The 72,089-nt window shown below is 39.4% G+C and overlaps 3 protein-coding genes across 4 annotated transcripts; 1 reads left to right on the top strand and 2 right to left on the bottom strand.

Annotated features, from left to right (window-relative positions):
* Positions 1 to 34,048: 34,048 nt before the first annotated feature.
* ccdc92 (coiled-coil domain containing 92) lies at positions 34,049 to 44,076 on the top strand. The gene is made up of 4 exons (XM_041786650.1): positions 34,049 to 34,212; positions 38,910 to 39,084; positions 39,651 to 39,692; positions 42,212 to 44,076. Exons 2-4 carry the CDS (start codon positions 38,949 to 38,951, stop codon positions 43,018 to 43,020), a joined length of 987 nt encoding a protein of 328 aa, XP_041642584.1. The 5' UTR covers positions 34,049 to 34,212; positions 38,910 to 38,948; the 3' UTR covers positions 43,021 to 44,076.
* A 3,217-nt stretch (positions 44,077 to 47,293) lies between these two features.
* chmp7 (charged multivesicular body protein 7) lies at positions 47,294 to 53,419 on the bottom strand. Of its 2 annotated transcripts, XM_041788412.1 has the most exons (11): positions 52,815 to 53,419; positions 52,561 to 52,732; positions 51,321 to 51,506; positions 49,586 to 49,719; positions 48,918 to 48,966; positions 48,716 to 48,835; positions 48,531 to 48,629; positions 48,390 to 48,444; positions 48,076 to 48,309; positions 47,917 to 47,990; positions 47,294 to 47,786 (listed from the first exon to the last, which is right to left on the bottom strand). In XM_041788412.1, the coding sequence occupies exons 1-10, from the start codon at positions 53,075 to 53,077 to the stop codon at positions 47,935 to 47,937; spliced, it is 1,368 nt and encodes a 455-aa protein (XP_041644346.1). In that variant the 5' UTR covers positions 53,078 to 53,419; the 3' UTR covers positions 47,294 to 47,786; positions 47,917 to 47,934. The 2 variants fall into 2 exon arrangements, with proteins under 2 accessions (XP_041644346.1, XP_041644345.1); XM_041788411.1 differs by lacking the exon at positions 47,294 to 47,786 and having other exon boundaries at positions 47,916 to 47,990.
* Positions 53,420 to 55,853: 2,434 nt separating this feature from the next.
* On the bottom strand, positions 55,854 to 70,248 carry lgi3 (leucine-rich repeat LGI family, member 3). The gene is made up of 9 exons (XM_041786674.1): positions 69,649 to 70,248; positions 68,842 to 68,913; positions 66,816 to 66,887; positions 64,198 to 64,269; positions 60,399 to 60,470; positions 60,012 to 60,181; positions 59,768 to 59,932; positions 59,598 to 59,688; positions 55,854 to 57,661 (listed from the first exon to the last, which is right to left on the bottom strand). Exons 1-9 carry the CDS (start codon positions 69,840 to 69,842, stop codon positions 56,932 to 56,934), a joined length of 1,638 nt encoding a protein of 545 aa, XP_041642608.1. The 5' UTR covers positions 69,843 to 70,248; the 3' UTR covers positions 55,854 to 56,931.
* Between the last annotated feature and the right edge of the window lie 1,841 nt (positions 70,249 to 72,089).

The following is a 72,089-nucleotide window of genomic DNA, read 5'->3' as shown; positions in this document are numbered from 1 at the left end:
AGGCTCTAGTTAGTCATCACTAAACAACAGGGAAAATTTCTATTCAAAGAACTCAAACAAACAGGTAAAGGATACTAAAGCTCTGAAGCCTATTCGGACTGTTGCATCTCAAATATCAACCATAAAAGAAAAGTAGCAAGCAGCACTTCCACAGCAACAACGAAACGCAAGCGGGAAAATAACATGGTCTTACCTGCAAGGAAGCATGCTCCAGACTGACTGGGCAGGCCGGAGCAGCCATTTTTTATATCCTGTTGCTCCGGAAGTTTATAATCATATTTTTTGCCAAAACGGATTTTCTCATAATTTAAACACAGTTTAAACTTTAAAACCCTCAATAATTTCTACAGCATAATTCAATACATTTTGCCTTTCATTCTAAATCGACAACAAAGTCCTACTTGCGGAGAAAATGCATAAAAGAAACAAAGGAGTATTTTTTTTTTTCATTTCGCGCCTTTCTGCCTATTTACGATGCGGAAATGTTTTACCTCGGGTTTCCCAGATTCACCTGCAGGCGGGACGTGGCGGGGTGAGAATGCAGCGCACCTCCAGGTAGAAACGTTTAGATAAACTTGTGTTAAAGTACGAAAATAGAGCTTCGAGTTGTGCTACTTTGTTCTTGCCCTCTAAAACGGAGACGAAGGGGTAATGGCGAATTTTACCGAATATTTAGAGAGCAGGGAAAAGTTTGGCGCGTGTCTGTGCGTAGGTGTGGACGTTTCCCTCACAGCCCGCTGGACGCCACACAGGTGTGCAACAAAGATAGTCTGAGTTTGATAAATTAAATAGTAATTGTGAAGCCGCTTTCTTCCTTCTCCTCACTACTCTAAGAATATTTCAGAGTCAGTTAAAGGTAAGTTCTTAATAATCCCACATCAGTGTGGAGCTTGATATCCTGTTATATTCTCCAAATGAGGTCACATTACTGATATGATGATATTGATAGATTCCCCCAGTCCAAATTATCAACAGTCTTCCATTGAGAGGCGTTTTTAGCACTGTGGAAGCCCCAGGCAAAGACAAACACGAGGCCTTTTCTCACTGAGCTAAACGTAGTTAAAGCAATAGCGCTTAAATATCAAGAAGTATTTTTTTCAGGTAAAAACGCCAAAGATCTACAAGACATACCCAAATCTGAAATGAACCACTGACCCAAGAATGGTCTCTACATCTCAAAATGGCATCATAATTCACTCTGTATATTACTAATATTTTAACCTCCTAAGTCCCTGCATGTACATATGAGGGCATTTTATCTTGGTTTTCCTCCAACATAGTAATAATTTCTATTAGAATTAAAAATAATAATAATTATCCAGAATGCCCAGAATTGCAGAGGATTTTCATGTAATTTTTGGGGTGTATTTTGTATATATTGGAGAGCATCATTGGAAGTTTCAGTGGATTTTAGGGGGTATTGTAAAAGGAATTTGGAAAATTTGTCTGGATGTTCATGGGGAATTTGTTAGAAATGTTCAGGCATCTTCAAGCAAATTTGGGAAATGTGATATTTTGTATTTTATTAGAATTTTTGGAAGGAATTTGCTTTGAAGTTTTTTGGCATTGTCACGAACATTTGGGAAATTTATCTGTAAGGTTTTGGGAATTTGATTTGGAGGTGTGTGTGGGGGGATCCTTTTGAATTTTCAAGAACTTTCATGGAGTTGTTTTAGATGGTTCAGGGAATTCCTGATATTGTGGATTGTATGTTTAAATTTGTGGGAATTTGCTGAAACTTTTTAGGGGGAATTTGTTTGAAATTTTTCAGGAATTTCCATGGATTTTGGCAGGAAGATTTTATTGTAATGTAAGGGCAGTCTGATAAAAATTTTGCTAAAAACCTTTCGGGTAATATTTGAAGAAATTTTGGGGTAATTTTCATGAAATACCTTAAAAATGTTTTAGAATTTTCCAAGGAATTTAAGTAAGGTTTTGGAGATGGATATTTTGGGAAATTTGAACCGAAGACCAAGGCTATTTAACTCTTTTCATCTCTTTTTTTTCATTTAACATTCGATATTCCCTTCATTAAAGGTCATCATTCTAGGAAATACTTCACTTGTCGAGTCTATAAAACAATGGACTGGGCAGTGCTGCAGGAGAGAAAATCAGGCAGAACCGTGGAAGACTGAAGGACAGGCAGGTGGGCAGTCTGGTGACGTCACTCTAGGAGGGATTCCCCCATGACGCGGGGCAAACCCAAACAAAACCGTCAGATTTCACTTGTACCTGATGGCTTATGAGGATTTGGACAACTTAAAGCAAAAAGAATGTGTTTTCTGAACCAGAATTAACTAAATCTACAATTATAAACTGGTCTACATATTTACAGATTAGTGCATGCATTCGTGGTTCTTGGTACAAATTTGCAAATCTTCGCACGCATTTACAGATCTGAACACATATGTGTAGATATGTGCACACATTTGTGGATTTGTGCACGTGTTTGTGGATCTGTGCATGTATTTTCAAATCTGCCTACGCGTTTTTGCAGATTTGTGCACAGATCTTTGTATGTATTTGTAAATACTTTTGCAACAATAATAGCTCCATACCCTGTAAAGTGAACATTGATCTGTATATAGGTTTGTTGTATGACAGGTCACTGTGTTATGAAGCACCAGGTCAAATTTCAGTCAAATAAAACTTCTCAAAGTTTATAAAATCAAGCTTCAAAATCATAAAAAATGAGGCAGTAAAATCTGCTCCACGATGGTGTGAGTGTGTCTGTTGGATGAGCTGAAGCCATGCCCACTCAGGAGAAGAACGATCCTCTTAAATAAAAAACATGCTACAATCTGAATTTAGGAAAGCACTTACGCCATTAGCCTGTCTCTTGACCTTTAGTGGACCTTAGAAGAAGAGACAAATTTAGTTTTCTGGCTGAAATCTCTGTTATGATGATTATGAGTATTTAACTGACTGTTACCTTTCGATAAAGGCAGTGACATCAGCTAACAACAGGCTGTACTGAGATGAACTGCTCTGTGATTTTATATTGTAGTGTTAGAGGGGCGGGGTCATTCCCCACTGTGGGCTCGTGACATCATGAGCCCACATATTGGCCCCACCCAAATTAAACCCAGCCAGGAAAGAGGTGAAAACCTTTCTAACTGTCTCAATCCAAAATTCAGTCACATGTAGATTTAAGTGTTTTCACATGTTTACAGCAATCATGATCCAACATATCTAGTGTGTTAAGACACAAACTTTGGATTTCACTTTACAGGGTCTTTAAGTCGAAATTGTTCAGCGGAACAGCACAAAACCTTCCCATTGAACACTGCAACTACAAATAAAACACTTTTTTAAAGGCTGATAAGAATTATGCAGATTCAAGTGTCAGAACATTAACTCAGCTGCATGAATCAACTGGAACTGATTTACATTTCCTCATCTCAAAATTACATTTGAACACATGAATGTGATTAACCTTTAAAACCCTTATCACATCATTATGTAACATGATGCTGTCTTATTTTCTTAACATGATAGTTTTTGTCCACTGGTAGCCCTAGAGGGCACTTATGCACACTGAAGGGCCCTCTTAGGGCACTTCATAACCACTGGTCAATAGGGGGTGCTGGGGCGCTAGAAATTTTTCTATTTAAAAGAAACATTCAATCAGCTCTTTAAAATAATTTTGTCATGTATTGAGTTGATAATGTGTGATAAGTTAAAAATGTAAATTGACTGTGATAAGAGTTAGCTACTTGTGGCTGCTGATGGCCCTTATTATAGCCATCTTATTTTAATATTTGTTCACCAACCAAACAAATGCAGATGTAAAAAAGGCATATTAATATAACTGAACTCTCGGTGTAGTAACATCTTTTGATGTACCTTACATACATAACATATCAAATTAGGATTTTGTTGTAGCCCCTAACCTATGTGATACTATCATCAGCTATGAGGGTTGAGTGTCTCTGTAGTCTACATTGATTGGTTAGTTGGCCGGCAGCCGTCTGACATCAGCATATTGAATAACATAGCTTGTATGTAGAAAATATGAAGAAATAGTTATTTCCATCATCATATTTTTGTTAATTTACTGCTACAGCACATATGACTAGCCCAAGTTCACTGTATGAGCTTCCTCATTAGATGGCAGCTTTATCGTCATAGACAGGAAAGAAGACAGTATGCATTCCTGTAAGCCATGGCAACGCTGAGAGTGAGTGGTGTGATTTGTGGAAGCACCACGTTTTCACAGAGCATTGGCACCTTCATATAACTAACTGCTGTAGCAGTTTCCTCATCTTCAGGTGGAGCTGTTCCCCTGTATCCTCCCTCTTTTAACCTCTCAGAAAACAGTTGAAGAGTTTCCATATTTTTATGTCTTTTTTTCCAGTTGGACCCTAATAACATCCTCTCCTCTTCTGCCCATGTGCTTCTGCAGCTCATTTTGTTTTGGTGTTGGATTTCTTTTTTCTGGTTCTCTGTAATTTCCCATCGTTAATAAGAAGGTCCAAACTTTTCAAAATAATGCTTTTGGGCTGGTCATAAACCAGATCATGGTTTGGTCCGGACCAAGACCATCTGCTTTGGTCGGACCAAGGTCCAGCTGTTTGGTTTGGACCATAGTCCAGGGGAGGTTTCCCACCTATCATATGGTCAAAAGTTACAAAATCTCCATAAGTCAAAAACAAATCATTCAAAAAAGCTTCATGTTATTTAACTGTAGTCCACAAGTTTTTTGAAATGCTGGTAGCTAGCTTAAATGATAGCAAGCTTGAGTTTAACTAGATGTGCAAACAAGTGAGTTATGAATTTCTCAGTATTTCAGATGGCCTTTAAACTGCGAGGAATGTTCTTATTTATTGTCTCTGTGAGCATTTTGACTTTACACTTCAAGGGAGGAAACTCAGATTTATGTTTCAGAGCTGTGTTAGGGTTATCTCTTATGAGTTCTGCTTTATTATTTATAAATATAATTACTCTGATATATGCTTTGTCCTGCTGGTTTGTGCAGAATGCTGTATATTTTTATTACACTCTCTATCTAAAGGTTCAACCAGGGGAATAGAGTTGCAAAATTGCATTTTCCTTATCAAATAAAATAACATTCATTTCAACAAATCACCCACATGTTTAATCAGGGACTACCCTGACCCTTTAAAGAAAATAATGGTAGATTTAACTACTCACTGTTCACTTTTAACACATCTATACAGCATCTCATAACAGTACCAATGCAACAACACCACATTTCTCCTGAGACACATCATATAAAGGCACACAGACACCCTGTATAACATGGAGTTTAGACAAAAAGCAGTCACATGGCACACTTTCAAGCATCTTCTTTAACATTTCCAAAGACGAGTCTTTACTATATGCAGCCTGTACATGAAAGTTACAGTCCACTCATGCATTACTTTGGTTTGCTAACAGCTAAATGAGTTAAATTTCAGAGACATACTCTCTATGCTTTTGATCCTCCAGTGTTTAAAGATCCTCTCTCTGCATGCTCAACAGTGGTTTTGATGGATAAACACAGGCACATGAAAACAAGATGTCAGCAGAATTCTCATCCTTATTGTGACCAGACAGCAGAGTGAAATATTTATATTGAAAACAGGATATATCTACAACCAGTCTCCTATTTCTTTGGAAAAACACATTCTTTTCTCAGTATCTGAGAGCAGTGATTATGGTCGTGCTCAGTGGAAGGCTGAGGTGGTGGAAATAGGAGCCTGAGGCATTTTATTACCGCTGTGAATCCAGGAAAAGGCATTTCTGCTTCTGCTTCTCTTCTGGTTGTCAACCAGAGTGTGATAATCAGAGGGGAGAGTGTCAACCACAAACCACACAAAGATTTAGGGAAACCTTACCACACAAGTAAGTCCTCACAGCTACCTAGAAACTAATGGCATATACAAATTATAGTAAAGTGAAAGAAGTTATGACATTATTTCTTTTTTAAAAAGACATATGAGACAGTTAAAGACCCCATAAAGTGAAAATTAATTTGTATTTAGGTTTGTTCTATGACTGGCCACTGAGTTATGAACCCTAAATAAAATTTCAGTCAAATAAAACATCTCTGTGTTTATAAAATTAAGCTTAAAAATCATGAAAAAATTAGGCAGTAAAATCTGCTCCAGGATGGTGTGGGCGTGTCTGTTGAATGATCTGATCTGATGATTCCTCCATGGGAAGGATCCTCCCGAGTCAGGACCCTTGGAGGTGAGGCCAGAGTCCTCCCTGGCAATTCTTGGACACACATTTGGAACAGGCTAGCGAGTGTGCGTGATTACGTAGGAAGGGTCACGCCCATATAGACGGTGGTGGCGCTGTCTAATAAGCTATTACATCCTCATATAATCGTAATATCAGGGTAGCTGCGGGGTAGTAAAAGGTAGTAAATGAAATTAGCTCAAATTAAGGCCATTGAAAGGTAGTAAAAGGTACGCAAACCCAATTTGACTTGGTAGTAAATTTTTCACCACCCTTCAATATATTATGACTTTTGCATTGATCCTGAATTTTGTTTTAAGTTCATTTAACTGAAAAAATAAATAAATAAATAAAATATACGTGTGAGTAGGACTGCAGGACCTGGGTCGGCGTTGATAGCCTCGGTTGGTTCCGCTGCCTGATCTGTTGTGCGCATGTGTGGTGTCGGAATAGCATCACAATGGGAAAATGTAAGTTTTCACAACTTTGGCTCAATGATCTGGCATTTAAGACTGGCTTAAGCCGGTCGTGGGGAATGACCGGGAAGCTTTTTGTAAAGCGTGCAAAAAAACCATAAATGTAGGGCCCTATGATTTCACCGTTATTGGAATCCCGGATAGAATTGCGGAATTGGTCAATTAAAACGGAATTTACAATTTAACGCAGAAATTGGATGAATTTGACTGAAATGCTTTGGGTTTTTTTAAGAAAGAGGAACATATATCTGAGGAATATGTTCCCGGCAGAGCACTAAAGCTGGACACAACTTGTCCCTCAATCACAAACACTCACCTCGCCCCCTCCTAAACAATAACAGCATGTCCAAGCAGCTTCACGAAACACCAGCAAACATCACGTAGCCCCATACGGGGCAGTACCGTGGGACATAATGTTGCACCTTCAAGAAAACTCATCTGTGCTTCGAGTTATTTTACTTCATCACACCACCTGAGCGGTGTGCCTCACCTCACGCGAGGCACACCGCGCAACCCTCAGAGGCTCAAAATCAAGTTGGATGGACTCGAGATTTTATGAAGTCTAAAGGATGTTGAATATGAGTAACAGTTAATAATAGCTTAATAATTCATCCCGTAGATACTGTAGTTCCCTTTGGTTACTTAACAAGCCAGTACATGTCTGTATTAACGTAGCGGTCTGATATGAGGCAGACGGACAGACAGCGAGGATGGAGAGAGATGAGGAGAGAACTGTTACAGTCAGGAGTATAACACAATGCATAGTTAAACTACATGCACTGTTACATATTGAGAGAGTAAGGAAAAGTTTAGGTAAGAGGTTTACTTTTAACCATTTAACTTTAATGTGACCTTATTAAGTTACTATCACTCTGTGTTTGAGAGAACAGAAGGATTTCTTCATTTACATTATAAACATCAGTTAGGATGTGATTATACATGTGAATGTGTCTTGAAATGTTGGAAATATCTGACTGTTACACTGGTTATAATTATCTTATATCAGGGTTATCCAAACAATGGCTCCTGGGCCAATTGTGGCCCTTTTTCTATAAATTTAAGATGATTTCTATTTAATTAGTGAACATTTGATTCATTTACATAAACAAGACACTCTTTTTTTAGATTTCGTAGGGCCCTATTAATGGGACCTGGAATGGTGTTACGGTGATCAAATCACACCGAGAATCCATCATTCACCCGCAGCAGATTCGCGCGCTGAGGGAGCAGCTCCCTATTTCATTTGCTCGTGCGACACAGAGCAGTGCAACTGCAAACACAAGCTCAGCTACGAGCACAAGTATTGGGTGTTGGTAGTAAAAAATATTGTAGTGGTAGTAAAAAAGGTAGTAAACTCAACTCTAGGATTCCTGTGTAAATTCTGAATTTATATAATTATATGATCATATAATCATATTGATCATTTAATATAATCATATAATATAATTATATAATACACTGCCTGGCCAAAAAAAAAGTCGCCACCTGGATTTAACTAAGCAAATAGGTACGAGCCTCCTATTGTTAAGTTATTGTTAAGCTAAGTTATTTAACCCCAGCTGATGCAATGAGTAACTTCTCATTTCTCAAACAACCATGTCGAAAGACACATCCTGTGGTCGTGGAAAAGATGTTAGTCTGTTCAAGAAGGGTCAAATCATTGGCATGCATCAAACAGAGAAAACATCTAAGGAGATTGCAGAAACTACTAAAATTGGGTTAAGAACTGTCCAACGCGCATTATTAAAAACTGGAAGGATAGTGGGGAACCATCGTCTTCCAGGAAGAAATGTGGTTGGGAAACAATCCTGAATGATCGTGATGGGCGATCACTTAAACATTTGGTCAAATCAAATCGAAGAAAAACAACAGTAGAACTCAGGGGTATGTTTAATAGTGAAAGTAAGAGCATTTCCACACGCACAATGCAAAGGGAACTCAAGGGACTGGGACTGAGCAGCTGTGTAGCCTTAAGAAAACCACTAATCAGGAAGGCTAACCAGAAAAAAAAGGCTTCAATTTGCTAGGGAGCATAAAGATTGGACTCTGGAGGAATGGGAGAAGGTCATGTGGTCTGATGAGTCCAGATTTACCCTGTTCCAGAGTGGTGGGCACATCAGGGTAAGAAGAGAGGCAGGTGAAATGATGTACCCATCATGCCTAGTGCCTACTGTACAAGCCTGTGGGGGCAGTGCTATGATCTGGGGTTGCTGCAGTTGGTCAGGTCAAGGTTCAGCAACATTATGTGCCCAAAGAATGAGATCAGCTGACTACCTGAATATACTGAATGACCAGGTTATTCCATCAATGGATTTTTTCTTCCCTAATGGCACGGGCATATTCCAAGATAATGCCAGGATTCATCGGGCTCAAATTGTGAAGAGTGGTTCAGGGAGTATGAGACATCATTTTCACACATGGATTGGCCACCACAGAGTCCAGACCTTAACCCCATTGAGAATCTTTGGGATGTGCTGGAGAAGGCTTTGCGCAGTGGTCAGACTCTCCCATCATCAATACAAGATCTTGGTGAAAAATTAATGCAACACTGGATGGAAATAAATCTTGTGACATTGCAGAAGCTTATCGAAACAATGCCACAGCGAACGCGCGCTGTAATCAAAGCTAAAGGCGGTCCAACGAAATATTAGAGTGTGTGACCTTTTTTTGGTGGCGACTTTTTTTTTTGGCCAGGCAGTGTGTAATCATGTTATATGGCACTACTTTTACCCGTCCAGCTTTACTTTGATGATATGAAATAATGATAAAATTTCTTTAGTGGAAACAGGACATTAAACAGTGTATTGAGCATGCTAGGACCTGGCTTTCTCCTGATATTACACTATTTATTTATTTTTTAAGAGAAGGAAAACAATGCGCATTGGATTGTGGGTAATTCCTGCGAGCAGAGGATACACATGTGCATCCTTAAAAATTCTCCGTTTGAAGGACTCAGTCCTTTGGAAAAGTTCTAGGATCCTGGATATTGGAACAGTCCTTCGACGGCAGTCAATGACGTAGTATCCTTCAAAAACTGTCATTTGAGGATCCTGCCTTGGCTTTGAGAAACAGCTAGAGTCTCAGATGAACGGTCTGTGAGACTGGCCATCAGAAATGCATGATCTGTAGCCAGACACCTCTTGAATCCAGGATTTAATCATGTATCAGCATGTTTGAGAAGTAGTTACATGAACAGTGGCTCGCTTTAGCTTCATTAGCTCTAACATAGCTAAGCTATGTCTTTAATGTTACAAGCCAATTCAGCTAAGTTAGCTTTAGCAACATGAGCTTTAGCAAATGTAGTTAAAGCCAGCGTAGAGATGAAGATGACATACGTAGCTTAGGTAACTACTTTGAGTTTAGCGTAACACAGAGCTCTGTTATCTACTTGCATAGCTGTTAGCCGTGTAGGCGACGTTTGCTGCATGAGAATGTTTTCATGTTAGACAAGCCTTTTTTCCTTAAAGCAGACTTTTTATTCAGCTTTATTAAACGTTTTGTCATGAGGTTTTTGGTATAACCCTGACCTTAACCCTTCTGCATTTCACACACTTCACACTTGGGATGGGTGATATGGACTTAAAAAATTTATCACGATATTTTGCTGTATTTATTGCGATAACTATATAAATCACGATAAAAAAAAACATTCAACACAAGCTTTCTGACTAGGAAAAATGTATCAAATTGGCTGCTTAACTACATATAAATATATAAATATAGATTATATAAATATATCTATATTTATATAAATAGATATCTATTAATGTAGGGATATTTTAGTAGAAAAAAATGTGTTGCTTCTACATTTAAGAGATTCAAAGAAAAATTTAGTTGGAAATAGTACAAGTAATGTTCAAACTTGGCAGATTATTAAAAATTTAAGTGTCAGCATTAAAAATTGACCCTAAACTAGAAGTATTTACAGCACTATTTTTACCTCCATATGGCCATTCCAGGATATGGTCTTTTTTGTCCAGTTTGCCTCTATCTTTAGTGTTTAAATGTAAATACAGTCTGATATCCTCTTTTAAGTCTGGAGGTTCCTTCAGTGGAGCAGAGCTGCCAGGCTCCACCATGTTTGCTTTTACAGAGATAAGTCACTTAATGCAAGTCCAAGTTAAAACTTCTGTTGTTAAATTAATAAAAATAAGAATAAGTAAATTTGATGTATTATTTTTAACTAAGTTTGATGAAGTCCATGATGTATAATAACGCTGAAGCTTATATTGTGGTAGTAGTAGTTATAATCACATTTTCAGATATAATACAGTTTGGTGCTTTAATGTTTATCTGTCCCTCCATCATACACTTCTGTCTGTCTGTCTGTGAGGTGTGTACTAAAGACACCTATGCACCTAACGGACAGAACCCACAGAGCTAATAAAAATAAACATGCATCATGTTATCTATCATATCATGAACATTCTATGTTGTTGTAAATGTTATATATTGCTAACCTTATAGGAAATCTACATGAGATGCGAGTTTATTACTCACATCTTTCTAAATATTAGACTAAGCGCTCCGTTATTTCCTCATATAAACTGTGGGACTGTGCGTAATTTCCACGGCTGTAAAACAGAGGAATAGGGGATCGTACAATAAAGCACACTGTGCAAATTACCGTAGTCTGCTCCACGTCTGATTTCCTCTAACCAAACCATTTACAGATAATAGAGGTAGCTCCTGGTTTAACAAACTCATCCTCCGTTTCATCTCCGCCTTCGGCCATGTTTGTTATGTTTCTACACGCGAGTTACGAGTGCGGCGCAGTTGATGACGTATGTGTGCGCAATGATAACAGACACATACGTCATCAACCATAGTTTATCGTTTTTATCGTTAAAAGCCGTTTTCTCATCGTGGAAAGTTTTTTCGCGGTATATCGCAAACGATAGGATATCGCCCATTCCTACTTCACACATATTTTTGTGCTGACAGATAGCATCTCATAACAACAGTCTATGAGAGGGACTGTCAGAGCTGTGCAGACCCCTCTCCTTTTTGCCAACTAAGGGGCAACTTAGAAGGAACTTTGTCACCTGTTGGCCACTTAGTGGCTAACACAGAGAATACTGCATCACATTTTGTCTCCTTAGAGGGCAACAAAAAAGGCAATGTGTTAATTTTGTCTACCAAGAGGGCAACCTAGAGGACACTTTTCCATGCATATTTACCGTCCAGGCACCCATAAGGCACCAGGGCAGGCAACAATCCCATCTGCCCCCGCCCCTAGGTCCACCACTTCTGTGCACATGTTGATTACAATGAAAATACTGAAATTGGAGCCCTTTGGCTATCATAGTACAAATTCTGCCTGACATTAGTCAAGAAGTTGTGCCTTCCTGGACCTAAAATCTCCCTAACATAAGGTGGGTGAGGAATGGGTCAGAGGAAACACGAGCCCCTCCTGACCCTGATGGATCGCCTGTTTCCCTGCATATGACGGATAACAGTAACCAGCTGTGTGTGGTTAATTATGTGAAAACTCAGTGGCATGTTGAGGCTGAAGTACTCCATCACCTTGCAAACAGCTTCTCCCTATTGTGGGACGATCTGACAGATTAACTTGTCACTCAGATTTGAGGACTAGGGTCATCTGCTACACAAATCCTGATGGAGACACATCAGCCTTTATAACTGCAGGCTTTATGGGTCTTTGTATACTTTGACATTTGGAGAAATAAAGGGATTAAAATATTAAACACTAACAAAGCCAAATAATAAAATGACTAACAAGCTTTTAAAAAACTGTTTCTGGACATGATTGTAAATTTTTTTTAGACTGTGACCTTAAAACAGTTGGATTATCATCCCATTTAAACTGTGTCTCATTTTTTTATGTAGCTCAGGGAAGGTCAATAAATCCCAACATCTCCAGCACAGCACTCTCAGCATCTTTGTTTGCAATTTTCACATTTGCTGCAGGGTGTATCCCATTTACATCGGCTGTTTTCGATTTGGCCTACTGCATACTCCTGCCAAACGCAGTATGCAGTATGTATTGCACACCGTGTTCGACAGTTGTATGCAGTATGACTGCCAGTCAGACATTATTGTGTTTTATGCTTGGCCCAGTTTAGCTGGTTTCCGGTATACAGAAGTACGTCATAGCCTGGTCAATATTAAATGAAGCTACAGTATTTTCCATTCATTTACATACAGAAAAAAATCTGGGAAGTGTTTTTATTTGATTTTTTTGGTATTTTTATAGCCATTGTTTTTAGCTTAGCATTTATAGTGCAGTGAAAGGACACACTTGACAGCACCTTTCCGGCCGTTACGACCCGTAACAGCAAACAAAAACAACAGTGAACTTATTACAACTTATTTCGCAATAGTACATGTTAAAAAGGTAAAGATAAAAGGTAATGACACTTTTTTATAACCGTCAGCTGCTCCGGTGAAAGTTCTGCCGCTCTCCGCTATTACGAACTCTGACCTGGCACTTTGCATTGTGGGTAACAGTAGGCGAAGCAGACTGGTCCGATCAAGCAGCAACCTCCAGTCCTGAAAAAATGAAGCCAATGCGGAAGTGCAAAAAAATAATGCTATACCGTGAGTGTCAACTTGAGGCTGGCTGCAGGAACACCGGAAGTCCCGTCTGCACACGTTAAACAGCCGGTTTTGACACAAAATAAACTGGTTTACAGCCTGGTTCAAAACACCAAATGTGTCTCATTAGCTAGTGTCTTATTGTGCTCCCACTGCACAGGGGGTGAATTGTTTGTACCACGATTGTTTGGATTATGGATGAAAGCTGATTGGCCCATCTCATTTGATTGACAGATAGCTTGGCAGGCAGAGGCTCTGCATAGACATGGATACATAGATGACGCGTCCACGGCTGTTAAACGTAGCCGTTGTGCGTCTGCCGGTCCGCCATCTTGGAACAGGCGGGATTAGCAAACGCTTAATATAAATGAGCCCACTTTGCCTGTAAAATCTGCCCTACCTTGCTTAATCCTGAACCAATCTACATGAAATTTGTTTTTTTATAAAGCTGAAACCTTGAACATGATACTGATTACTTACTGGAGTTAAATCAAGGTACTGATTGTGGGTCTGATCAATTTTAAATTTAAAAAACCTATTATATCTATGATGGGATCAGGTGTAATCGAATGTTTAGAATCTATAATTAGATAGTTTTTGTTTCTCCAAATAGATTTATATAGATAATTTCTCTTTAAGCTATGGGCAGGCATACACTGTGAGTTGTCACACCTTTTCTCACCTGATGATTTTTGAGTTTGCAGTGCATAGTAAGGACACAACGGCCGATCTCGGCTTAATTAATCATGCAGGGATTGAATTTCTGACTTAAACACGCGCAGAGCCAGCAGATTCCAAAACATGAAATTTTTCCTGTAAACCTTTCTGAGCGGATCATCAGATGGAGGGCAGAGAGAGGGCTACACGAGGAAAACTAAAGTCTCAGCAGGTAAAAGTCCTGACAGGATGAGTCACATGATTTCTAATTTCTCGTGATTTTTTTCTTTATGGTACAACAAAAAGTGGCAAAACAAAGAAGGAAAGACCGAAGTTAAAGCTGAATATTCCTGGCTTATTTGATCATCATTATGTTGTCTAAAAAGCCTAAATCAAACTGATACTCAGACTGACAGTACAGAGCCGCACACGGACTCTCTCTCTCTCTCTGCGGTGCATATAATAATGCTTATTGTCAAAACGAGAGAATTTTCCTGCATTTAAGTCAAATACCAGTCTTCTGATGACTGCTTCATGGGTCTTTGGGGTAGCAGAAAATTAAGGCAATCATATTTTTTGGAGTGGGCAATAAGAACTGGGTGCTTTACTAACGCCAATAAATTTATATTACTTTTTGTTGTATATTTAAAGTATTGTACTTAATAACATTATTAAAATAACACTGAGTAAAAAAATAAATAGTTAAAGCCACAACAAGGAGGTCCATGCTTTCTGCCAGCAACATTAAAATGACCAATCTGGCCTTCAACAATCAGATGACAGTCAGTACTTGCACATAGCGGGAGAAAGATTCCACATTTCCTTCCAAAACAGCGGGTGCATTGTACTTTAGGGTAACAACTTATAATAAACAACCCGGTTGTAAGTCCTGTACATATCTAAGGCCAGAGCACTAACATCAGAGCGAGGAACCCATCGTATCTGTGGGCGTCAGCACATGAAGTTGGCATTTTCAATGCTGTCTGCCCATAGAACTCTGTTGAACTCTCACTCTTCTGCCCGCGCCAAGATGGCGGCCCCGTAGACGTACCGTCAGATAGTGAACGCGTCATCTGTGTCTTGATATCTATGAGGCTCCGTTTCTATCAACCAGAATGCTAGCTAGCAGGCTGACAGGAAGTCACGTTTAGTGGGCGGGCCGTTAGGTTGATCCAAAGTTCGGTTGAGACCACAATTTCAATATGGACGTCTCCACGAATTGGCTTCAAAAACCGTTTGAGTCCACCTATTGTAAGCAGACGACTGACGTCACACAGGGTTTGTCCAAGTCTTTCTACAGTCTATGGGTCCGATGCATACTGTGGAGATACCCTTTTAGTTGTTAGCTGTCTGGCTGCAAAGCAGCTGGGCTGAAGCCTGTAGGGGTTTAGTGCCTTAATAAAGGTCACATCTCTAGCTGGGTTTCTATTACTTCTATTTGAATGTGTTTCCATTAAAGCAAATTTTGGGCATAGGCCTTGCAATTTTCGTAAAGTCTCATCTCGCCTGAATCCGCTGCCGGGAAGCTGGACGCTCAAAACCTGTTGCGTGTTGGTACGGTTTTGGTTACATCTACAGTGGTTGCCTTGATAATTTTGAACAAAAGATGAAGGAAACAGATGATAGTTCAGGGGCAAAGTCCATATGTATGGCAAAAGCCATGTGTAAGGGTGTAAGTATGATGTTAAGAAAGTCTCGTCTCCTCTTCTGTCCACACGCCCCATGTCATGTTGTCTCGGAGTGACTGGTCATGTGACACTGTACGTCATGTCCCATGACTTGTAAATGCGGAAAAGGTGTTTCCATTACACTTGTGCATTATATTTCTATACCGAAATGTCTGAAAAACCTCCTCATGAGAGTGTAAAACCTTTTTTGCGATATTTGAGAGGTTTTTTGAAATTCAGGTGTTTCCATTACCGTTTTTTTATTGCGCTATTTAGATTTTGCGCATTTCTAGGGGTAATGGAAACACAGCTACTGTCAAACACAAACAAAGGGGAGAGCATTATCTATTCACTGTTGCAAGAGTGGTTAAACTATTTTACTAGTTCCCATTTCACCTGTGAAGGGAACTTCTTTGGGGGTACATTCATATCTTGAAATATGTCAAGAGATATGAAGGTAAATGTCACTACGGTAAAAAAGAGCTAAAGTTCATTTTCAGAAACCAGACAGATGCCGTTGAAGAGAAAAAGATTAAAAACTAATAACATTTTTTGGTATGCTGCTCCCTTAGTAAATATAACCAGAGCAATAAGGTTGATATGAACATCATTTTCATGAAATGTTTTATAAAGAGGCAGCAGCAGCAGTGAATCTTGGTTTTAATTCCACGGTATTAGTAGCTAACAGGCTAACGTGAAGCTAAGTGCTGATGTTTATGTGTTAAAGGCAGCAGCATGTAGCCTATGTTGCAACGGACTGTACTAGTATGTATCTAAGAAACAGCAGGTCACAGTTTTCATCATGTTTGTTTAAACAACTAACATACAGATAGATGAAATAATTACTTTTAGTCATTTCCATCATCTGATCACTGGACGAGGAGCGCTGCGGCACTGTGACATCACACGGACCAAAACATGGCGGCCTCTTGGTGAATTTATGAGCTCAGACTTACTTAAAATGCAGATATCTGGGATATTTAGTAACTTTTTTAGTTCAATACACATTTGAGAGATACAAACCTCTAACAAGATGAACTTGTCTGATCATGCAGGGTTCCTTTTAAGGTAGGGGCTTAGCAAAGGGTCAATTAAAGCAGCATTCAGCTAAAAGATTAGCTAATGCTAACATGCTATTGTGCTTGCGCCACATGGCTAATAGGCTAATGCTTTGTTGATTTATATTTACAAGCCTTATTTTCTGTTTGTGTTCATTTCATTGGAGTTCTTTTAGGACTGTTTAGCTGGTTGGACAGTTAGCATTGGAAGCTAGTGAGGCTTTCACACCTACCAACAGGATGGTATGTTCTTCCTAGCTTTATATCGTCATTACAGAGTGAATTTATACAATCCCATCTGAGACTCTTGCCCAGCTGGAATGACTGCCAAACAATCACAGGGCTGAAGTACAGACTCTCAAACTCATATTCAGGCCTTTTCCCCATGTAGACGGGTATTTAGTAGAGATAGTCAGAGGAAATCAACATGAAAAATGCACTGTTAAATGGTGCAAAAAGCATGTTAAGTCAGACTTTCTCATTTCACCTTTATCTGCTTGCAGCGTTCTGAAACTAGCCGTCTCTGGTGCTTATGGTAACTGCTGTATAGCTGTATAGCTATAACTTTCATTAGAATGCATGGCGAGAGTCCACCGCAGTAATGGCGGCTACTCAACTTTCAGTGTTTCTCCAGATTGGTCTATAGCTAAGCTAATTAACTGAGATTTCAATTGAAGATTCCCCCTCATTGACCAAGCTACAACTAAATGGATCCCACCATAAGCTAATAATAGTGCTTTGGCTGACTACTTCATGCTAAACCTTTTGGTAATTCAATAAGTGCATTGTATTTTAAGACTCTCTCTTCTTTGCTAAGTAAACAGCTACACCCATTCAATGTAAATGCAGCAAAAACAAAAATTAGCCATTTTTGCATGTTTTTTTTAATGGAATAAATGCTAATGTAAAGTAGCATGGAGTTCCTCTGAGGAAGCGGAACATGTTCAAAGTTCTGATTTTTTTCTGCATTCCATTCGGATGGAATTTTTTTTTTTTTTTATACCTTTATTCATTCGGATGGAATGTTGGTGGGCAGCGGAATGGTGTGACGACACAATCGGTGACCTTATAATGACCTCATAAAGATCCAAGGACATTCTGTGGACTAGTACTAGAGCCAAAGCAACCACGTTCATCATTATCAGACCAACTGGCCTTCGGAGCAGACAGTTTTCAGGTTCAAGCTATCACAGTGCGGTGTTACAAGAAGAAAAAAAAATGAATGGTATGTGTAAAAATTTGCAACCTTGATAGTTAAAATATTAAACTACCGTCTTATACAGGATTTATCTTTGAGAATATTTGAGATTTATGGGGGAGAAAAAGTGGCTAAATTTGGGTGAGAAGGGACAAAAAACAATAGTTCGAGTGGTAAAAATGGCATAAATTGGGAAACATGGCAAAAATGAGTGAAAAGTGGCAAAAATGGACAAAAAGATGCAAAAGGTTGGAAAAATGGGCAAAAAGCAGAGCGGCAAAAATAGGGGGAAAGTGGCATTTAATGGCAAAAAGCAGCTCAAATGGGTGAAACGTGGCAAAAAATGCCAAAAGGGGAAAAAATTGCAAATAGCAAAAAGCGGGATTAGAGAGGAAAAAGGGGGAAAAAACGGGATAAAAGTGGGCAAAAAGCAGTAAAATGGATTAAAAGTGGCAAAAATGGAAAAGGGGGCAAAAAATTGCAAATGAGGGCAATGGAAAAATACAGACAGAAAATAAAGGTTGACAGTTAAAGCCAGCTGTATGGAAACAAGCTGATTAATGGATCATTTCTGAGGACAGTTTTTCCTTTTTAAGGGTTTTCTGGGGGAATTATATTTCAAATTAAGACATTAATGAGCCAGAAATCATCACAAAAGAGCCACATGTGGATTAAGAGCCACGCGTTGAGTATCACTGCTTTAAAGTGTTAAACAAACATAACTTCAGCTGACGTAGGTCTATGGGTCCAGCCTAAAACTCATCTAACTCATTTGTTCACACAGCCAATATTTACAGCTAATAAAGGCAGATTTTTATAGACAAAATCTCAGTTGTAAATATCGACAGAAATTTTTTAATGTCATGTATATTGTGCATCCCTAATCTTAGCTAAGTGACAATACATAATTTCCATTGATGTGATAGTAAATTCTCCCTCCTGCCTTTATTCAGCGCTGCCCAGGAGAAGTCTTCGCCTGCAGGAGGCAGGTTATTATACAGAGGAGGGAACTCCAACAGTTAATTATAAAGAGATCTTGTTCAAGTAAGTAAATCTAATGTTTCTTGCATATGTTCACTACCTGCTATGGGGTATTATTATTATTACATTAATACTTACCCTATAAACATACATACTGAGCAGTCAGTTCTAACTTCTGTTTCATCTTTTAGGGTGTTTAGAAGGAGGCACAGAAATAGACGCAATCCACATAACGCTGCAAGAAATGAGGACTTTCACGATCGTGACGCCATGGTCGCTGACGTCCTCCAGCAGGACGACAACCGTGAGAATGGTGGGGAAAGCGGCAGCTTTTTGTGGACTACGTGCATGGGCTTCTTTTTTGTGCTCATGATATTTCTAATGTTTGGTACGTAACACAAACCTTCTTGCTAGGGGTGTAGGGGTTCACTGAGGTCACAGTTTGGTTGGGGTCACGGTTCGGTATGGGTTTAATTCATTGATTAAAAGGGAACGCAATGTCTCAGATTTATAATAAGTGTGTGCCACAGCAGCTTTCTTTTTAAGTCACAGCTCCTTTCTGAAGGCATGATATTAATAATAGTAATGTTTGTAACATTTTGTTTTTGTGCCTTGCAGGCATGGCATATGAGTTAAGAAATGTCAAACAGGAACTCAGAGCACTTCAGGAGCTTGTCTACACTGGAATTCCTCAGGTTGAAACCATACAAAATTATGCATTGGAATCGCAAGGTAAGTTACCTTCATCTACCTAGTGGTTGACAATATTCTTAGGCAGATATTTTCCTCTGACATTTCACCATAGCTCACATATTTCAAGTGTCAGGTTGGAGGAGGCACTATCAGTGCAATCTTTAAAATAACCACTTTCTGATTAATCCACAGCTTAATATCAGCATTTAACACTTCTCAGCTTAAATAAATTAATATGTTTGTGTGAAATGTAAATATTTCCAGTGATAACATAGGAAAGGCTTGGACATTTAGTTCACAGTTATGCTAAATGAGGTTGGCTGATTGTTAGCATTAGCTCTTCTCTTGGCTGATTGTAGGCAGTGATATATTTTTTTACTTTAAAGACATGTTGGATAACAGCTTACGTTAACAGTCAATCATTTCTAGTGATTAAAAGTCAAATAAAAAGCAGTGAAGTGCTGACATTACCGGTTGGTAGTCTTATACAAACCTAAAGACAATCATAGCTAAGAGCTAATATACAGTATTCTTATTAACACTTGCCTGAAGGTAACTATAGGTTCACAATTATGTTGTCTTAACTTTCATTATGGGCCAATGTCCCTCTCGAGATTCCTTATCTGTTATCATTTTGGTTTTTAAGCAACTGAAATGACATAAAAATATATATTTAATTTATAGAGCAACATCAAAAAATATTTGTGACTTTATCAGAGAATCACCACATTTTCGTTTTCATCTGGACTTAGAGGAGACATGGGCTACATAATAATTACATAAATGTATCTCTTTGTAAACTCAGAAAATTGAATTTGGTTTTTGTTAAATGCATGACTTAAAAGTCTCAAATATTTTAATTGTTTCCTGAAATATTTACAGACCCTCCTATTTGTTCATCTTTACTGGTGGGCCTGATATGCCATTGTGCATGGTGTTTCTAATCATGATTTTAAAACATATATATATATTTATGAACATCTAATATTGACAGCATAAGAGTAGACAGGGCCCTGCACCTCTCTTGAGATCTTACACGCCCCCCAAAGGGGTGTGAGACCCAGGTTGGGAATCAGTGCCTCAGAGGAATATATCTGCCATGAGAAAATCACATAAAACAATCACATTTTTCACATTATTGTTGAGCTTTTTTGAAACTTGACTTCAACCCTCAAATCTTAAATGTGTTCATTTAGGTGCCAGAACATTACAGCATTTATCGTCGGATACTTACTGGCCTAAACACAATGCTGGCTACGTATGGTACCGAATATCTCACTGGTGGTATTCAGCCATGAAGCAGAGACAAGTGATTCAGGTTGGTACAAGCAGCCATGTTAACAGATTTTTCTTAAACATCAATGTAAAATAACTTTATAAGCACTTCAGTATGATGATACTCAAATATTGCATTTTGTTTTTCAGGGGAATTCACTTCTACATCCGGGGGAATGCTGGCCTTTTGAAGGAGAAAAGGGGCATTTAGTCATTGCGTTGTCCCATCCAGTGTTTATCACACATGTGACCCTAAGCCACATAACAAAGGGCCAGTCACCAGGAGGAACAATCGCCAGTGCACCTAGGGAGTTTGCCATCTATGTAAGTCAGATATTTTCCATCCTATTTATTTTATACATATATTTAACTAGTTAATATTCACACCATTCATAACAACATCAAGTTTAGCTGATCCCTGTCATTTTTTCTTCTTTAGGGAATGAGGACATTGGAGGACACGGGCACCTTCTTAGGAGGACAAACCTATGACCAGGATGGAGCGGCTCATCAGACGTTTGAGATGCCAGTAAGTAAATCTTACCCATATCTCTGTTTGTTTTTTTGCATTTGCTTTTCATAAATCAATGCCTGACTTTATTTTCTGTTTTTTCTCCTGTGAAGACTCCTGACAAAGACATCTTCAGATATGTGAAGCTGAGGATTATAAGCAACTGGGGCAACAGTGACTACACCTGCCTCTATGGGTTCAGGGTTCATGGGAAGGTCCCAGTTGCTGCCAGCGAATTCCCCTGAGATGACAATGCATAAACTAATAAAAAGAATAGATAAATAAAACAAATGATCCCCTTAGAGAAGTTCTTTTCTGTTATTAGTGCAGCATTTGACTGAAGTAATCATCACATTTAATAACAGAGACTAAAACTATCTATTTGAATAACAAAGAGTATTAGGTGGGTTTTATTATATAAATCAGACAACTCTGTTAGTTTGGTCAATGATATATTTTGTCCAAGGTAAATAAAAAGTTGCACAAGGTTTTACTCTCGGACCAGTAATATAAACGTTATAAATGCTCTCGCAAAAGGGTGACAAAACTACAGCCTGCAGGCCAAGATTGGCCTGTGATCCATTTTTAATTGGTCCACAGCAAAGTCTTAAAATGAAACAAAGGCCGCTTTAGAACATGGGACTTTTGACTGCGTTGTTCTTAGTTTGCAGTGCTGCTGTGGTTAGACAGAAGGGTTAAAGCAGTAAGGTGTCAGTCATGTCAGTGTGCTCTGCTATCTGTTTGTTCCATCTGAGTGTGAATAACCATCAGTGTCTCTCCTCTCTGCTGCACAGCACGCCACTCGCATGCTGAGATACAGATCCAGGGGTGGCTGGGACCATCCAGGACCCCCCTGAAATCTGACTGGCCACCTCAAGAACATCCACTCACTCTGAACTAACATCTGATTGTTTTTTATTAACTTTAATCAACTGAAGTTGAGGCATAAAAAATGTTAAAATCCTCCTTTTAATTATGTGGTGTAGCCGATAGGTCTTACCCTGCACAGGTTCATCCAAAAAAAAAAAAAATAATAATAATAATCATAATAATAGAATGTAAAGTTTTTTTTTCATGTGATTTACTTCAAAGTAACATTTCCATATATTCAAGATTCATCTATGAAAAGTGAAACATCTCAACACTTTTTTGTTTTAATCTTGATGAGTACAACTCAATCAAAAATCAACTCTCTCAAAATATCAAAGTATTGTGTAAAAGTCCAATTTGCAAAGGTTTCCTGTGCCTTAATTCTCTCACTCTGGTTCAGATACACACAACCACAACCATGAGGAAGAGTGCTGGTTGGACTACAAACACTTGTTTTGACAATAGATCTATGTTTAACTATAAAAAAAATAATAGAGGATTTCTTAATATTTAATAAAAAGGCCAAAATTCTCAAGTTGAAATTGTTAATTTATGAAAAAGATAATATACATTTTTGACTTTAAAAGTTATAAATATAAGAGAACTAAAACTTGAAAATTTCTTGCTTAGCACTTTTAATTTACAGTAGGATTTTTCATTCTTTAATACTATTGTCAAGATTTAAGTCATTTAAACTCAGAAATTGCATGTTTTTCTTGTAAATTTCTCTTTTTTTAGCTCTGAAATTCTGAGTTGTAAATAAACAACTAAATATATATTCTCAAAATTGTGATTTTTTTTCCCTGAAAATGTTAACTTTTATGTTTAAAAGTAACAGATTATCTTCATTTTTAAAAAAATATTTTAGGGTGGCCCTAATACATAATTTTTCTTATCATGGTTAAATATATATATATACACACACACACTATAATGCCAAAAGTATTCACTCACCCATCCAAATAATTGAATTCAGGTGTTCCAATCACTTCTATGGTCACAGGTGTGTAAAATCAAGCACCTAGGCATGCAGACTGTTTCTACAAACATTTGTGAAAGAATGGGTCGCTCTCAGGAGCTCAGTGGTACTGTGATAGGATGTCACCTGTGCAACAAGTCCAGTGGTGAAATTTCCTGGCTCCTAAATATTTCACAGTCAACGTTCAGTGGTATTATAACAAAGTGGAAGCGATTGGGAACAACAGCAACTCAGCCACGAAGTGGTAGGCCATGTAAAATGACGGAGCAGGGTCAGCGGATGCTGAGGCGCATAGTGCGCAGAAGTCGCCAACTTTCTGCAGAGTCAATCGCTACAGACCTCCAAACATCATGTGGCCTTTAGATTAGCTCAAGAACAGTGCATAGAGAGCTTCATGGAATTGGTTTCCATGGCCGAACAGCTGCATCCAAGGCGTACATCACCAAGTGCAATGCAAAGCGTCACATGCAGTGGTGAAAAGGGCGCTGCAGTGGAGAATTGTGCTTCTCCATCTGGCAATCTGATGGATGAGTCTGGGTTTAGCCAGGAGAACGGTACTTGTCTGACTGCATTGTTCCAAGTGTAAAGTTTGGTGGAGGGGGGATTATAGTGTGGGGTTATTTTTCAGGAGCTGGGCTTGGCCCCTCAGTTCCAGTGAAAGGAACTCTGAATGCTTCAGCATACCAAGAGATTTTGGACAATTCCATTCTCCCAACTTTGTGGGAACAGTTTGGGGATGTCCACTTCCTGTTCCAACATGAGTCCTGACCTCAACCTGATAGAACACCTTTGGGATGAATTAGAGCAGAGGCTGAGAGCCAGGCCTTCTCATCCAACATTAGTGTGTGACCTCACAAATGCGCTTCTGGAAGAATGGTCAAAAATTCCCATAAACACACTCCTAAACCTTGTGGAAAGCCTTCCCAGAAGAGTTTTTCCTCCACTTTATCACCTGAACCTGGCATGAGTCACATGGCACAAATCATGGGTCATGGGCTATCATTGATAACATGAACTAGCAGGGTACCTCTCTACACTCTACAAGTCAGCTCAAACCGACATAAACCAAAGAAGTCACTGATTTCAGGCTCAAATGGCTCCTCAGCTTGGAATCAAAAATGTGTCATTGCCATGTAATACAGCATTGATGACAGCAGCACTTTAGATAATTACTATCTCTCTGTACACCTCTGTATGTAAGAATAAGAAACCCAGGCTGTTTAAACATCATCTAAGCAAGGAAACAAGCTCATCATCCACTGGATCTCTGGGGAGAAAGTCTCTGAGCCTCAGGCAGGCTCAGTCCAGGTGATTAGAGAGTAATAAAACCAGAGAGCACTTGTGTGCCGTAGAACAGGATTGTCAGACGGGCTTATCTCAGACTCAAACCCCCTCCTGCACACATGAGGCAGCAGGATTTCTTACACAATATGAGCTGGGTTTGGACTATTAATCCTGCATTAGAGCAAGAGCCAGGCGTTAGGTTAAATTCTTTTTTGACCCTGCAGGCATCTAAAGTGTGCTCCATTATTTATCATCAACAGGAAAGAACAAAAGCAATGGTTTTAGAAGAGCTCAGATCTGAATATAAATATAGTCAATGCATGATCACCGACAAGCCAACAGGGTAAATGATAATGAACAGGTCATTATTATAGACCGGTAATTGTAATGGTCCTAAAATGGACCCCTGTGGAGTCTCTCAGAGTAGTTAGGGATTAAGGAAATGCTTACTGTGACTTTCAGTAAGCAGGGCAGCTTTTCAGGGCTTTACACATAACTGCCCCTTCTGTCCTGTTAAAATGATGGGGAGAGAAAGTTGCGGTGTAGTCTTACTAAATCTCTGAAAACATCATTCAACACATGATATGCATGCAAAAGTTGATCTGGTTGTCATAGGTTTGTCTTTTTAGGCTGAAGAAAGTCTTAACACTAGTTTGGAATATCTGTTGTTTCTTCTGCAGTTCCCCACATGTGGCGACACTGCTATCATTCTTATAGACACGCCTACTCACAGACATCTACGAGTGGGCCAGGCCTGCCACAGAATTGGCTGGGCCTCTGAAAACCCAGTGAATGGGCCCTCCCGGGTTGTGATTTACTGACGATATCAATGCATGTGTGTTGGATCAGTAGCATTGATGCTCTTGTATTGTTTGTCATTTTGCCCCTTTATTGCCACTTTTAACCCCTTTTTTTACCACTAAAGGCAACTATTGACACAGTTCCACCACTTAAAACCATTTTATATGTACTTTATAACTTTTACCCCAGTTTTGCCTCTTTCTTTGCCACTTTAAACCATTTTTTGCAACTTTTAACCCACTTATTTGCCCCATATTGCCACTCTTAACCCATTTTCACCACTTTTTTCTCCACTTTTATGACTTTATACCATTTTTTTGTTAGTTTTAGCCGATGTTCAACCCATATGACAACTTCTAACATATTTCCATATTACATATGGAACATATTATGCCACTTTAACCCCAGTTTTGCCATTTTAAAACTATTGTTGCCTCTTATTTCAACTATAAACCTGTTATTACCACACTTTTCCTACCTTTTACCAAGTTTTTCCACTTTTCTGCCACTTTTATCCTATTTTTGCACCATTACATGATTATCTAATTATTCAGCCACTACAGTTGTGTCACTTTATTCTACTTTATTTTCTGTTTATTACTTTATTACATTAAAAGGCCATTCCTTTTCAAAAAATGGGGTTTACATTTGAAAAAAATGCTTTGCTATATTGCAGCATTAAAAGATAAAACTCATTTTTATTGCTTTTTTTAAGTGTCATTATTACTCAGGTTAAAAATATAAAACGGTTACCACAACTTAACTTTGCAATGGACCAGGATTTTGCTGTCCTTCATGGGCACCTATCTGGCTGTGCCCCAGAAAGCTCTACCCTTCATTTGACTTTGTTTCTCATCCGTTTTTTTGTTTGTTTGTTTTTTGAGATTGTGGGATGATGTGTTTCTTTGTGAGATCTTTTAGCCTTCTTAACTTTGTCAGGCATAGTCTATGTTTGTTATTTCTTGATTCAGCAGGTCTGCAAATAATCAGGCCTGAGTGTAGCTAGGGAGGTGGGGGGCAATTACTTTTTCACATAGGGCCAGGTAGGTTTGGATGGCTTTTTCCCCTTAGTAAATGAAATCATCATTCAAAAACTACATTTTTGTTTTAACTTAGGTTATCTTCATCTAGTATCAAAATTAATTTGTTGATTAACACATGTAAGTGTGACAAATATGCAAAAAAAAAATTAGACATCACGAAGGGGGTCAATACTTTATCACAGCACCTTAGCTTGTTTTGGACTGCCATTTTTAGGGGATTACTCTTTAGCACACATTTTTCCTGCGGAGGCCAGCTCTGTGGGCACCGTGAGTTACAGCCACTTCAAAGTCTGGTGTTAGTGGTCCATTAACCACTAGTAATTAAAGTGTCACTTTAAAAGCATCTAGCTCACTGCTCTCCCTAGACTGTGAAAAAACTGAAAAAGGAAAAAGACGTTGCATAGAAAAGCATGGTTTCCTGCAGTCCAGCCTCATTACCTGGATAAAGGCAGAGGCATGTTGGCAGTGGCTGTATAGCAGGGCTTTCCATGTGGGCTCTATGTAACATGTTGGCTACAATTTCCTCTCTGTTTTCACCTATGTTTTGTCAGCTCGTAAATTTGTCATGAATTAATTGGCAGGTACAAAACTGTGTCAGTGAAGCTGATTGCTGTTGAAATAACCTTTTCTTTAAGTGCTCGTTTCACATATTCTGGGCCCTTGGTTTTCATATAGCCTCTTATAAAGTCCAGATGCTACAGGCTTATATACTGGCTATACTGTGTGATGACCAAATACGTACCATACCTTACAAAAACATAGAAAATTAAAGTAGAAAATATTCTGATCAGTTTGACAGCAATGATTCAGATAAGTGGCTTTTAGAGAAAAGGACTTAACCCCCACTATCCCCCAGTTTTCTCTGGTTTACCCCTCCCTCTGGGTTTGTTGGGCTGAGCCGCAATCAGTTATGCAACCCAAAGATGATTCTGTTATTATTGTGGAAGTTTTTAACACCAAAAAAGTAGTTCCTTCAGTTTGGAAAGTCGTCTTCTCTTTGAATTGTTCTCTTGCGACAAAACTCCTCCATTGTGCCTCTATATGGTCATGATGTGGCAAGACTATCTCTTTTCTCCCTCATGGTTGCAGGGCTAAAGATGTAAGAGGGAGATGTTTTCAATAAACCATAAATGGCACATGTTTAAGCCTCTGAGTAAAGCATAAACAAGCGGAAGGAAGTACTGTCCTGTCAGTGTGAACGCAGAACTGAGAACAACAAACCAAGAGGGGGAGTTTGACTTCTTTCATTTTTAGAAAATAACTAATAAACATTTAATTCAGTTTGGAAATATTTTTCTATCTTGATGTCTGATATATCAAATATTACCGTGGAGACTAAAAATCTAGTGTAAAATTGTCCACTATTACAGATAGAAGGACATTCACAATTTATAGCACTGTCAAAAAATCCAAATCTGTGCCAGTCATGTTTCTGATACTGAATATTCAGTATCAAATACTCTTATATAAAGTAGCAATAGGTTAATTAATGTCTTTCATGTTTTTCATTTGTAATGTTGAGGAGAAGCTGCTTTTGATTCTGACTTCTCCAATTCTGTTTGTGATTTTTATGGACAGGGAGGGGGGGTTTCTGATTTTGGGACCTCAGAATTCAGTCTCTGCTTTTCGCAGATGATGTGGTTCTGTTGGCTTCTTCTGCCAGGGACCTTCAGTAGGCATTGGAGCGTTTTGCTGCTGAGTTTGAAGTGGTCGGGATGAGGGTCAGCACCTCCAAGTCTGAGGGTATGGTTTGCTTCCTCTGGGTGGGGAGTGAGTCTCTGCCTCAAGTGAAGGACTTCAAGTATCTCTGGGTTTTGTTCATGAGTGAGGGTAAAATGGACCATGAGATAGACAGGCGGATTGTTTACAGTGTCAGCAGCACAGACCATTGTGGTGAAGAGGAAGCTGAGGGGGCTCTCAAATTACTGGTTGATCTTCGTTTCAACCCTCACCTAGGTCGTGAACTCTGGGTTATAACAGAGAGAATGAGTTTGCGAGTTCAAGCGATCAAAATGAGATTCCTCAGCAGGGTGTCTGGGCTCAGCCTTAGAGATAGGGTTAGGAGCTCGGACATCTAGATGGATCTTGATGTAGAGCTGCTGCTTTTCATATCAAAAGGAGGTTGTTCAGGCTGATTAGGACGCCTCCCTGTGGAAGTCTTCCAGGCACGTTCAACTGGTAGGAGATCCTGGGGTAGGCCAAGGACTCACTGGAGGGATTATAGATGTAATTTGGCCAGGGAATGCTTTGGTATCCCCCTGGAAGGGCTGGAAAATAGATAGATAGTAGATAGTTGTTTATTACCTCCGCCAAGGAGGTTATGTGATCGGCAGGGTTTGTTAGTTAGTTAGTTTGTTTGTTAGTTTGTTTGTTATTTTGTTAGTAACATAACTCAAAAGTTATGGATGGATGTTGATGAAATTTTCAGGAAATGTCAGAAATGGCATAAGGAAGAACTGGTTAGATTTTGGGAGTGATCCAGATCACCGTCTGGATCCAGGAATTTTTTAAAGGATTCCTTACTATTGGAAGATAGGGCTAATGGCCGAGGACTGCGCTCTCTGAGTGCTTTTCTAGTTGTCATTGCATTGTAGAAACACAACCAAATTACGTTTGGTATTCTCCTCTGTAGCAGCAAACACAGTCGTCCAAGCGGTAGTTAGAATCCGCAGCCTCATGTCATCCATCCTGCTGGCGAGGGAGCGGGCACCCGTGAGAAAGAAGCTTGGTACGACAGGTTTGTGTGGGACCACTCTTAGCCTAGCCTGTAGCCCGGCTTGTTTGCCCCGCTTCCGCCATCTCACACAATGCTGCCTCTGCCTCCTCCCCACCAGCTGTAGGTGTTGTGCTGCTCCGCGTCATCCTCCTTTCAGTCTCTGAGCGCCCCGTTCTCTGGATGATCTCCATCGGGAAAGATGTAAACTCCGTGGGCACGCTGTCAGTTCTGCTGTTAGTGTAAGGCTTTGTTTTGCTGCTAGTGATGGAGCGCGGGGCCGCTGTGTTTGTACGCGCCGCCCCATGCTACCTCAACAGGTAGCATTCAGTAGTCTCCTGTTGATCAGGCAGTGTTACATGACAGTTACTGGCAGTTGTTGTTAGCTTTTAAGCTAGCCAGGAGTTTGAGTTGAGACTGAGGTCTTCTTTTCACCTTTTTAGGGTTTTTCTTGGTGGAAATTTCCTGTTCTTTTTCTCAAAGGTGTCCTGGACCATCAGTCTTCTTTGTTTTCATAGATTTCAACATATGTTGTCAACTTAATTGTGAAAAAACACTACAAGTCCAAGATATAACTCAAGAGTGCATCTTTTTTGCTGCCAACTGCTCTTGTTGCCCAGCAACAAAGAAAAAAAAAAGTTGCTAGGGAGAGGAGTGACTGGGCTGGTTTGGATGGCTTGGATGGGCTGGATGGATGGATGGCTACAAAACAAAATGTTCCTCCATTTCTGATTTCCATGTGTTGTTGCACTTCCTCCTAAGATCATCTTGCTTCCTGATTGGCTAATGCTTTATTCCACGCAGCAATCCTTCTTATGCCTCCTTATCTGTTCATGGTATGCCTCCCACACAACACAATTTCTGATCAGGAATATTGAAGTTTAATATTTATGATCTCAAGTCAGAATGCTCCGACTGGCTTCCAGGTACATCGAAGAGGGAGAGATCACTCATAAACACACCACAGGAAAACTTGTCAGGATAGACCCATCCAGTAATCAGGCCGCTGCTGATTGTTCACAAAGGAGGAATCTGACCTGAATCGTCACGATTATCTTGCAGTGTGTACCCCACTTTATCAGTAGCGTATAGGGGCATAAATGAGATGAGGGGTCTACTTATCCTTCATAATCACTCAAGTATCTTGTGCTTCTTTCAAATGCCAACGCACTGTCAGTGATGCACTTTGAAGTCTTCATATAAACGACACATTCAGTTCAACAGTCAAGTGATTATGACTTTCCTTGGACAGGCAAATAAAAAAAATGGTCTTTGGAAAATTAAATTAGGTTTTCATAGTTTTAGAGCCATTTTCTCTTGCCAAGCTCAACATAATAACTGTAAAACTATTACAACCTGAGAAGTGTTGGTGTTGGCTTCTTGTCAGAGCAGGGGCAGTAAAACAGTGCCAGAGCCCGGCCGCCATGTGCTCAGATTTAATTCTAATTTCAATGAAAATGACAAGGACCTGCACTATCTGCTCACAATCCAGCAATTATCCCACTGAGACTTATTCAAATGTTAGATTTTTCACACTCACTGATGTGAGACTGATGCCCAGAAGTTGTTACAAAAGCTTAATAGTTCACTCTTATTGCTTTTCCAGCGGCGTGTCCAGCAGCCTCGCCATCGCCTGTATGCCACCGTAGGAACATTTCTGAGTGCATGGCTGAGTTTGAAAGAATGTGTTTCCTCACTCCCTTTATAAAAAAAAAGAATATAAATCCACAGACACTCTTGGCTGTAAATCACAGACACATTTATGAGGCAGGAGATTGTTAAAGGAAATCCCACTGTGGACACCTCAGCTGGGAGAGAAGCTTTGGTCAGTTTGGATGACGGACATTTCTCAGCTGGATTCCTTCCAGAGCCGGATCACCTGCAGGCATAGGCCACAAAAACAACGCCTGTAAGCGGGTCAGGAGGCCGAGGGCAGTCCCCCCTTGTTTTATTTGCTTGATTTCTCTCATTGAGCTGCTTTACTACCTGTTATGATATATGGGGATCTCTAGCAGCGTGTAAGTTAAACAAATCACAGAGAAGGTAGCTGTCTCTGTAGGGGAGTTATTTTTCACCTCACTGTTTCAGGGCCCAGGATAACTTACCTTCTGTTAAACTGGCTCCTTTCTGAGGGCAGCCGGGAAGTGTGCCAGGAACACTAAAAATACAGAAAAGAGAAGAATTTAATCCCTATCACAAACATGCCAAAGCCAGTGAGAGATTAAAGGCTGCTTCCAAAAAACAACATTTCTGAACAGTGGACAATAATTCCATTTATTCCACAAGATGTTTTCTTTTCACATTTGAGACTCTTTTCTTCGGTCGGGGATAAAAATTGATGCTTTTGTTTTTGGATTGTATCATTTTACGCAGTAGCTATGTCGCTGAGTAGTCTCTCTTGCCAGGAATAATTTAAGGTGATATTATGGGTCAGTATGAAAAGGCTACTGTTTCTCAAGACTTCATACCTCAGACCAAGAGATACAGCCTACATAGAGTGCTGATATTACTTTCAGTTAGTCTGGTAGATAAGGATTGGTTCATTTTTTGAAAACTGGCTTATACTACAATTCATCTGAATGTTGGAAAAAAAGGATGTGAATATTTTTAAAATGTAAATGGCACTGTGTTTCAACACTTTCAAAGTAAAATAGGCAACATTTGTGATAAAATTTGCATTTAGAGAAGTTATGATCACAAGGAGACATGCAGCATACAAATAAAAACAAAAAAAAAAAAAAAAAAAAAACAGGAAATAGAATGTAAGACACTTGCTGGAGTAACAGGAAATTATAAGCATAGGCTATACTTAATACCAATCAAAAGTGCATGTATACTATATGCCATATTCACTCATTCATATACATTCACACACAGATGGTGGATGCAGCTACCAGAATTAGCTTATCTAATCATACACTCTGACTACTGTTGGCCGTGCCATTTGGGAGCGGTTTTGAGTTCAGTGTCTTGCTTATAGACTGCAGGAGCTGTGGACTGAACATCAACATACGACTTTGCCATTAGACCACCCTCACAGTCTGGGGTGGATGAATGCACAGCCTGGCTAAGGCTGCAGCAAGGAAACCCGGGGGCCTCTGGACTGGCAAGACGATGTATAATTTAAAGCTCTTTCAGGGGAAAAAAATGGTATTGAGTCATGCTGGTCCAAATGAAGAATTTATTTATTAAATTAGCACCTGGTTGGTTTAATACAATGATCCTACCAAATCAGCAGCTGGTCTCCTTTACCCATGTTCATAAAGTCAGTTTTGTTTTCAAATCATGTCACCACTTTCCAGAGTGCCAACATGTCAGAGAGAAAATTTGAAAACGGAAAAGTGTAACCAGCTTACAGATGCACTTTAAGTTATTTTTCCCTCTAGCACTGATGTTTCATACTCAAAGCTGCTATAATAAATGTATAGTATATGTCAATGCACCCTGTGTGTGCTGCTATGTTGCACATCTTGTGTCCCCACCCAAAAAACGGACAGGCCCATGTCCGGCTCTTTCACTGTTTCTTCACTCCTTCACTTCATTTAATCCTGATTACTTTACCCTTTCATTAAAACTTTTAAACTTTTTGTTTATTGGATTTTGTGCTGTGTCAAACTAAGAGGGATTGACTTTCTGTTTGGATAAATGCCTGCATTTATTTTGAGAGAAAATAAGAAACTTTGGGTAGATAGAGGCTTGCAAAATAACCTTAACCACAAAAAAAAGGAACTTGTTATAACTTTTATTTGAATTTGTGGATGGCATAGACAATGTTGATGGACAATAATTTCTGAAAGTGTTCCTGAGCCCATGCTGTGATCTCCAGTACAGAATCATCCCATCTGAGGCTCCAAAGACCACAAGCATCCAATATTGACCTTTAGCCTTGTCCCTTGTGCACAGAGATTACTCTGTGTTCTCAGAATCTTTTAAAGATATCGTACTGCAGATGATGAAATATCAAAGACCTTCACACTCATGTTTAGGAATATTTTTCTGAAATTGTTCCACAATTTCTTTACACTTGTTTTTGCAGATTTGTGAACAGTTTTTACTTCTGAGAGATCCGCCACTCTAACTGCTTCTTTTATACCCAGTCCTTGTGACTGACCTGATGCTAATTAATTATAATTGTTGCAAAATGTCCCTCCAGCTGTTGTTTGTTAGTACCACTTAATTTTCCTGCCTTTTGTTGCCACGTCCCCACATTTTTTTGACGTGTAACTGTTGCCCTCTAATTCAAAATGAGCTGATATTTTCATGATATGGAAAAATGTGTCAGTTTCAACATCTCTTTTTTTTCTGTTCTACTGTGAATAAAAAATGGGTTTATGAAATTTGCAAATCACTGCATTCTGTTTTTATTTATATTTAACTCAGAGCAACAAGTTGTTTATTTTTTAATTGGAGTTGCATATTTACATTAAAATCAATGCATAAATCAATATGTAAAAATTATATTGAAAACTTAAAGTAGTGACAAAGCAAAGTTCAATACCTCTGAGATGTATCAAAAACTGCATTTAAAATAGTGGCATATAAAAGAATGATCACAGTAGCTGCCAATTATCTGCAGTCTACCAAACTGAAGAACAATACCTCCCTCTACTGTCCACCATCAGAACTCACTTCAACAGCTCTCATCACTTTTCATTAATATAGCTCAGTCCGGCAGTTTCACACATGATGCTCATTAAAACCGACACTTATGTTGAGTGTTGCAAGCGCTAAGAAATTATCAGGTATCAAACGTCATGCAGTGATGTTATTTTTCAGTGCCATCACTAGATGGCGTGAATACATCACTGCAGAACAGGTGACAGACTCTGTTGCTATGGTGATGACGCTGGTGACTGAAAACCAAGGCACGCAACTGACAGCCGTTACTTCAATATTTCATACGATTCAAGATAAATAAAACATGAATTACTGCTTATTTTGTTCATTTTTATGACAAGATTGTATTAACATTTTCTGCCGTTGAGTAAATTGATGAAATAACCGTTATTGGATGCCTTTAGGCTACATATAATTTCCCCCGGTATCCCACAATGCATCGCTTTATTTTGTCTAGTAGCTCAGGGAGATGATAGGAAACTGACACAGCCACCCTCCCCTCTCACCCGATCGAGGCAAGCCCCTGACAGCATCACCGACATGCCCCGCAAGGCTGAATGCACTTAGCCGGTGCTGCTGCTCGGTCCAACGACAACATACTACCATTTACGAGACATTCGACCGTCGCTTATTATTAGCCAGAAGGTAAGCCCCGTGCGAAGTACTGTGCTGTTGCTAGCCTTGTTAGCTTTTCAGCTAGGTTAGCATAATTAGAGCGCACTTCCTCTGAATGGAGAGATTGGTTCATTCAATGAAAATATAACGTTTCATTATATTAGTGGCTATTGAATTATCTGAAAACGCCGTTAAGTATATTTGTATGTAGTCTATTTTATTTTATATGTATATTTACTGGAGGTTAACTTAACCGTTATTTTAACCGTTACACTGCGTCTGTCTGATAATCCTGCTGTTTCTTTGTCAGAAATGTCATACACTGTTTAATGGTAGAATAGCCAATGTTTGTGTGACTTATCTTACCTAACCCTGAATTTTAAGGAAATAAGACTCATTTTATGGACTCAGCATATGCTGTATGTGCCAGAACACCCCAGCAATGACAAAATTATTGTTTTCTCCACAACATCCATCCTTGACGGATGTCCTCATGTGTAAAGCAAGCTTATACTTGGATTTTAAATGGGGTTTGTTGTGACGTCTCCCCCATTCAACAGTAGGGCTAGCTTGTTTGCGGTCCTTTAAACTGGACAGCTCCTCCCTGGACAGCAGCAGTACATAACATTAGCTGCAAGGACAGCCTTTGTGATGACCGGACCAAATGCAGTGATGGCATCCAGTAGCTCACCGGGTCATAAAACAAGCAACGTACGATGTTTTTAAGTCTATCTCTGGCGCAGCTGGCGACCACTAACGCTGTGTTTGATAATGATAGAGAAGGTCAGGTGCTGAATGATATCGCTGTCTAAAGGTTGACATTCACGTGTTTTTTTGTTAAGTGATAGTCTTCTGGCAGCCGTACAGCCAGGAGCAGCAGCGTTTTAATGGGAAAAGGGGGTTTGGGGTGCTGTCCGCAATGCAGGTGCTGAAAGTGCCGTGGAAAGTACTAAACGTCGTTTCATAAACCTAGCTTATGTCCTAATGGAACAGTTAAAGAAACTGGCGTTGTTTTCCACCGTTTTATTGGTTTACCAATAATTATAAACTGAAAATAATAATCTGATTGCAAAATGTTGATATTGTTGCAGTAGTGGTTTAGCTGTTGAAGCTTACTCAAACATAAACATGTCCAAAGACTATGTAGACCATCTCTAAATTGTTTTTGCCATTAACAGCTTCAATTTATTTTCTTTATTTTGTAGGAAAACATAGGGGTAGTCTACTTCGTTTAAGCTGAAGGATGAAAATGGGTACAAAGAAGCAGCTCCTTCAGACTGGTGACTGCTAAGACTTGTTGTGGCTAAGGATGGAAGCTACTGGCTAATGTTTCATGCTACTGCAGTTCATTGATTATTTATGCTCTGTATGAGGAAATGCTGGTTTGTTTATATGGAAAAGAAATTCAAAGTATGAGTCATGCTTTTTTATTTATCTCTGTCTTCTTTGTTTTTAAGTCATAGTTATTTGTATTTACCACCGGCTGTGTCCCTGAACAAATAAAGGTAAACTTCGCCTCTACTGAATGATGTGTGCTCCTTTGTCCCACTATCACCTTCATACTATGGCATGAGCCATGTTGCGAAGTTGGCTGAGGTCATGTCTTTATAAAATGGAAAGCTATTCTAGGAAGGAGCTTGGATGAGAGATATGCTTGCAGCGCAGGGTTTACCGGAAGGACTCCACATTACTCATCAATAATAGATCAACTCCTCAGCCTTTATGACACACTACTCTCTGTGTTTGTGATTACTAGACTTTGTTTTGGTTCCATTTCTTTATCTTTTCCTCGATTGGTGATGGCAAAAAACTCTCACAGACAACTACTGATACTAGGGAGTGTGTCCAGCAAGGTGTCATGGGATATATTATTCATGTTAGTAAGCTGATGATGTAAGAGCGAGCGGCTCCAGGATGTTTTATTGAAGCACACTTATGTATGCAGGGAGAGGCTTTCTCTGCACTCAGGAGGGCTGTTGCAGGGATCAATGTGCTCTCAACTCTCAGCACAGCAGAGTTGTCTGGCAGAGGGTGGAGATGGTGGAGCTGGCTGAGTGATTGTTTCTCTGTCTCTGGCTCTGGAGAAAAGAGCAAAGGGAAGGGAGGAGGAGGAAGGTGGGGCAAAGCAGGGAAACAAGGAAGAGGCATGCTAAGAATGACAGCATCTGTGCCACACCCAGTGTTATTGTAATGACCATCAATGCATGTGATTCTTATTAATTCTTAATTACTTTTTAAGAGGGAATCATTGAAGTATTCAACATTCAACTAAAAGATTTAAACACTCCAAACTTTCCCCTTTGGACAATGAAAGTGTTTTCTATCAGAGAGAGTAATACCTGTTGTTGCCACAACACTAGATTTTTAAACTTTTATGATACTTGAATAAAAAACTGTTGATACCTTGGCAAAAAAAGATTAAGAATGGATGCTCTAGGCACTCACTAACAGGCAATTTCTTGGATTTGCTTTAAAAATTGACAGCAAACTCATGCATACTGTCTAAATTGCATACAAACAGTTCCAATGTTTCAAAACAATACCAATGCTTTTATTGCAATTAAGACAAACCTTGGAATTTGCCTATTTGCCTGTGGTTTTCAATGGATTCATTCTGTCCTACACACCTACCTTTTGAATTATATATATATATATATATATATATATATATATATATATATATATATATATTTAAAAAGTTTCAGTTCTGTCAATCATGTTAAATAACAGAGATCTTCTGAAACAAAACAGATTCTATTAAAAAGTATCTTAAATATCAAACTTTTGACCATGTTCTTTACTATAGTACAAAGTAAAGAGATGCAGTACTGTCAGAATCAGAGTCAGAATCAGAATTGGCAAAATATGCTTATGCAACAAAGAGTTTTACTCTGGTTAGCTTTGCTCACAGTGTACAGGAATTAAACTTAAAAAAAAATAACAATAATAAAACAGAAAATTCAAGACATTTGATTATTTGATAAGCAGCTTGTTAAATGAAAGTTAGATTTTTCTGACACTCTTTAACTATCAAGTGGTCATCAGAGTCACTCCAAAACTCCAGTCATATGCACTGTATACAAGGGATGCACAATATTGGAATTTTACCAAAATCTGATATGCCAGTAATTCCAAACTCATGTAGCTGATACTGATACTGATACTAATGTTTTCACACCTTTTTTATTGCAAGAAACAATGAAAAAAGTTTTTTCTTGTGCAAAGAGAGGCTGAGTCAAGCAGAGCTGAGAGAGGAGCATGGAGTTGACAGTCTAGTAGTTGTTTTACATTTGGGGCTTCATTCTAAATGTTCAGGGCTCGTTATAAGCCTTCTTGAATGTGTGATGCCCTGGGCAACAACCTTTACCTGATTGTACAGTTGTGCATTTTTCTGGTATATCAGGTATATGATATATACTGTAGATATCTACGGCTAAAATAGAAATGTTCATATCTGCCAATGCTGATATCATGCCGATAATATCATGCACCCCTACATTCAACACTTTACCATATGATGGATCCTTGAAATAAGATTGTCTAATTTTAAAACACATGGTACCAAAAAGTATAGAGGATTTTGACAACCTTATTTATTGGAATGTGTATTGAAATCTGGTACCAACATGGTATCAGTACTGACACATCCGATACCTACTAGGCCAAATTACAACACAGATATCGATAATTCATTTTGATACCCCGCCACCTCAGAGCAACCCCCTGGCACACCAAATGAAAGGCAAACAAAATATTTTATGAAATTTGTGTGATTTTTGTGTAAAATTATACCTGTTTCCTTTTGTTATTCCATGTTTTCTTGCATCATATAAAGCTATTTGTGCAAATCATCTAAGATATCTACACCCAGACTCTCAAAAGTATTGATTTAGGCACTTTTACGGCACCAGCACATATAAAAAGTATCACTTTAGCAGCGGTACCATATAAAACTCAAACGATACCCAACCCTACTTATTTATTATAATGCCAAGTAAAGAGATTCTATGCCGGTGTTTGTATTGTATGCCACATCAATCTTCTAATTTTAAGACCTTTCTATTTTTCACACCAATGTTACAGTTTACTCTGTTTTATATCATTTCGCTATGCCAAGGAAGCTCCAGCGTAGTGGGAAGAGTATTTCCACTATTTGTCCTAATAAAATTACATCACACAGTGTTTATTAGATTACTGTTGATTAGATTAGTGTTACCTTTCAGATGTCTGACTTTTAGAGCCTCAGACTGCTGGCTCTCAAGTCCTCAATCAATAGGTTCATTTCAGAGATTGGTTGCTTATTACAGAATGCAAAATGGAGTGTGCCTATTTATGGTTGCCTAGCCTTTCTCTGCTAAAGCACCAGAGCAGCATTGACCTGGCTTTATTAATGGTGATCGCCTCCACACCCACTCTGTGTATTCCTTTATTTGCATGTTTGCTGTTCTTCTTGTAAAAAGGGATATGTACGTGTATTTTGCACTTGTTTTGTTGGCCTGTGTGCGAAATGGTCTCCATTGTGAATGTAATTTATGGGGTTATCCAACAGTTGTTAGTTTAAGCTGTCAAGCAAATCAGATTGTCTCGGCTACCTGGCAGACGAAACAAAGTTGGAGTAAATCCAAAACCCAGATGTTAATAGAAAAAAAGGAGAAATTACCAGTGTCTTTTTAAACAAATATGTTCTTGTTTTTCTCCCTATGTCTCTTCCTTTTCTGTCACTGGAGATTGCAAAGCCTGGTGTGTGTCTGTGAACATAATCAGCCATGGCATCAGCAAATGTCACACTGGAAAATCAACTGCACAGTGCACAGAAAAACCTGCTCTTCCTGCAGCAGGACCATGCCAACACGTTGAAGGGACTGCACGCAGAGATCCGTAGGTTACAACAACAATGCACAGGTGAGCACAGCTCCTTTTTTCTAATTAAAACTCACAAATAAAAGAACTTCTCTGAGTGTATCTCAAGAGAGCAGATGACATTCTATAAAATAATAACATATTTCTATGGTAATCCCAGTTGAAGCCACAACACAGCAGATGTTTTACCTAAATGGATGTTTGGGACCTAAAGACAAAAAGATGCTGTGCTACCACTATTAAACCTTTTACAGGAAATATGATGACTTATTGGAAATGCACTCAAGCATCGCTGAATACAACCCTTGTACAGCAAAATCTGTATTTAGCCCACTGATAGATGTATGCTCATAGACTGTGACCTGAGAAAACAGGGTTCTGTATGCATTGGCCCTGATTTAACCTTGGCTTTCCTATCACTGAAGCTCACGTGGAACTCTCACTAATCTTATTAAATGAATGCTTTGCCAGATGGAAAGCACTGACATGCATCCCTGCTGGTGTCCGTGTGAAGATCACGCTCTTTAATAGCTGCTCTGTTAAAACATGTGATGAGGACATGTAAGTAACACTCTTTTTTTTTTTTCCTTTTTTTTTTTTTGTTACAGACCTGACATACGAGCTCACTGTGAGAAGCTCTGATCCTTCAGGTAAGCCTCTGTAATACTGAACAACACACACCCACATCTGTTTTAACATGGATGTCCAATGTCTTCAGTCCTAAGTTACCTTCAATAATTTATATGATGGAAAATGTAATGGCCTGATTGTTTTCAAATAGGGTTGTCAGGTTAGGAGCCTCATGTTCGTTCAAGAATATGATCAACAGCATGTGTAAAAGTTAACAAGTAAACTGTTAAGTTGCCTAGGAAAGGCCTCAGGTACTTGAAACAAGTATTTATTTATTTCAGATGTTTTAGTAGTGATATTTATTCTAGTAAAATGTGCACAGCAGCAACTGAAGACCGAACTTTGCAAAAGTCAAAGCTGTAAATTTGTTTCAGGGGACTGGCCTGAGAGCAGAGGGCTCTGTCTCCAGGAAACATTCTCACCCAGGAAGCATTGCATTGTGGGACTCCCTGCTGTTTATTAGAGATCCCACTGCTCATTGCCAACCTCCCCTCCCCCAACGTTACCATGGCTGTGTCGTGGAAGTCACAATACTAGTCCAATTCAGACCCAGCTTCACTGTCTCTACACTGGCTTTAAGTAAAGCATGGTACAGTTAGAGAGTCCTCTGCCAGGCTGCTTACAGTTTAATGTATTTACACACTGATGTGTGTTAATCAAGCATGTTGCTGCTCACCAGAATCACAACATTTTAGGCTTTGTCTGGCATAGATCTGAGCGGCATTGTTAGGACCTCCAGTTAGACATTATCATGTTAGTGTGGGGCATCACAGAGATTGGAGTGCAGGAAATCAGATTATCTGTCACAGTGCTAATGCACAGGCTGCATCCTGCTTAGTGCAGCCAGGCTCAGCTGTTCCAACTGGGCTGAAAATTCACCAGATGAAAGAAAAACAACTGTCATCCGTCTATTCCCCTCTTTGTGTGTTTGACAGGAGATTGAGATAAGAAAATGTTGAATAAATATTTAAAAAGAGGTGTTGCGTGAAATGCTCAGCTTTAGTAAGACAAGTCACAGCAGTTAAGGCATCATATTGTATCATATTAACCTAGCAAAGCAGATGGATACGCCTGTTTCCGTATTTTTCACTGGCGAATCCATCATGCAAAGCTCTAGTCTGAACCGTTTGGGCCCGGTTAGAAAGTGACAGGACCAATCAGCGACAAGGGGCAGTACTCTTCGGCGTACGGAGTCGTGATGTATGCAAGCAGCAACAAGAGGCCGGTGCAGTAATGGCAGAAAAGCTTAGCGTGGATGCTGCTAAAGCGCCAGTTTTATCAGAACTTGGACAACATTTCTTCATTAAAAGAAGAACAGAGAACAGCAGTGAGTTGTTCTCTTTTCAAAAAACGACAAAAGTCGTGTACTGACATGTCTATAGTCGCTATGGTTCGCGTTATTCTTCGGTAGCTGTGCACACACACCTCCGTAGCACCAACGTCATGTGTTTTGTTGCTCTGATTGGCCCATAAAGATGTGACAGAACATTCATCCAATCACACTGAGTTTCTTTCAAATCCTCTGCCCTTTCCCAAACGCTTAGTATTGCAGGTTTTCCAGATGGATGTGCAAAACACATCCATCTGGCGTGTCAGGTTAGTATCATATTGTATTAGTTTTGGCGATATATTCACAACCATGGCTGTGTATGCTGTTACTGGGTGGGGCAGGGCAGGTGGGGCAGCTGTGGTGAAGGTCAGAGGAGAGTGGTGAGTTTGCTCTTGAGCAGAGCTGTAATGTGAGACTGGAGCTGAAGATGAGTCTCTATAGGATCAAACTGTCTCAGTCAGCTGACAGACTGTCCATATTCAGTGTCTGCGCTTAATGTACTAATGACTGGTCTAGTCTGGGGATGTATCTCTGGGTGTGCATTTATTCTGTGTACCTACTTGGGTGAACAGAGTACAACAAAGCTGTACTCAAGTTGAAGTCCAGTTACTTTGATAAATTAACTTAAGCAGAAGTAAAGTTACTGGTCAATAAATCTACTCAAGTAAGAGTAAAAAGTGATTCATTTTATGTTTACTTAAAGTTCTGAGTAGTTATTTCTGATGCCTTCTGAAAAGTAAAATATTATTTTGCCTCCCTTTAAAAAACAAAAGAACATGAATCTCCAACCATGTTGTTTGATTAAAGGCACATATTTTTAATAAATTGCAGTGCAACTGAAAATTTTGGATGTAATGTGGAAACTTTGGAGTAACAAGAACTACCAGTGAAATCTTCCCCTAATAAATGGAATGGCCTTTTCAAGCTCCTAAACATCGTCAGTAGAAATCAACAGAATTTATGTAAACAGATGTGACAACAAAACCACAATTATTGAATTTATACTGTGTGTAAGTATTTTCTAATGCTTTTTCAAATCAAATGGGATACAGTTTCCAGTAGGATTTTAAAAACTTCTAGAAAAAAGTACAAGTATACAAAAAGTTACCAAATTACAGTAATGTAAGTAGAAGCAATTAGTTACTTTCCACCGCTGGTACCCCCATGAGTGTACTTGTGTTTTTAAATGATGTTCCTTTGTGCATGCAGACAGCAGTGAGGTCCGGTGCAAGGAGCTACAGAGGAGGTGTGAGGAGCTGGAGGCCCAGCTGAAGAAGAAGGAGGAGGAGAACACAGAGCTTCTGAGGGACCTAGAACAGAAGAATGCCATGATCTCAGTGCTGGAGAACACAATCAAGGAAAGGGAGAAGAAGTATCTAGAAGAGCTCAAGATGAAGAGCCACAAGCTGGCTGTGTTGTCTGGAGAGTTGGAGCAGAGAGCAAGCACTATAGCTTACCTGACGTCTCAGCTTCACGCCACAAAGAAGAAGCTGTTAGCCGGCAGTTCATCTGAGGCCAGTCCCAATGTCAGTCCAGTCACTTCATACAAGCCCACGCCTCCCCCTGCCAAGGACAGACAGCCTGAAACCCCCCGTCGTCGCATGAAAAAGAGCCTCTCTCAGCCTCTTCACCCGGAGTTAACAGAGGTTTACCGGCTCGGCCCGGACGGTCGGCGGCTGGTTCTGCGTGAGACAGTAGAAGCTATGCCTGACCCCACACCCTTTCTTCAGGCTGGGAGAGACTCTCCTGAACCGCAGGTAGTGAGAGAACGTCCTGCTGTCATCCCTCCTATTGCCTCTGAGCGCCCTCCAGTAGCTCCCCTGGGTGCTTCCGCCAGCCCTCGTCACAGCCCCGCTCGGGACCGCCAGTACAGGGCTCATGTGGGCGTAGCACACCGAATCCCACACGGCACCCCTCCCCTGGCTCCACCGCAGGCAGAGCTGGAGACACTGGCAGTGGACCAGGTCAATGAGGAAAAGGTCGTTCGGAAGCGCTCTGGGGCCGACAGGACAGTTTAACACTGCAAAGCTTGAATGCAAATCAACGCACACACATCTACTGTAAACACACAACACTGCAAGAGCAGGACGGAGCCTGACCCACTGTGTAGCCTGCTTTTTACGCAACACTGCAATATGAAGAAAGCTAAACTATCATTTGTTTATGGTATTCCATGACTTGTTTTTCTTAATATACATTAAAAAAGGACAACTTCAAAGCATGCCAAATGTTTCTATTTCACCACCCACTGAGATCTTGTATTATACACATCTTGACTTTCTGCTCACATCATTCTGTCTCATGTGGTGCAAACAACAAACCCTCAGCCAAATATCTGCATCAGTGCCTGCTCCACCTGTTCAAACACACACAAGCTGTGTAATGTAGTATGGCTAACAGTTAACTTTACATATCCTTATCTGCTCCATCTTCAACAGTAGTCTGGACATATCAACAAATATAACGCTGCATAGGGTAGAACTGTAAACTCATACTCATCAAATGTCTTTCATCTTCTTGTCATATCAGTATAATAACTGTAGGTCAATGTTACTGTGGGTACGAGCTGCAAAATGTGCAATTACAGTTGCCAGTGAAAGATAAAGGCTGTGACTTCTCCTTATGACTTTGACTGGAAAAGCAGCAGAGGTGCACATGTGTAAATGCAGTATGAAACGATGGCGAACGAGACTTGTGTTTGTGTGGTTGTGTGAATGAGTGAGAGGGTGTGCGTTACAGAGCAAAACATTGAAGGCCTTTGAGAGAATTAAGTTTTGACTTAAACTATATCTGTTAATGTTATTTGTGATACAAGGGCATTTTTAAAAACACTGCTGTAATAGATTTTTTTGTGATATAATCTACTGTTCTTTATAAAGGCTGCACATTTGTAAGGAATTCTTTTTTAATTTATTGTTTCATAGAGAACACAAAAGCACCTCAAATACTGACGGTAGCCACTGCACCAACAACATGACGGTAATTATAATCACTCAATAACCTGCTTTTCACAGTTATATCACTTGTCCTTGAAGTATATGTATAATTCAATACAATAAAGCAATGCTTTTTTGGTTTGGTTTGTTTTTTTGTTTGAAACAGTGGATTTAAAAAATGATGTCCTTCAAAGGCATTTATGATTCTATACAAAAACAATTGTGCTCCTCATAACCTCCCTAAGGCACTCCTTTTTTTCCTTACTTCTGCTAGCTATAAAGGTCAAAACATCTAATTCAAATTTCCTGTTGAACCTCCAAGTCTCCTTGTGTTCCCTGACAGATCATATTTGAAGCCTGTGATACAAGGCTGTAATAAGAAGAATAATGACACTATGCAAACGGCAAATCCTGTGGGCACTACTTTGCTGGATGAGTTGGGAGTGAAGTGTTTCATACAGTGTTCTTCTAAACTGATTAGCATGGGAAGGGGAGGGGTGTGTACAAAAGATTACTTGTCTGCATCAGTAACCTTAGATTGATTTTAGTCATGGCATTAGTTCATGTCAAACCGACTCTAAAGGGTGCTATTTCTGAACAGAGATGGGACTGTTAAGAGGAGCAGTGAGTCTGATTATACAAAAACATATGATGTTCAACCAGTTGACCACTGGGTGTCCTTACAGTAAGATCAGATTTATGGCAGTTGATGGAAAACAGGACATACCAGATGTATCCATGGGAACACTACAGGACTGTAATTTACTTTAGAGTTACACACAAAGAAACCTCTCTGTGGGCCTTACAGAACCCGAATCTGTTTAATAATATGCTTTTGAAAACAGCTGCACATCAGGTCTTTGTGAAAACATAATACATCCACTAAAGATGCCTGTACTAGTTTTATATAATCTTAAACATCTTGCTGTCTGTTTTAGGTTGTAAAATACATCAGAAATCATTACCATTACTTATTTAAAGTAATAGAGTAATGGAGGCAGACATGCACCCATTCATTTCATCATGTCTCCACAACGGCGAGAGCTAAAGCCAAAGGCATTATGTTTCTGATGTCTGTATGTCCGTCTGCATTTAAGTAAACACTTTTCTCAAGAACACTTTGAAGAATTTTCCTCAAACTATGCACAAATATCCACTCTGATTCAAGGATTATTGAGGGCAAAGGCCAAAGTCACTGGGCCTCACATCCATCCCTTACTTGTGAACTTCGTACCTCAAGAACAGTGGTTCTCAACTGGTTGGGCATCAGGACCCACCACCACCTCTGTATGAGACACTGTGGCCCAAATTTTTAAAAAGTTTCAACCATTTTTCAGTTGGACCCTAAAGGGAACAAACACTGACGAACAAGGAGAAAGGATCAAACAAACATGTTTGAAAAGTGCATCATTATAGAAAGATATGCATGCATATCTTACTTTACTCAGTTTTCCTGAGACAGCATGGACAGTCATTTCTCAAGGAATTTCCTCATCATCTTAGAAAAATTTGTATTATATCCTGTATGTCCACTTAAGGCTTTTGTACAATGAAGACTTTTTTTGCCTTTTTTCCTGGTGCCCATTAGTGGCCCACTGGAAATAGTTTCACAGCCCACCTTTGGGGCCCAACCCACCGGTTGAGAGCCACTGCTCAATAGCATCCATCCATCCATCTATGATCTACACCACCGATTCTGTTTTGAGAGATTTTCTTCAAACTTTGAACAAATGTTACTCTGAATCAAGGATGAACTGTTTAGATTAGGGAGGTCAAGAACAAGGTCATGGGCCTCATATTCACAGCTCCCTGTAAATGTCATTGCTCAACAATTTTTTTGGGGATTTTCTTCAAACTTTGTTTTAATGTCTACTCTGACTCAAGAAAGACCTGAGTAGAATTTTGAAGTTTTAGGTCATTGGTCAAAGCCACTGGGCCTCATGTTCATCCCTGGTTGTGAGCATAATATCCCAAGATAACTGAGGAAGACTCCTCGACCTTTAGACAAATGTCCACTCTGACTTGGGGATAAACTAATGATCTTGGACATCATAGATCACAGGTCAAGAACAGTAGGTCTCACATCCATCTCTTGCTTGTGGCCATGATTTTAGATAAAGAGGGATATGTATTCTCTAAATCTTTTTGCAAAGAATGTCCACTCTGACTCAAGGGTGAACTGGTTGGATTTTAAATGTCAAGGGTTTAGATCAGTGGGCCTCATGTTCATCCATTTTTGTAAGATTTCTTTGAATCACACGATCACAAAAACCTCCCAAGCAGTTCCTCTTGACCCACCCACTGAACATTAAATGTCAGGCAACCATATATCTCAGAGGTTTTTAGCTGCCAAGAGGTAGTTGTAGTTTATTCTGTTTTCCTATGATAAAATGTCATTTCTGTTGTATTTTTGGAAACTTTAAATTATTCATTATGTATTTCCTGAATTGAAATTCAGTCCAAAACCAACATTGCAGCAGGATAAACTTACATTTTTAGCGTGGGTATAATGGCAGTATGACATGTCCTGATTGTGCCTATCACAGCAACTAACCTACTGTTTCATTTTATTAAATGGCAGAAAATTATTCTATCATGAGAAAACAAGTTTAGTCATATGACCGTAAATAGCTCAAGGTCTCAAGAAAAGAACAAGAAACATCTTTTTAGCGCATGGAATTGAGTTAATAAACTTTGGATGCATGTCTGCTTATGTCTAATACAAAGCATGTTTTAATTACAATATCCAGGCAGCTGTTACAAAGTGCAGTTTAAAGGTTTTGCTTCTCAACAGTTGATTTTTTTTCTCAGTAGTTCCTCCAAAACATATTTGTGCTTTTAAAGAAAATGGACTATCAATGCTGGAACTACTCCCTTTTTATGTGAATGTAAGTGAAAAGTCAAATGAAGAAGTTGCGTTGTATGCAGGGCAATTTAATTAACTGTATTCAGTTAAATATCTGGTTGAGTCAAAATATCAATTTGAATGACAGTGACCCCTGGTGGCCAAAGTGCAGATTACATCCAGAGAACTTCAGGCTTCACATTGTTTTTAATCTTGTATTTTTTTTTAGTTTATGATGTTTAAACACTTCACTATTATTATACATGTTGAAAGACATGTATGTTAAGGCATTTTAAGTATTTACAGCAGAGACCCCTCTCTAGAAGTTTACTATGAAATTTTTCCAGGATACTAAAAACAGGTTATGTTTTCTTGCTTTAGCATGAGATAGTTCATTCTTGTTTAAACCAACCATTAATGCCTTATGAAACATAATACGTTTGATAAATATCTAAGAAACACGGTTCACAGTGACCGACACTGACAAACCACTAGACACACATATTTGATTAAAATAAATTTTAATTCGAGAAACATATTTGGTTAAACTCACTTAAAGAAGGCTTTCTCTGTCCTCATACATACTGAATGTTGAAGTGAGGCTAAATATATGGTTGAGATGATTCATTTGATAAAATCAGTCATTCTTTTGGCATTATACTCTCTTTACTTTAACTTTCATATTTACAGTTCAAAAGGCCACTTGATACACTTTACAGGACGTTAAAAACATGAACACACACCACAAACACTATTCTTCTTGCACTGTCAATAATACCACCACATAAAAGAAATACTAATGGTGGCACTCAAAAGAGTATATTTTCAACCATTAAAATGTTTTATTTTACTTGAGATCCTTAAGATCTTGATGGCGGAGTTGGGCTAAAGGCTTTCAAAGTAAACAAAGAAAATATATGTCTATATAAAAACTTATCTGGCAGGCCTCCACAGGAAAGATAGTTTTGTTGTCATTAATTGCAGGAAAGTGCCTTTTTTCATCCTGAAATAGATTGTACAAACATAACATCACTATAGCAGTTTTTGATTGAGTTTTTCAGACTTAATTTTAAACCGGCTCTTAGAAACCTTTCAGGAGAGTTTGATATGTTGGTGCAGAGCTTCAAACTTGCCATGCTTTGCTTCTGCTCTCACTGTGCAGGCTCGAGTCTCCTGGTTGGTGATGTTGTTTTCTTCTGATCAAAGCCTGGACAGAGAGGTGACTGTGTGTTACATTAAGTATTTACATTACAGTCCAACAGAGAAAAAGCTAGACACCTTAGAGCTCAAACCTGAATCAGTAAGTGTTAACCGGTTTAACTCTTCCTCCAGCTGCTCATCGGTTATATTCATGGTGCTGTACGGTACAGCAGGCAGAGAGCTCAGCAGGTCTGTACCAGAGAGTCCTGCCTCCCCAGAGGGCCGCAGCTTGTTTGTTGGAACATCAGGGAAATCTGAGACTGAATCAGGTTTGGACTCATCCAACAAAGACTTCAGCTCCTGCTCCAACTCATCCACATCTTCATCTGTAAAACACATGACAGACTTAGTTCTCCTGCATATTTGTACATTAATTAAAGATGTAGCACTGAAAGCTTAAACATACCCGCACTGGACACACTGGATATCGTCTGGTTCACCTCATCCTGAGCGTCACATAACTGTTTTTATCAAAGAAGAGAGAAATTATGATGCTAGGCTGTGGGGTTAAATTACAAATGTGAAGACAGGTAAACTAAAAAATTACCTCTTGTATTTGATCTACAAGGTTCTCAGCACGTTCCACAGTCACATCCTTAAGAGAAAGTCTCAGAGCAGACACTCCAGCCTGATATGCCTGCATAACCTTCAAACATATACAAAATATATATATATACTGTAACTATGTTAGACACAACTGCTTATACACAGTATTCATGTCTGCACTCTCACCATCTTATCGGTTTGTGACTGTGCTATTCTGTCCAGGATTCCTCTGATAGACTCCAGCTGAGCAAACAAGTTGTCTGCTCTCTTCTCTACCCGTTTGCGTCCTCTCAAACACCTCAGAGCCTGTGGGAAAGAGAAAAAAATATTATGATGCTTTGTGACACAGACAAAAAAAAATGTTTTTGCAGTTAAATGTTTATAGCACCTGTGATTTCTTTCCTTCCCGGAGCAGCATCCTCGCTTCCTCCTTACACCTGTGTTACATAATACAAAATACACCCATTCACAACCAAAAGCAAATGTTGGCGTGCTAGGATCTAACTAATTTCAAGCTAGTGTTCTCACAATACCAGAATTTTAAACTTAGATATCAAAAAAATCTGATGGTATCAATACCAGATTAAACACCTACAATAATGGAAACCTTAGTCACCCATTATTGGATATATTCTTGTGTCTAAGTGCTAAACATTACTGGCAAATTTCTGTTTACTGCAACTGCACAGATCTAAATATCTAAAATATATTTTTGTTATTTAGACGGTGCTTTTACTTCGCTTGCAGCAGGTTTTGGTTGAAATATGACTCAAATTCAGTAGTTTTTTGTTCAAAGGTCTGGTGATTTTTCATACCATTTATCATTAAAATAACTTACATTTTGTAATTTTAAAACATGTGGTGCTCAAAAGTATAAGTAGTAATCCAATCACATTGAATGTGTAACTTTTAGGAATAAAAGGAATGGAAGCAATGTTAAATTTAATAGTTAATCATTCTGCATCCAAAGCCCAAATCAGGCATTTAGATTGTAATTATTACAACAATAATAAATGTAAATAAATCTATTTCTACTTTATATTTAAGTCTGTGTACTTGTCTGCCTCAAAGCCCAGTTTTTCCACACGCTCTCCCAGCAGCTTCTCACTGCGTTGCAGTTGGTAGATGCCGATATCCACTTCACTGACCGGGGAGACACGATCCTGGCCAGGCAGGCAGAACTTAACAATCTGTGACAAAGGGATGCAAAAGCATAAATCATCAACAGGTCTTTTCAAGATGAATATTTTGCACTATATACTATTGTCTCTATTGACATCATAATGTTTCAGTACTCCTCCATGTCAGCTCTGTTTGACAGTATTCTCATAAAAACACTCAGGCCCTTTTCACACATGTGAACCTATATGTTTTTCTGGATATTTTCAAGTTAACCTACCGTGAAAATTTCCTGAGTTGCTTGTTCGCAGTAGTCCCTCACAGAAGGAAGTTTTCCTGCTGTTTGCCTGTCAGTTAGTGACTTTAAAAGTCCTGTGGTGTGCCTCAAGGATCTGTCTTTGTCCCTATTTTGTTTCTTTTATATGGTTATATGAAGTCAGTAAATTTCAGACCATTTTAATGCTTTTAAGCTGACACTGTATATCTAACAATACTGTACAACTGTTGACCTGACCTCCAGTGAGGATTGGATAAATGGTAACTTCTAACCTCTTACACATTTCTTCCTATGTAATTTATTGTGTAGGATCCCTCTTTTCTTCTCCAAAAGAAATCTAAGAAAAATCTTGGGAGTCATTTTGATCAGGCAGTGGTTTCCCTGTTTCTTTCACCCAGAAAATACTGCCAAAATTAAATATGTTGTATACAAGCTGAGTTAGAGACGCTTTCTCATGCTTTTGTATCTACCTGGCTTGACTGCTGTATTTCCTCTTTCACTTGCCTCAGTAAAGCATTCCTCAACCGTCTACTATTGATCCAGATAGAGGTTCATGACTAGGTCCAGCAGGGCAACTCACATTACTCCCAATTTACTTTGCCTGCATGGCCCAATCAATTTTGGAATTCACTTTAATATCCTTATTTTTGTCAATAAAGCCCTTCATGTGCAGGATTTATCTCTGACCTGCTCTACCCCTACACTACCAGTAAACCCCCAGGTATTCTAAGGGCACATCTAAAACATAAGGTGGCTGTCGCTTTGAATTTATGACCCCAACACTTTGGAATACTCTTCCTTTGACATGATACTATAATTATCATTTTAATATTAATTAAGCACTTGGTGACCTTGTTCTCTGAAATGTACTGTACAATGTAAACAGGGTTTCCCACACTATGGCAATACTTGTGTGAGCCAGCTGGGTATATTTAAAGCCACCAAGCTGACTACTTATTCATCTGTCCTGAAAATGCACTGATTGAAGCAGGACATCTCCTGTTACATGTCAAGCTTCATATGTGGTCATTTCAATATTTTTCTGCAGCTTCTTGCTGCAAATATTATCCTGTAATTCTGCACTACAGGATATTTGACATATGCTACCTCATATCAATAGTAAGCTTTTACACATGCTGCTCACCTGCTATTATTACAGAATATCAAGTGAAACATTTCAAGGAGCAAAGGGTGTTATTTTTGCATCTTTATAAAATACTGTTGATTAATTCTGTCAAAAAAAGCAGAAACAAAAAAGAACACAGAACAAGGCTGGGTGGGATGGCCATCCCTACCGCCCAAGTACAGCATCATTCTGCAGGAAACACCGGTAAGACTTTTTACTCACTAAAATCAACTCTTGAACAGCTTGTGAGGTTGCCAGGTACATTTTACCTTCTCTCCTTCGTGCAGTGAAACGGTCACCTGTTTGTCCCGCTGTAGCTGCAGAAGAGCCATGCAGAGGGTGCTCTCATCTGCACACACATCAGCGGAGAGTGTGCAAAGCTCTGGGAAAGACAGAATGGAGCTGCTTGCAAATTCACTGCTCCTGTATGCCCTGAGTAATTCTGCTGCTTTTTCCTGCAAAAAAAGAAGAAACATTCATTTCAGTGAATTGGGTCGGCATATTAGGGCCATTCAAAATTTTAAAAGGAACAGTGAATTTCTGCAAAACAATCTAATCTTTTAGATTATCAAATCAGAAATTTAAAGGACACAAAACCCAAATATCAAGATTAAATCTTATCCTTCAAAAAGAATACTATGCTTGTTGCTCAGTCCTAGTAAGAATTATTGGTGGATTATGCCATAAACTGAAAGCATGACACAAGACCAATAGTAACTCTTTTTTTTCTTTTTTTTTACTAATTTGTAATCCTGAAAAATTCTAATTTGTGTTTTTTATTAATTTGGCTTCATGTCTGAAAAATTCTGAGCTTTCTTTCTAATAAACCAAAGTAGGTATTTCTGGCACAACCTTGCCAACTTCCAACATACACAAAGGATGGATAAAGTTTTTAAAGCTCCAGCAACACTTGTAGTTTAGAGAACAATTTTATTAGATCAACATGTTTCAGCGTGTAGCCTTCATTAAGCCATGAGCCGAAACATGTCGGTCTACTAAAGACGTTCTCTAAACAACAAGCGGTGCTGGAACTTTCCTTTTTTTTTTCTTTTTACTGATAATGCAACAAAATAATCTCCACAAGTTTCTTCTTGTAAACGTGTGTCTTCATAGTCCCAAGAATTAAGAGTTTTATAAGAGACGGATCCCTTGAACATACTCAAAAATAAATGTTATACTTAATTACACAATTGATATGTAAATGAAAGTGAAACCATTTAGCATGGATTGAAGTTGGACTAATAACACACTAGAATCTTAAAAGTAATAATAAAGGATTCTCTTATCTGAAGAGGGTACATTTAAGTACAGTCATCAAGTTGAATCAGATTTGTTACAGAAATTTATTTTGAACAATATACTGAAGAGAGACAAGCACTGAACATTACTGTTACACACAGACTCTTAATGACATAACAAGTAAAGTGTTGAAATTATGATGGCTCAGGCATAATAAAGTTATATCACGGTGAATTTGATCTAAATTCTTAAACTCTTATTATAACAAACCTTGACTAGTTCAATGATAACAAAAGACTCCTCCAAAGGCACCCTGCTGCTTCCCAGAAAGGTGGAGAAGGTCCATTTCAAAGGCTTGACCAGGAGCAGGCCAACACCCCAGGACAGCCAGCCACAGTCCACATTGGCAGCAAACTCAGACTCCCTCTGGATCTTCCCACATCTGGCACAGGATAAAACACAGACATTATAAACAGACTGTCAGAAACAGACAGCAGTGACAGCGCTGACACAATAGCAGACACCTTGCCATAGACTGGAGGACAGTCCCCAAACCCAGCGGGGATTTCTCTTTCCTCCTCAAGGTCTTGTTGAGCTCCTGCAAGCTGACACACACGGTTCCTCGGTCCCTGCATGCTTTCACAATGACAGCCGTCCAGAAATCCATTTTACTGTCCCAGTCCGTCGTGTTAACCTCCCGGTTCTCCTTAAAATCGGAAAACATGAAATTCATCCTCTCGTCGTCGTCCCAGTCAGGTGGCAGTGACATCTCAGTAGAGGCTGACATTTTATTATCAAAGTCTTAACGAAATATTAACCGTTTAATGACTCACAAGCGTTAGATTTGTTCAACCCAGCAGGCTGCCGAACAGCTAACCTTAGCTAAGTTAGAACAAAGTTAACGTTAGCTCAGCTGGCAACGGCCACTAGCTACGTCCACGTTTGCCCGAAACGATTAAACCTTTTAAGATTAAAGGACCATTTAAGCTGAAATATCGTTTATTCAGGGAACACTCCGAGCTATCGCCCTCATGTCTCCGCCGAAAACGAAGGCTGTCCCTCTCACTTCACCATGATACGATGAAATTTGGCTAACACGAGCTAACGTTTCAGACATCAACAACACACGGTCGCGCGTGGTTTATGACACAGAACTGTTCAAAAGAGCGGTGATGTCGGTGTTAAAGAGCAAAACGTTCAAGCGGGAACCCGAAATTTAAATCAAGCATACCCAGAAGCTGCTCTGCTGGCTTATCCTCGTTTTATCACGAACGGTATGTTTGCGCCAATTGTGCGCATATCTCAATTTATGTTGACCTCAGTATGTTGGACTTGTCCCCTCTAATTTATCTTTTGACCAGATTTTTTTACACTTATTCGACAAAATTTAACCCAAAACTTTCCCTTCCATTTGAGACCGTATGTTTGGAATTTTTATTTAGCCTCCAAAATAAAGCAACATGCACAAAAATCTGATACGCGTAAAATCTCATCAACATATCTAAATTTCCTGATAGTAAATCATCATTATACTTCTAATAGGACTTAAAATATATATATGTCAATTTCAGATAGAAATAAGATAGCTATCAAGACTTCAAATGTGTATGCAGTGTTTGAAAATTGAAGTTGAGTTTTTCTTTTTAAATAAAATGTCAGTAATATTATTTTTCATTTATTTATTCATTTGTTTATTTATCTATTTCATAGATAAATATTACCTGATTTATGTAATTATATAAATTGAAATATATAATCTATTTCTGCGCATAGTTCATTTTTATATTTAGTATTTTTTGATCATGGGCACACAAGGCTAATCTCATGACCATGTTGGTCCATGTCTCTAACAGTGTTATACATCCAAAAACATCTTCAATACAAAGACTAAAATGCTCATTAATAACCTTTTTCCATGCAGGAGACCAGACTAAGACTAGCTAAAAGTAGATAAGGTAAGTTTAGTTTTCATCAAGGAGCCTAAAACAAGACTAGATTTAATTCATCAGACATTCAAGAGCTGTGATATGTCTCCACTGTGGGCAAATCTGTCAAAATACAACATACACTATATGGACGAAAGTATTTGTCCACACCTGTTAATTAATGAATTCAGGTGTTTCAATCAGGCCTGTTGAAATAGGTGTATAAAACCAAGAAACTAGCCATGCAGTCTCCTTTTGCATACATTTGTGATACACAATGAGTCGTTCTGAAGTACTCAGTGACTTCAATCGTGGTACTGTGATGGATGCCACCTTTGCGCTTAGACAGATTGGGAAATTTCATCCTGCCAGCTCTTCCACAGTCAACTGTAAGTGATATAAGTGGAAGCGTTTAGGAACAACAGCAACTCAGCAATGACACTGAGGGCTTTGAAAAAAGGTGCATGGTGCATTAAAGTCTCCAACGCTCTGCTGATGCCAGAGGGGAAATTCTAAATTTCCACTGGCATTAATGTAAGCACAAAAACTGAGCAGCAAGAGCTGCATGGTTTCCATGGCCAAGCAGCTGCATGCAAGCCTTACATCACCAAGTCAAAAGCCAAACGTTAGATGGAGTGGCGTAAAGCACACCGACACTGGACTGTGGAGCAGGGGAAACATGTTCTGTGTAATGACAAATCACGCTGCTCTGTTTGGCAGTCAGATGGGTCTGGGTTTGGCGAATGCTGGGAGAATGTTACCTGACTAACTGCACTGTGCCAACTGTGAAGTTTGGTGGAAGAGGGATAATGGCGTGGGGCTGTTTTTCAGGGATTGGGTTAGGTCCCTTATCCCAGCGAAGGCCAGTCTTAATGCTTCAGCATACCAAGTCATTTTGGACAATGCTACGCTTCCAACTTTGTGGCAACAGTTTGGAGAGGGCCCTTTTCTATTCCTACACGACTGTGCCCCAGTGCACAAAGCAAGGACTATAAAGACATGGTTTGATGAGTTTGGCATAGAAGAACTTGACTGGCCCACACAGAATGGAGATTGTGAGCCAGACCTTCTTGTCCAACATCGGTGCCTGACCTCATAAATGCTCTCCAGAATGAATGGGCTTGAATGTCCTCACAGTCCCATTCGGTGTAATGGTCAGGCAGTCGAATACCTGCCTCTCAGGTGTATAGAGGTCACGTATTCTTTCATGGACATTATGGAAGACATGTATCTACACATTTCATTTTACTGTTTCTGTGGCATGAAGCAAATTTCAGTGGATTGTCTGTGATCTCCCCTTGTTTATCTCATTATGTTAGAATAAACTTACTGGCTTTCCAATAACAATTGTTTTTATTTATGTATTTATTGAGATAGTAACTAACACTGGAAACTGCTATCTTGTGATAATAAAATAACTAAGTTTTGATCTAAAGGAAAAAAATGAAATCAACTCATTAATGGGGGACATTGGAGTAAAATGAAATGTACAGATGTATTTGGCCTCCAAACATTTTGGATTCAAGAATAAAAATGAAACGGTGGCTTTTGTTGTTTAGTTTTTGGGTTGTTGTAGTGAGTGACAAGTAAATTGTAACCATATAGAAGTAAGGAAACAGCACTTTTAAGGGACCATAATCTACATTTAATAATTTCCTCTTATCATCAGACTCTCCATGTGCAAATAGACACAGCAACAGTTGGGCTAAATACAGTTTGTGACTCCACATAAAGACATAAGACATGATGAACACATTTCATAATGTTAATACATTCTCTGACATTATTGTAGCTATTATTGAAACCCCCTAATGTGTATTTAACTCTTTCCAAACTGGCTATTTGTAATAATCCCAAAAGAATGCTGTGCAGCAGCCTAATGTTACCCCCATTAGTTTAACAGTCAGTTTCAGTATCCAGTCCCATCAAGTGCATAAATCAGAAGATGCACATGCATATCATTTCCACATTAGTAAAGTACAATTACGAGATATAATGTCAAAGTGTTGGGGCACAATTTGAGATTTGATAAATGTAACAAAATAAGATTAAAAGCCTTTAAAACTAAAATAATCTTTGTAAAAAATATAACTATACAAGCCTTAAGTTCATTTAGAGGCCACTCCTGTGTTTTACTCATGCCCCTTGTTGGCTCTAATCCCAGAATGAACATTAATTCCATTTAATCCCAAACAGACTCAGAGGTATCTCCTAAAAATAAACATAATCAAGGATTTTAAGTATTGCGTAGGTAAGTATTGCTTGTTTACATAGTTATACAATTTGAGCCATGGCATGCAGTGTTATACATGGATAACTTAAACTGAGTAACTTACAAATCTCCACAGCTTAGTCAGCTATCACATTCAGTGAATAATTCTGTAGTCGCACATGCACATCATTTTCACATTATCAAAGCACAATGTACAATAAATTACTCTCAAAAGTCTTGGCCTGGATATATTTTCTGCTGTACAGAAGCAGTGATGCGGCAGTGACAAGACACTTGTGTTGGCATGTTGCTGATGCTGTGTGTTATCACATCAATCCATTCAGATGTTACGGGATAGTGCATAAAAATAGTTTAATTAGTTGCCTCGCTTAAACACAGGTGAAACAGCAGAACTTTAGTTACATGGCTTAAACATTTTGCAGTCTTATTTATTTGGCACGTGTTGAAATATACGCAGAAACATCTTTCACTTTAACAACATGTCTACTTTGCACTGAGATCCACCACCAGGTGCTGGTAGGCCAAGGTGTTGCCTTTGAAGCTTGCAGCTAGCAGGATGTCTTTGTTGTCGACAGAGACCAGGCTGAACGCTCGCGGCGCTCTCATGTTGAGCTCCTGGAAAGGCTGAAAGCGCTGAGTTAGGTCATCCCACAGGTAAACTCTGGAAAAGGAGAAATCACTGCCCAGGATGAGGTACTGACGGAGGCCCACTGAGAAAGGGTACACCGCCATCGAGCCCCGAGAAGGAAGAGTCTGAATCTCCACAAAGCGCTGCCCCTCCCAGCGCATGATCTTGGAGTCACCGATGAAGCGTGTAAGGCAGAGGTAGAGAACTTTCCTCACCCAGAAGTGCTTCACCATCTGCACGTCGGCCAGCTCGGTGATCTGGGAGAAGAAAGCGAACTGCCGCTGGTTTCTGTTCCACTGGTAAACCACTGGAGGCTGAGAGGCACTAGAGAGGATCAGGTGAGGCTTTCCTCCCACATCCAGGAACTCCACATGGGTGTCCCGATGCCAGGGGTGGAGGGACTGGTGGGAGTAGAAGCCATTGCTGTTCCAGCGATAAATGCTGGTGGAGCCTGCTTTGGAGCTGTCTGCCACCACAAAGTACCATTCTCCATCAATCTGGAAGGTGTCGACAAAGTTTGGCTTTCTCACACGGGTGGTGTCGATGTCCTGGATCTTTACAAAGCGATGAGGGTCCTCCTCCCACCTGTGGTAACACAGAAGATGTTGAGTTTTCCCAAACTTCTATTTCTGGTTTTCGGGCTTCAAATAGCTACAAAATGTGACAAAACCATTGGTCTCACACTTAAACAGCATTGCCAGCAAAAACAACTAGCAGCTAAATAACAACAAATATTCTGTTAGCCAGAGGTCTGCAGGTAGGCCTATTTTCTGCTTGTTTATTTCCTTTATCATAGGGAAAGCACATCAAAAAAAAAAAGAATTCCTGCTGTTTTCATGGTGATTTAAGATGATGTCCAAACATTTATAAAGGAAAATATGCTCCAAAGTTGGCAATTCTGCTTGTACTCTCAATGTTGGTGTGTGGAGTCGTACAAACAAAAATATCAAACAGTTGTGCACAGTTTGAAGAAAATTTCTTTAAGCATTCTTGAGATATATTCACAAGATGGCCTACACCAAGGATCATCAACTTCATTCACACAAGGGCCAGCTTTCTCTTGACAGATGCTGGGTGGCCATACATTGAAATAAACTAAATTAAAATCAATATGTTTGTCTAATTAACATATTCTTGCAAAAACATTATTTCTTTTAAAAATGAATGGAACTTTTAACAGTAAGGCAATATCCTTATCACCTCTTATATACTTAACACCTATACTGAAGCCAGCCACAAGGGGGCGGTTGAGATATTTAAGCTACATATTTCTAGGGCTCTCTTGATCTATCCAAGCGGCACCCTCCGGTCCTGAAAAATGAAGCCGATGTGGAAGTGCAAAAAATTGCAATACAGCAAGTATCTCTTTGAGGCTGGCTGCAGGAACACCGGAAGTCCAGTCTGAACACCTGTTAGAAAGCCGTTTTTTACACTAGAAATAAACTGGTTCACAGCTTGGTTCTGAAAACCAAACATGTCTCATTAGCTAATGTCTTCATGTGCTCTCACTGTACGGGGGTTGAATTTTTTTGTACCACAATGGTTTGGATTTAGGAAAAACTACTGCTGACTGTTTGGCGAGTCTCATTTGATTGACAGATCGCTCGACAGCTGACAGGAGGTTGAGCTTAGTGGGCAGGTCGTTAGGTTGATCCAAAGGAGAAGGATGACGTCACGCAGGGTTTGTCCAATTCTTTCTACAGTCTATGTGTCTATCAACTGAGTTTCATGCTAATAAGCTGTGCCGTGATTGGTCAAATACACTTGCAGGAAACAGATCTTTTGCCAGTAGATTCTCAGAAAGGAAAATTGCACTCTCAAAGAGCCTTAAAAATGTGCAGCTTTAATCAAGACAGGAATGAAAGTATTTCATTACCATGCCAAATTACAGAAATACAAAACTATTTTCTTGTTGTTTGAAAAGTTGTTAAGTTGAAGGTTTTATTTCAACTTTAAGAAAAAAAGTTAAACAATAGAATGCCATATTTTTTCCTCCTCAAATTTTCTAAATTTTATTATCCTCTAGGGGCCAGATGGGAAGCCATGGGGAGTTTGATGTGGCCCCCGGGCCTCCAGTTGACGATCACTGGCCTAGACGAACTGATGGAAAACCCTCTAGCCTCGGCTATCATCGGTGCAGAGGCCTAAAAAGATTCTCGATGGCCTATTCTCCTTTTAATACCTGCTGTATCTACAACAACCGCAGAACCTTTCAGCCTACAGTCACCATCTTGCATACTATTCACTACTGTTTCTTGGCAAGCAACCAGCACAGACTCTGCGAAGTTACTGAGAGACTATCATAACCATAAGACAAAAATAAATCACTTCAATATGTATGCTTTGAAAGTTAGATGCTATTACCTTTTCACTCCTTGTTTCTGTTCTTAAAGCTCATCTAATCCAGTTGTCTGGTAGAGCGAGCAAAATTTTCACACAAAGATGTGATATTGGTGTAGATCTCCTCCCATAAGTCAAGACTTGGTGGCAATACATTCAAAGACCAGTTTGGAAGACTTACTTGTAGATATGAGATCCACCAAAAAGTTGGGCTACAACCATGTAAAGACTGTCAGCTATCACCACTGGTTTGCAGTAGACAGCAGAGCGAGCTGCCAGAAGAGGACATAAATTATGGTGTGTTTTTAAAAAAGAGAATTGTAAAGTATTCATGATTTTTATGCCACTTACAGGTGATGTTGTGAAACTTCCTGAAGACCATCTCCACATGGTCCCAAATATACAGTGCACAAAATCCTGAATCAGGCTGAGCAAAGGCCACAAACTGATCACCACTGAACTCATATGACTCCACAGACACCGAGTGGAAAGGGAAGGTCTCGTAGACAGCAAAATCTATGAGAAGCAAAGCAGAAATGTATTAATTAAGAAGCTCTGCTGTGTCAATAAACAGTCTAAAAGAGCAAAGTTGAACCTGCGCTGATGCAGTTAAAGTCTCGTGGTGCGAGATCATGAATCCTGCGTCCCTGGAATTCAAAGGGGCTGGCACAATAGATCGCAGGAACAGAGGTGTTGGTTTTCTCCATCCAGTCCACAAGCCACTTGATTTTACAGTCACAGCGGAAAGAGTTCCCCCGCAGGTCCCTGAGGAACAGAGGAGAGAGATAAATCAGCTCTATCTCAGGAGTTCAAACATAAGTCTTTAAAAAAAATGTGACAGTAGTGCCAAGACAGTTTGTCAGACGGATTTGGATCTCTGTTGAATCTTCGGGGAGGAGCAGAGTTTTATGGTGACAGATTGTGGGGTCAAAGCTCTTGGGATGTTAAGATTCTGCTTTGATTTCAGTGAGGGGACACTTACAAATCTGTGAGGATGTCAAGGTGTTTAAAGATGTCTCTTGGCAGCTGCTGCAGGTTGTTGTTTGATAGAGATCTGAAAGAAAAATAAAAGAAATTATTCCCTGTATTGGCTGATATCACTGATGATTAGTTTCTCTGCTTGGTATAAGAATTATTTAGCAAAATTGATAGAGTAAAAGTGCAGTATACTAGGGTTGGTAATCACAGGTTTAGTCAAGATACATAAACATACGATACGGTACAATACAAAATATGGCACGATACCATATGATACGATAAGGTTTGAAACAATATGGTATAATATGATACAGTTTGATATAGTATGATACGATATGATAAGGTTTGAGACATTATGGTATAATACGATACGGTTTGGTATGGTTTAATACAGTACGATATAATATGATAAGGTTTGATACGGTATGATATGTAAGGTTTGAGACAGTATGGTATAATACGATACGGTTTGATATGGTACGATACATTATGATAAGGTTTGATTTGGTACAGTACGGTACAATAAGATATGGTACGGTTTGATACAGTACGATACGATATGATACAGTATGATACGATACGCTACGGTTTGGTACAGTACAATACGGTTTAATACGGTTCTCTAAATTACGATACGGTACGGTTTGGCATGATACGATATAGTTTGATACAGTATGAGATGGTACAATACGATACGCCATAGTTTGATACAATATGATATGGTGTGATACGGTTTGATACAATACAATATGATACTCTACAGTTTGGTACGATAAGATAGGTTTGATACGGTACGAAATTCTATGATTTTATCCTCTGATCTGATACAGTCTGATACTTAAAATTATACATTACTTTTACAAACTGATATTGAAACATATGATATGAAACATACAATACGATACATATATTGATACAATGTAATATGATGCTACGATATGCCATGCTACAATGCTACAATATGCCACGCTACGATATGCCATGCTATGATATGCCATGCTACAATATGCCAGGCTACAATATGCCATGCTACGATATGCCATGCCACAATATGCCAGGCTACAATATGCCATGCTACGATATGCCATGCTACAATATGCCATGCTACAATATGCCAGGCTACAATATGCCATGCTTCGATATGCCATGCAACAATATGCCATGCTACGATATGCCAGGCTACAATATGCCATGCTACGATATGCCATGCTACGATATGCCATGCTACGATATGCCAGGCTACAATATGCCACGCTACAGTATTCTACAATAAGCTACAATAAGCTACCATACAATATAATCAGGCTTGGGGAGTAACAGATTACATGTAACGGCGCTACATAATCGGGATACAAAAAAACGGTAACTGTAATCCGTTACAGTACAAAGAAAAAAATGTATTCAGATTACTGGTATATTTCATACAAACGGGGGTTACTAGACAGGATTACATTTTTCAAATCAAATGTGCGACCAGCGGTAGACACGACAGTGCACACGCAATGCAACACGTTAGGACACCAAAAAAAATTACGACGACCTCCCACGCTGTGCACGGCACGCCAATGCACATGAATCCCAAGTGCCCACGTTACGCGGACGATCAGCAGCCTGGGACAGCACAACAAAACTAGCGCATGGCCACGGATGAGTACGGAAGAGTATTAGGGCCACTGAAAAAAAAAAAATTTGAGACAAATTTTTTTTTTTCAATTGTGAGAAAAAAGTCAGAATTCTGAGTTTAAAGTCAGAATTCTGAGATTAAAGTCAGAATTCTGAGAAAAAAGTCAGAATTCTGACTTTTTTCTCACAATTGAAAAAAAAAAATTTGTCTCAAAATTTTTTTTTTTCAGTGGCCCTAATACTCTTCCGTAGATGAGAAATCTGCTTTCGCCAGGTGGAAATTCCGCCACCACTTCGAGCTTGCATCCGCATCAAAAAACAACATCTCTGTGCAGTGCAAGTTATGCCTCCCTGCGAAGAAAATGCTATCCTCATCAAGAGACTCAACCTCCAACTTAAAGAAACATTTACAGGTACGGATAAACGATATGTGTTTTGTATGTTTTGCATGTTTTCCATTCTTGTTCAAACCCTACTGTGAATTATTACCATCCAATCTCTTTTTAACACTTTAAAAGCCCTTCTTGGGACGGTTTAGATGGGGAAACCAAACATGTCTTCAGTGATGTTTGCAAAATTTCAGCCAAGAAGGGTTATTGGCACAACGATATTAAGGCTTCTGTGTGCAAAGGATATCAGTTGCAGCAGATGTACATGTTTGGCATACTTGTAATTAAAGTCAGCAGCTATGCGTTTTGAGTGATTGATTGATATCTTTATTTCAGTCATGTAAATGAAAACTTAAAATCAATTTATAAGACAAATAAGTGATAAACACACAAAAAAGGCAGTAGCTGAATCAGCTTTTTCTTGTTTTTAAGCCTCTCATCTTACATGAGCGAAAAGGAGTAGGAAAAAATAAAAACTTATGTAATTCTACCCGCTTAAATCTAATTGAAATCATAACAGTCTTAAATTTACAACAACAACAACAACAACAAAAAAAAAGAAAAATCCAATCATACCGATACCTTCTTTACAAATATATTTACCATACCCTGTACAATTTTCCTCCAAATAATCAGCAAGCACCTATGTACCTCTGGAAAATCATTTCTTTATGCCTTTTTTTAAAAACAGAATTATGCTCAAATTTGCTTTAGTTCTGCACTCAATCTTTTCTACAGTTTAACTCTACTAACAGTGATAGAGAAACTTTTCAATGATGTACACACAATTCTAACTTTTAGATTTAGAAGTTATCTTAAACTATAACCCTCCTCTCTTTCATAAAACATTTTCTGAATGTTTTTCGGGAGCTTATTAGCATATTATTCCTCACTTTGTGCAGTAGGTGCTTGAATTCACTCTGATTTTAATTTTCATATATATATTTTTTTAATTCAGTGCATGGATACCTGGGTTGTTAAAAAGCCTGATACAGGTTCTTCTGGTCTGTGTTAAAGTATAACAGCATTTCCTGCTGTGTAAAAGGAGATTTTATGTTTCTCTAATAAATACTCTGAGTTGATGACATATCCTCCTTACACAATTGTCTTTATTTACATGTTTGGGATTGAAGTAATCCAAAAGTAACTACAAGTAATCAGGTACATTACTTTTATATGATGGTACTTAGAGTAAGTTACTGATTACATTTTTAAAGTAACCTTCCCAACCCTGAATATGATACATAGTCCTCAATGACCATTTATCAATTTCATAATTCTCAGATAAGGCTATCGTTTGTGTATACATCATGATATCAGATCGACTGAAGAATATCAACCCCCTAAAACAATAGAGTTCCTGACTGCTTTATTTATTCACTTCAGGTTGATGTCAGTTTACCCTCTTATCATGCTTCATCCTTTAACTTCTTTTCACACTCTGTCATTATCCCACTGTTGTCGGCTTCTACATCTTCTGTTTTTCCTTTTTTAAATGTGATTGTCTTCTTCTTTTGCCAGATCACTTTTGTTCTTGTTAAGTCATTCATTTGTTTCATTAGCGCCACTATAAGGAGTTTTAAAGTAAAGACAAAGGAGGTAATTGGCAGTAAAATCTGTTCAGGCTGCCACTTTTAAATTTAAATAACTGAAATTTGGGACTGTAGATTCAGCAATTGTGTTGCAAAAGACAGGACAGTGATATGTTAACATGTCAGTATTTTATCCCACCCTGGTGGAAACTAAAAATATCATACATGGACCCTTTCATTAGTTAAACTGAGTACTCACAGGTGAGTGAGAGATTTGAGTCCTCTGAAGGTGTACTTTGAGAGAGCCTGGATGTCGTTGTTCTCGATGAACCTGAGAAAAGAACGAAACACTCAGATGTCACATAGCAATGACAACTCTGAAAATAAGCTTGTATTATATAATATTGTCCTTGTTTTGCAAGGAGTCTGTGCTGTCAGTGCCAAATATGACAGGAGCATGACAACGAGCAGAAATGATTTCAGTAACTGCACACTTGGCATTCAAAGGATTAAAGAGGAAAAAATAGAAAGGCTAAAAAATAAGATGAAACGAACAAGGACTTAAGTGTGCAGAGATTTATTTCATTATTTTGCACCTGAAATCAGTGCTAAGAAAGAAATGAAAAAATGTAAAACCTCTGCATGGTAGAAACTCATGTCATGCTTTTGATTACTGTAATAAAATTGAGACACTGAGTACAGTTTTATAAACGTGTCAGCGTCATTTGAGCCTGTCCTGTCTCTGTTTTGTCTACTGATAGTGGAGGACGTCCAGCACACGTGCAGACTCTCCGAAGGTGTCTGGCTATGAAAGCATGACTTTATTAGCATGCACAGAGGGTAGCAGCAGTAGTGGGGGTGATGCAGAGAGGCCTGATGGCTGGTCTGCAGCCAAGAGCCACACAGCGAGCAGCCTGAGGTACGGCCATCACTGAGAGCTACGCAGGCAATCAGCTAACTAGTTTCTAAAGCCCATCAATTCAGAGGATGGCAGATTCAGCTTTATCACACTACAGAGGCAATATGCTCGCTGTCACAAGAGGATTTATTTCACTTTTTCTTTTGGCCTTCTTCACCACACTGCAGAGGCTAATCCTGACATCTTACAGCGCAGTCAACTCAGATTAATTCTACAAACTGTGAAAGAAATGAAAAATCACCTAGATTGCACTCATTAATCATTAAGATAAATGAACACTGTTGTAGACTGCAAACATAGAGATAGAGATAGAAAATAGGCCCAAAAATCCATTAATTACAATTTAAAGGAATTAAACTTCAGATAAACACTGGAACATAATGGTTATTCTAAATATAAAAGCTCCTCACAGGGTTATCTTGGCGGTACCTCCTATCTCTTCAATTGTTTTGACCTGTACATAAGTGAGTAGTGCCTTTTATTATAATGTCATTTTGTTCTCTTTCAACAATAAAACATGTCAGTCATTGGGGGTGAGGCTGAGATCAACCACAGACTTAGACTCATGCATGGGGCGATGGGTTAGCTGGGCAAAGTGGTGTGGTGCTCCCAGTATCTGAGCATGTGGACAAATATCAGAGTCTTTTGGTCCTCGGCCCTTCAGGTCTTACTCCTCTGTGACAACTTCTCTATGGCGCATTTTTGGGTATTGTTGGAAAGACTGCGTGTCTAATGATAACGTGCTCGTTATCCAGCTCACTGCATACTGGGTGCCCAGGACCCGGTGGATGGCTGCATGCAGCATGGAGGGGTCAGCTGAGAGGATACGTGGAGAGATGGGGCATGAGCATGACACAGCCCAGAGCAGTACAGGACCGGCATATGCCCCCATACCTGACCTGACTCACTGGGAAACTTTACCATGAGAAATGTCCATTTTTACCTAAAACTCGCTAAACTGTGCAGAGAAACTTTACACATCTGCTATGCTGTATAGCCCATTTTCTCCTATCTGAAGGGGCAATACTCACAGAAATCACAGGAGGATAATGGCAGTACTATCGCTTAATAATATCAAAATGTCCCTTTAAGGGTTTTTCTGGCTTTGAAAACGGTTGGAAATATCTGAAGTAATGTAAATACTCAGCTAAAGTACTCATAAACTGTATATGGCATGGGTTTAAACATTTGTTAGATTAATATAGACATTTCTGTGTAAAAATTATACATAATGCACCTTTATGCAGGCCTGCCCAAGGAAACTTGGTCATTGAAAGCCCAGTAAATGGGGGCCCACCCTGGATGGCTTGCTTGTATCAGAGTACTGTATGTGAATCAGTAACGTCAGCATTTTCTTCGGCCTCTCTCGCGTTAGCTTTTGGAGCGTATAAACAAGCTTGAAAGAAGTTATTGAAGTTATTGTTGCTGGGGTCAAATGCATTTTTAGCCATATTTTGTAGCTAACAGTTAATATTTATGTCTTGCAATAAAATTTGGTTAGCATTGCTTAAATTTAAGATGCACCATGTTTTAAAACCACATTGAGCCCCCTCATTCTGCTGGAGTTCCTCTTTGTCCTCCTTTATACGTGACCCTGCCTTTAAGTGAAACTAGAAGATAGTCAAAGTGAGCGCATGACTCACTGATTTAGGTAACAGAGTTTTTCATCTAAAGCCTTCATAAGCTCCTGCTCATACCACACCAAGTAAGGCTGCACTCCTAAATCCTTGACAGCGGGGTCATGTTTTACTGCTTGGAAGTTTTCCATCTCTAAAATAAAAATTAGAGAATATGTAGAACGATATTTCAAATGCTTCAGAGCCGTTGAAAATGTCTTCTTCACCCAGTGATTTAAATAATGACATCTTACCATTTGTTTAAAAAAAAAAACAAACACAGTGACTTCATTGACATTAAGCACTCAGTATTTGAAGCTCAGGTGAGAGTGAGACACTTACAGGTACTGCAGGTGAGACAGACCAGCAAAGGCATCATCAGCAATCGTGGTGAATGTGTTAGAGTTCAACAACCTGCAAAAAAGAGGAGGACTTTCAGAGAACTTGAGGTAACACTGAAAAAGCTGATGTGATTTTGATATCTACAAAACATTTTCCACAGGTGCCTGGGCAAATTTGGACATTTGTTTTACAAAAGGGGGGTTAAGACAGTTTTAATCATCTTAAACCACCATTTACACTCCCTTCCAAAAGTATATGAACAGTGAGATTATTTTTGCTGTAGACTGAAAACATTTGGGTTTGACATCAAAAGCTGAATATGAGACAAGAGATCAACATTTCAGCTTTTATTTCCAGTTTCTATTCATTTTGATGGTCTTGTGTTTAAATACATGGGCCAGATGTGGCCATCGAACAGGCTGGGTGAATCTGGCACCGTTTAGTTCCTATAGCACCGCTTCTTTTTTGCATCTGATACTGGATCTGATACACAGCTTAGGAGATAGCATTATTTGTAATGGAATACCAATTTTTTTGTGAGCAAAAGTGTTGGAAAAGATAGACTTTAAATAGATTAAATTGAATACGACTTCATATTTAGTTGCAGATCCTTTGCTTGCAATAACTGCATCAAGCCTGTGACCCACCAAAAATTCTGCATTCTTCTTCTGTGACGCTTTTCCAGGCTTACACTGCAGCCTCTTTCAGTTGTTGTTTGTTTTGGGGGTTTTTTCCCTTCAGTCTCCTCTTTAGCAGGTTAAATGCATATAGGGTTAAAGTCTGGAGATAGACTTGCCCAGTCTAAAACCTTCCACTTCTCACCCCAGATGAACTCCTTTGCTTTGGCAGTTTGTTATGGGTCATTATCTCGCTGCACGATGAAGGATCTTGCAATCAGTTTAGTTGCATCTTTCTTTAAATTGGCCGAATGTTTGTGTAGACTTTTGAGATCATTTTGCTGCTGCCATCATGTGCTATTTCATCGATTAAGATTAATGAACCCGTCCCAGAAGATGCCAAGCAAGCCCCAGCCATGACATTACCTCCACTGTGTTTCACAGATGAGCTTGTATGTTTGGGATCATGAGCAGATCCTTTCTTTCTCCAAACTTTAGTCTTTCCATCACTTTGGTAAGGGTTCATCTTTGTCTCATCAGTCCATAAAACTTTGTCCCAGAATTTTTGAGGGTGGTCTCTGTATTTTTTGGCAAATTCCAGCCTGACACTCCTATTACTGTTGCTGATGAGTGGTTTGCATCTTCTGGTGTAGCCTCAGTACTTTTGCTCATGAAGTCTTTTGTGAACAGCAGAACAGCAGTTTTTCACCCATAGACAGCTCTGTGGTTTTCATGTTGGTTACACCTCTGACTATGAATGCAGTCTGCACAGGCAAAACCCAAATTTGAAACTGAGTGCAGACAGTCAGAGTGATTGTTAAAATAATCAGTGTAATAGGACACACCTGGGCAACAAAACACACCTGTCAGTCATACGTTCCAATGCTTTCTGCAAAAGAGGTTCTATATTCTAAGCTGTGTATCAGATCCAGATGTAAATACCTAGAAATAAATGCTGAACTGATCTCTTGTCTCAGACCCAAATGCTTTCAGTCTAAAGCAAAAATAAAGGCACTGGTCTCACTGTTCCAACACTTTTGGAGGAGAGTGTAGCTGATAGATGACCTATAAACACACAAAAACACTTGCTGGACATGAGCACACACTCATGATTGCATCTGAGCAGATAAACGTCTCTTTGTCCGTCCGAGCTGAACTGAAGGGAGTCAGTGATCGGCTACGACCCTGAAACAGAGACACTCGACTCTTCTTACTGCTATGTCACCACTGTTTTCAATAACCATTCATTTCTAGTGGCTGAAGTCACTCTTATTGTCATGGCAAAACAAGAGACGTCTAACGTCAAACTGTGGAAACATGTGAGTGGTGTGAAGTGTCGCGTCTGCATTTTAAGGGAGAATTGAGAGTTTATTATGTTTGAAACTTGTGTTGTGGGCAGGGACACTCACAGGAACTGCAGCAGGTGAAGGTGTGAGAAAGCGCCTTCTGGGATTGTGGTAAAGGCGGCGTTCACCATCGTCCTGTTCAGACAAACAACATCAGTTATCATCACGTGTCGCCATGGTGACACAGGCTGCTTAAACATATGACATCATGAGTTTCCTGTCTTATTCAGACAATCCTCCTGAAGCCCTTTTCTTTAGGGACACGGTCGTCCTTACTGTGTCAATACAAGGAAGGCAAAATCTTTTAGAAACTAGGGCACACAAGTTTCTTCTTCACTTCTTCTCTTTAGTGAAAGGAGGGCACCTCAACCAGACTGTGCTCTGGAAATCCCTCATCTGTTTAAAGTCTATCCAATATGAGATGAGACGCTGCACCATGTCACCATCCAGAAAACACAACCTTCCCTCTTATTGTCCTTTGATTGAGCATATCTTCGTACCCTCTTTGAGATTAAATCTCTCAGAGGAGAGGCAGCTCTCCTGCAGTCAGAGAGAGGATCTATTGTTAGTGTTCCTCCCTGGAGCTCGACTGGATTATACTGCTGTGCTCCCTCAACTTAGTTCAACAAATGATACAGTTAAAGCACATAATTATCGTTATGATTGCATAATTCTGTCTGGAATTACTCCCTGCACGTGTCAAGACAGGATACATGAAGAGAACATTTAAAAAACCCACCTGTCTTCACTTTTAGGTATCTAAAGACAAGCAGGGACTCATGCATCATTACATAATGGAGGGTGACATCAGTGATGTAGCCATCTGTACCAGCCAGAGACTTCATACAGGTTAGGAAAGGATGCACTCACAGAGAGATGATTCCTGGGGGGAAGCTCTTCGGGATGGCCTTGGTGTCCACGCAGAAGGCACTATCTTTGGTGCAGGAGCAGGTTGCAGGACATCGGGGGATCTTGGGGGCTCTCCTGGCGTTCGATTCCCTCGGCAGGCACAGGCACAGACACAGGAGCGACAAGCAGATCCATCTCTGCCTGGGGTCCAGCATCCTTTAGGTGTTTGAAGTTTCTCCTGTGTGGAAAGTGGCGTGTTTGGAGGTGATGATCAGCCTGCCTACAATCCCAGCAGCTCTGATAATGCTGAGTGCAGAGTTAGGAGAGACAGCATGAGAGAGAGAGAGAGGAAGGAGGGGAGGGGGAGTGAGGATAGTCCAGCGTGTCCTCAGTGGGTGTGTGTGCTCTGCAGCTTCCTTAGGTCCGTGCAAGCTTTCTCTCAGGAGCTGCTGCCAAAGAGCACACTGCAGGAATGACGAGCTGGGCTGCTTTCTCCGCACCAGGACCTGTAGGCAGCGTCACTGACAATAAATTATTGACTATTGCACAAGCAGAAAAGCTTAAAACAAGAGAGACGGAGAGAGGGAGCGAGAGTGAAGGATGGGTGAGGAGGTGCTGGAGTAAAAGCTCACAGCAGTGCTGATGGAAGATCACAGTGTCGTTTTCTGCAGAGCTTTTATCAGGTGTGAAGACATGTCAGGTCTGCTGCAGTCATGTGGAGAAATAAGGGAAGAGTGTGCAGGAATAAATCAGCGTTTGCGTGTGTGGAAGAGGCTGTTTGTGTGGGAGGTGTTTATGTTCTTGACAGCAACCAGAGCTGAGTCAACGTCCAAGATAAACACACTTAAAGAAAGAGAAACATCACCTATTCATTTATGCCAATGCTGAGTTTTTTTTTTTACTTTGTAACAACTGGTTTTATAAAATAATATACCCACCGTACAACAAATTTTAAAAAGATGAGCAATATAAACCCTAACCGACCACTTCATTAGGTACACCTATGCAACTGCTGACTAACACGAATACAAAAACTCTTTGATGTCAGAGTGAAAATAGATTTCTACAAAGTAATGTCAATTTAAAGTGACTGGCCTAATTCAACAGAGGTCCAGTCAGCTGGTGCTAGTAGTCTCACAATTAGTGAAATGGGGATCACCTGAATGCAATGAACATGTCTCAAGTGATTGCAGTATAAAGACACCTGTGTCTGGAAGGTCCAGTCACTTGTTAATCAGTATTCCTGGCTACAATCACACCATGAAAACAAAAGAACACTCCAAGCAAGTCAGAGAAAAGGTTATTGGAAAGTATAAGTCAGGGGATGGATAAAAAGAAATTTCATAGGCACTGAACACCCCAGGAGTTCAGTTAAATGCATCATCAAGAAATGGAAGGAATATGGCACGTGTAAATCTGCCATGATCAGACCGTCCTCACAAACTGAGTGACCATGCAAGAAGACTAGTGAGACAGGCCATCAAGAGACCAATGACTACTCTGAAGCATACAAGCTTCAGCAGCTGAGATTGGAGAGATTCTGCATACATCAACTGTTGCCTGGGTTCTTAACCAGTCAAAGCTTTATGAGAGAGTGGCAAAGAGAAAGCCACTATTGAAGAAAACTCATTAAATCTCGTCTAGAGGTCACCAAAAGGCATGTGGGAGACTCCATGGTCAAGTGGAAGAAAGTTCTTTGGTCTGATGAGACCAAAATGGTGCTTTTGGCCATTGGACAAGATGCTATGTTTGGCGGACACCAAACACTGCACATCAACACAAACATACAGCATCATGCTATGGGGATGCTTCTCAACAGCTGGCCCTGGATGGCTTTTAAGGTAGAGGGTAAAATAAATGCGGCAAAATATAGGAAAATCCTGGAGGGCAATCTTATTCAGTCTGCAAGAGAACTACGGCTTGGAAGAATATTTATTTTCCTAAAATATCCAAGGTGGTGAAAACTTTTTACAGGCACTGTACCTTATCAGTAGGTAGACATTTAGGCATGATAAAGGCAATAAGCTGCAGTTCAAACTGAGCATCAGAAAAGAGAAGAAAGGTGATTTAAGACTTTGAACGTGGCATGGTTGTTGGTCCAAGCATTTCACAAGCTACTGATCTACTGGTATTTTTACTTACAATGATCTTTGGGGTTTAAAGTATATATAACTCAAATAACCAAGCGCTACAAACCAAAGTATGCAAAATAGTGTCTCTGAATCATATAAAACCTTGAAACAAATGGGCCACACCACCAGAAAACTGCTCCGGGTGCCACTTTCTTTAGGCTAAGAATAGGAAATGATGGCAAAAACCACACAGGCTCACCTAAATTGTACATGCCTGAATACACTGGTTGCAGCCATGCAATTGGTTGATTTAGTTATTTGCTCTAATGTTTAGTGAACAGGTGTACCTAATGAAGAAACCAGTTAGTGTGCAAGTACTGCAGGAGAAAA

Source organism: Cheilinus undulatus, linkage group 5 (genome assembly GCF_018320785.1).
Source record: "Cheilinus undulatus linkage group 5, ASM1832078v1, whole genome shotgun sequence".
NCBI lineage: Eukaryota > Metazoa > Chordata > Actinopteri > Labriformes > Labridae > Cheilinus > Cheilinus undulatus.
Note: the sequence above shows the minus strand (reverse complement) of the source record. Positions and strands in the feature narration are given on the sequence as shown.

Excerpts from the sequence above, each read along its gene's own strand:
- ccdc92 (XM_041786650.1), top strand. The coding sequence starts at position 38,949 with ATGGCATCAGCAAATGTCACACTGGAAAATCAACTGCACAGTGCACAG. Across the intron at positions 39,085-39,650 it reads GTTACAACAACAATGCACAG|ACCTGACATACGAGCTCACT; the intron begins GTGAGCACAGCT and ends TTTTTGTTACAG. Across the intron at positions 39,693-42,211 it reads GAGAAGCTCTGATCCTTCAG|ACAGCAGTGAGGTCCGGTGC; the intron begins GTAAGCCTCTGT and ends TTGTGCATGCAG.
- chmp7 (XM_041788412.1), bottom strand. The coding sequence starts at position 53,077 with ATGTCAGCCTCTACTGAGATGTCACTGCCACCTGACTGGGACGACGAC. Across the intron at positions 51,507-52,560 it reads TTATCATTGAACTAGTCAAG|GAAAAAGCAGCAGAATTACT; the intron begins GTTTGTTATAAT and ends CTTTTTTTGCAG. Across the intron at positions 48,967-49,585 it reads CTGGGCTTTGAGGCAGACAA|GTGTAAGGAGGAAGCGAGGA; the intron begins GTACACAGACTT and ends TATGTAACACAG.
- lgi3 (XM_041786674.1), bottom strand. The coding sequence starts at position 69,842 with ATGCTGGACCCCAGGCAGAGATGGATCTGCTTGTCGCTCCTGTGTCTG. Across the intron at positions 66,888-68,841 it reads CTTCACCTGCTGCAGTTCCT|GTTGTTGAACTCTAACACAT; the intron begins GTGAGTGTCCCT and ends TCTTTTTTGCAG. Across the intron at positions 60,471-64,197 it reads CTCAAATCTCTCACTCACCT|ATCTCTATCAAACAACAACC; the intron begins GTGAGTACTCAG and ends TTTTTCTTTCAG.